The sequence below is a fragment of the Phaenicophaeus curvirostris genome, chromosome 2 (genome assembly GCF_032191515.1).
Source record: "Phaenicophaeus curvirostris isolate KB17595 chromosome 2, BPBGC_Pcur_1.0, whole genome shotgun sequence".
In the NCBI taxonomy this organism is placed as follows: domain Eukaryota; kingdom Metazoa; phylum Chordata; class Aves; order Cuculiformes; family Cuculidae; genus Phaenicophaeus; species Phaenicophaeus curvirostris.
Window position 1 is genome coordinate 46,321,442 of NC_091393.1, and position 72,089 is coordinate 46,393,530.

At 40.2% G+C, this 72,089-nt stretch overlaps 1 protein-coding gene across 1 annotated transcript; it reads left to right on the plus strand.

Moving 5' to 3' along the window:
- The first annotated feature begins 616 nt into the window (after positions 1-616).
- ENPP1 (ectonucleotide pyrophosphatase/phosphodiesterase 1) lies at positions 617-59,024 on the plus strand. Its single transcript, XM_069851914.1, has 25 exons — positions 617-805; positions 18,706-18,778; positions 20,629-20,745; positions 23,007-23,132; positions 23,306-23,366; positions 28,041-28,138; positions 31,208-31,287; positions 32,527-32,646; positions 34,158-34,267; positions 35,491-35,556; positions 35,850-35,922; positions 37,882-37,990; positions 39,108-39,239; positions 40,771-40,802; positions 41,895-42,022; positions 43,088-43,157; positions 46,025-46,112; positions 48,906-49,081; positions 49,604-49,655; positions 52,315-52,469; positions 53,300-53,435; positions 54,380-54,460; positions 55,366-55,498; positions 56,183-56,339; positions 57,187-59,024. Exons 1-25 carry the CDS (start codon positions 617-619, stop codon positions 57,352-57,354), a joined length of 2,730 nt encoding a protein of 909 aa, XP_069708015.1. The 3' UTR covers positions 57,355-59,024.
- Positions 59,025-72,089: the final 13,065 nt, after the last annotated feature.

Here is a 72,089-nt window from a genome sequence, read left to right on the forward strand (position 1 = left end):
CCGGTACCCAAAACCAAATTCTCTCCTAACACCGCCGCACCCCCCGGGCACAGCCTAGCCTGGAGGCACTGAACCCGAAATCACCCCAGACAAGGAGAAACGTCCCCTGGCAAGACAACGAAGCTGCCCGCTGAGCTCCGGCTGCCGATGCCCGCTTTGGGCTGGGAGGAAAGCCATCTCCGGGAAGGGGCGGGGGGCAGGGACAGCAGCACCTTCTCCGCGCGGAGGCGGCCGGCGATAAGCAGGCGGCGAGGAGAGCCCGGTTGGCGGCTGCGCGCTGGGCGCCCCGCACACCTGCGCCGCCCCCGCTGCCGCCGCGGGGCTCGCCCGAGGCCCGGCGCCCGCCCCCGGCGGCTATTTCGGAGCAGCGGGAAGTCACGGGGGGCTCCGAGGCCGCCCCTCCGCCTGCCTCACCTGCGGGAAGGGGGCGGCCCGGGCGGCAGCCGCTCCGTCCCCCGCGGGGACGGAGGGAGGGATGGAGGGGAGCGCGGCGGCCGCCGCTCCGTCCCCCGCGGGCGGTGCGGGGGGAACCGGGAGCCGGCGGGCGGGGCGGGGCGGGGCCACCGGGCTATAAAGGGTCTCGGTGGCGGCGAGCGGAGGTCTAGGCGGCGGCAGCATGCAGGAGAACGGGCGGCGTGCGGCGGGGAAGTCCCGCGGGGACCGTCTCGGCGGGGCCGGGGCGGAGGACGGCGCCCTGCCGGCCGCGGCGGTGCCGATGCTGCCGGCCATGGAGGTGGCCGAGGAGCCGGAGAGAGCTCCCGCCGGCAAGAGCAAGGACCCCAACACCTACAAAGTGCTCTCCTTAGTAAGGACCGGTGGCTGCCCCGCGGCTCCGCCCCGGGGATCGCGTCTCCGCCGGGACCCTCGCCCGGGGATGCCGTGGCGGAGCTTTGGGACAGCGGGAGGCGGGGGTCGGGACGGGGACGGCGCCCTCGGCACCGGCGGCTCCGGGGAGTTCGCGGGGCGGGCGGCGCTTGGCCGGTCGTGTCGCTTGCAGACGGCAACCTGCCTGCCGGGGCGGCTGGGAGCTTTCCAGTTGGTTAATTGTACTCTGGCGGCGGAGCTCTGGGTTGAACCGCCTCGATTCTTCGGTAGCGTTAGTGGTTGTTCCGTCTCCTGCCGTGTTTTTAGGTGTTTGGTGTAGGAGGCACACCAGGCAAGAAAACAAACAAGCAGGTTGAAACACAAAAATCATGGTTGGAGAAGCTTAGGAAGTGCTTTTCAGTTCAACAGCTGTTGGAACGGGCCCAGAGGAGGGCTACGAAAATGATCGGAGGGCTGGAGCACCTCCCGTACAAGGACAGGCTGGGAGAGTTGGGCTTGTTCAGGCTGGAGAAGAGAAGACTCCAGGGGGACCTTATAGTGACCTTCCAGTACCTGAAGGGGGGCTACAGGAAAGCTGGGGAGGGACTGTTTACAAAGGGTTATGAAGGGTGAGGGGGAATGCGTATAAACTGGAGAGGGGCAGATTTAGATTAGACATAAGGAAGAATTTCTTCTCTATGAGAGTGGTGAGGCACTGGCACAGGTTGCCCAGGGAAGCTGTGGCTGCCACATCCCTGGAGGTGTTCAAGGCCAGGCTGGATGGGGCCTTGGGCAGCCTGGTCTGGTGGGAGGTGTCCCTGCGTGTGGCAGGGGGGTTGGAACTAGATGATCTTTGAGGTCCCTTCCAACTCAAGCTATTTTACGATTCTGTGACAGAGGAAGTGTAAGAACTCAAAGAACTCAATTTTTTGCTGAATTAGACATACTGGGGACTGAAAGTTTGTCTCAGAGTTTTGAGAGGCCCCAGTGGCCAAAGCCATTGTTAGCAGGTAGGTCACTTTCTAGTTTTAGCCAAACTGCTGTATTATAATTATCCTCTCTGTAGGGATGTGAAAATAAGACCTTCCAGACTGCCTGGAGTGATCATTGTGAGGCTAAAATCACTATCAAGGTGAAAGAACTGAGGTATTCTTGGAAGGAAGCGTCAGAGGAGCTGCAGCGGACTTTATTATGTATCTGTATATACATCTCCATAAGCAGTCTTCCTTCAATGCGATAGTGTGTTGGGATCAAGATGTCTTTCTAAATTTATAGCTTTGTGCTCTAGTTACTATTTAAAATGAACCATCCACCATATCATTGCAACTGTGTTGTTCCATAATTTCTGACATAATGGGTAGCAAGCTGCATTTCCCAGTGTGTTAGAACATTGTAAGGGAAACAGCAATATTCATGCAAGGGTCTATGGTAGCTTCCATTTAGAAGTCTTTTGGGGAACTATTCCGATTAAAAGCCCTCTTAAATAAAAGTAGCAGTTTGTAGCTTGTTCCATTGCTTAATTGTCTTATGGGGAGGTTAAGGTGTGCCAAAGAAGCCATTGCAATTGGATGGTGAAAACAGGTCAGCTTTTTTCAGGCTTAGGAATACGTAGTAATAGCAGAAAAGAATAATATGCAGTTCAAAACCTAAGCTGTTCATAAAGGCTTGTGGTGGTAGGATGAGGGGGAACAAGTATAAACTGGAGAGGGGCAAACTTAGGCTTGATATAAGGAAGAATTTCTTCACCATCAGGGTGGTGAGACACTGGCACAGGTTGCCCAGGGAAGCTGTGGCTGCCCCATCCCTGGAGGTGTTCAGGGCCAGGTTGAATGGGGTCTTGGTCAGCCTGATCTAGTGGGAGGTGTCCCTGCCCATGGCAGGGGGATTGGAGCTAGATGATCTTTTAAGGTCCCTTCCAACCCAAACTATTCTATGATTCTCTGTTTCTTGAGGGAGGATGTAGTTAGATAAGGAAATGATATAGAGTCACCTCCACTTGTAGCAGTGCATAATTCTAAGTTCAGCTGTAGGTTTTCTTGCAATGCAGCAGCAACAGAAGAGTTGCCTGCAAAGGTCGGGTTCTGTAAATTGTGGGACAGGCCTACAGAAATTTATTAACCCGTGGGGCTTTACTAAGGCAACAAAATGAAAGCATCCAGCTTTGAGTAGTCATGATAGATGGTGATCCTTCTATTAATTTATGTTGGTTTATGTGCTCACCTTTTCAGTTTGTGTCTTGCTGGTTTTCTGAGCTTGGGCTTTGAGGTACAAAGGTACAACGAGCTGCCTATAGTTTCTGCAGGCTCACCTGCTGCCCATGTGTGACTGAGCAGCATGCAGCTGCCCAAGAGCTGTGTAGTTCTTGCTTAGGTTTGAGGTTTTCCATTCCAGCTTGCCAGTGACTCTCAGGCACTGCATTTTGGTCTGATTCACTCATTCCGTTAAAATAATTTTTTCCATGCATTTATAACAACTGAAACATTGAGGATAAAAGTAACAAAATAGGTAATGTTTATTTTTAGCAGTTTCAGGCTTTCTTTGTCAGAACTGGAAAACTAATTTAAACTGATACTTTTGCTTAGAAAATTTCTTAAGGAGTTTTTGCAACTTCAGAATTCCTGATCAGAAATAAACTATCAAAAAAATCCAGGTAAGGTCCAAACTGAGACTTTAAAGCGTGCTGGTCTCCTGTGAAGTGCAACTTGAGCATTTCGGAGTGCATAAAGATAATAATACTTCAAGATTTTAAAAAACGCTGTGGGATTACACTTAAATATATTTTAAGTCTGGGGTGGTTTTTCCTTGTACTTTTTTCATTAAGGCAGTTGAGTCTGTTTATGACTGGTGTTTTAGCACATGTCAAACACTCAACAGTCTTCTGAAATGTCCTTTTATTAGATTGCCCGCTGCGATTAATTGAGAGGGTAGCTAGAACTTCTATAATAACTGTGAATTAAGAAAATTTTACTTAAAAAATTAGAGATGGTGTAAACTTGTGGCACATACTCCCAGAAACCTGCTCTGTTTTATGGCTGGATGCAGTGGCAGTGAGAAGCAATCCAGGATATGTGGTTGTACTCCTGTGAGTTTGGTTACTTTTTCTTTTGGATAGTTAATGAACTCTTTGTCAGCCTAAGAATCAGAATAAGGCAGTGAGTGGGACAAGACCTTGTAATCATCTGTGAACTGAAGCCAGTGAAGGTTACTATGATAAGCATACCAAGATGGCATCCTTGGGAGCCTCTGCACTAATCTTGGTTGTCTTTTTATCTAGCAGTGAAAGCTAAGTGTGTGGAGCTGTATCCAGGGACTGATAAACCATGTGAAGACTTCTTTCTGTGTAATCGGCACTTGCTAGATCCTACCTGGAATAAGGTGTCTAGGCTGGTGTCCTCAGTTCTGCTTGAATAAGTTCAGCAGAGTGCCATCAAGGTGGTCTGAGGCTGGAGCCCCTGTCTGTGAGTAGAGGCTGGGGGACCTGGGCTTGTTAAGTCTGGGGACTGGGTGAAGAACACCTAACAGCAGCTTCCCCATACCTCTGAGCACATAGTCAAGAAGATGTAACCTGGGTCTGTATGTTGTGCACAGTGGGAGAATGAGACAACAGCCATAAATTGAAATGAGATATCCATAATAGATAATTATCCTGAGTGATTTCTTCCCTTTAAGTGTCAAAACTGGCTGCAAAGAGAGATTGTACTGTCTCTATCTTTGGAAGTCAAGTTTTCAAGAAAGCCCTGAGTAGCCAAGTCTGAATTCAGTTTTGACCCAACGTTGGGCAGGAGATTGGACAAATTTCTTGAGGTCCCTTCTAGAGTTATGGTTCTCTAAATCTGTTTCCAGTTGCCTGTTGGTCTTCATATAAATTTTAGTGTGCAAGATATAAATTACTAGTAAACACCCATTTATCATAAACCGGACTATCTTGGCCCAAGGGAGAGTGTCTTGTCAATTAAAATCTGCCACTGCTGCAATTGGGAGATAACCTAACTACAGAGAGATCTCTTGGCTATCAAGATATCCAAGTCCAAAATAACACGTAGCTGCTCGCTTCCTGCTCATACAGAGAAAGATGTTTGCTGTGTCAGGATTCTGGAGACAGGTGTAGGTTTTCTTGAATTTTTGGGTTTTTGTCTTCCACCATGGTGGTGAAGGTTTGAAAATAAATTTTCCTTATGCAGGTGTCTGAAAGACTCCTTGTCAATTTCCTCCTAAATATGTCTAAGGATGCCTAGGTTAGCACTTTTTTTTTTGGCAAAAGGCATTGCTGTGTTCTCTTCTTCATCTGCTGTTGGAGAAGAGAAAATGGGGACCCACTAGTGAGAGAGCAGGCAAGGAATGGATTGGACTTGTGGAGAAGCAGCATGTTGGCTTAGACCCTACACAAGCTGCTTCTGCTATTAGGTTAGAGCTTCTGACAGGTGTGATCATTGGGTGAATTTCTCTTCTGTCTTGTGCCATTGCAGTTATATCATTGTGATGTGGTCTTGATTCCACAAGATTCCCCGTTCGTAGGGGAGGGACTGTGCAGAAAACTAGTACCAAACTCTGGCACTTTCCCTGTGTGCTTTTTGTACAGGATAGAGAATTAATGTTACTTATGTGAGAAGGCAAAAGATGATGACAAAGTGTTCAGCTCTTGTGATCTGGAATGTGGATATTGACTTCTGCAGACCTTGGTGTGGATATTTTTATGGTTATTGGTCAGTTCTTCAGCACTGGATTTGAAGACACTGTACTTTGCCTGAGTTTGGGAGGCCAGGGCACCACGTTCAATTGTTCCTCTAATCTTTTTTTTGACCATCAGCAAATTATTCCACTTAAGCTTTTTCTGTATGGTTTTGCTTTATGTATTTTGCCTTATTTTATTTCTAAGTAGTGCCTACTGAAAGTACTTGGTGCTGAGAGTTTTGAGTTGAGGTCAGATGGAACCTTTGTATTCCAAGAAACTCCACACAGCTTAACAATAATAATGAAGTGGTTGACTTAGGCAGTTGTTTATTTTTTTTTTTTGTGTCAAACAACCTCTAGTGAAATAAGTCAAAAATAATAGTGACAGGATGACCATAGTTTAAATAGACTTAAGTGCTTTTGTTTAAGAAATATGAAATCAGTTCCTGGCCTGTCCCCAATATTTTAAGTATTTTGGAGGAAACTTCATCCCAGTGTTTGGGAGCAAGTTCTTTTATAGTAAGTGTAATGCCTGTCTTTCATCAGCATTACAACTCTCCAGCTCCAGTAGTGTTTTGTTTTGTGTTCTGAAGATACAGTGGAAACTTATGTTTGATAGAAGTTTTTTTTATTGCTTGCTGTTGATATTGCTTAAATGCAACTGATTGCAGTACAATTGCAACTATAAATGCATGCAATAAATGTTGCTTAATTTAATCCATCGAAAGAAAATTCAGGCTTTGGCAAATGTGAAGATCACTGTCATTCTTCATGTTACTCCTTCAGTTGCATTTTTCAAGGAAGTCTTTGTAAATAATTCTCCCTATACACAGGGAGCTGTAAATCCACAATTTATTTATTCTTCAAGTGAGTACTTTTATGCTGGGTATTGAAGGCAAAAATCATTATCTTGCTCTCATGCAGTAAAGCTAAGACATATTTAGCCATTCGAACTCTGGGGGGTTTTCAGGGTTAACATTATCTTGCTTTACTTGCACTTTATCACACAGACTTGGTGAGCATATCTTATACTAGATGACAGAAGCTGAAATAAAAAATATATCCGCATAAATGCTTGCAGGAATTCAGGCTTGCCTATACATAAACAAAAAAAACCCCAAAGCAAACAACAACAAAAAAAACAAACAAAAAAACCCAAACAAAAAATCGCCACCAAACGCTTATAGTCTTCACCAACGGAGAATAGGGACTATCTGTGTTAAAAATTCTGATAACTCATTTCAAATTTTATTGCCAGACTAGGGTAACTTTGGGAGCAGCTGTGCTGCAGTCAAAGGTGTGATTGTGACTTTGCTTAGCATATTTCGGCTCACTTTAAGTTGGGTAGTTTAGATGTTGTTGTCAGTCTAAGCACAACAGTGTGCAGCTTGACATCCTGAAAGATAGTCTTATGTAGCTGAGCTGGAGAAGCTTAAGCCAACTGTGAGGGTCAGTCACACCTTGGAGTGCAGCGTGAGAATGCTTCTGGTTTCCTGAACTCTTAACTGTGGTGGAACCTGTGTGACTTGCATGCTTCTGTCAACAGTGCTAGCTGATTGCCTGCCTGAAAACATCTGTATTGTGCCTAGGAATTGGAGTGTAGATTACTGGTGGATTGGACTGGGGCTGTGTGCTCAGATTTCTTGGAGCATTTGGAGCTCTGACTCAATTCATGCCTTAAGGTTTTCATTACCTTTCTTTAGTTTTGCAGTAATAGTATTTATCTACCTGTCAGGTACCTGATGAGGGCAGATTGTGTTGAAAGAGAAAGTAAAACTGTAATCCACGTGTGACAACAAGATATGCACAGGCAGTTACCTCCTTGAAAAGGGACAGTCTCACCACACCTGAGCAAGGTGAGCACATCAGGTCTGAGGATTCTAACCAGGTCCAGGTAATAGTCTAGATTTCCAGAGGAGTACATAGTGATGATGCAGGTCCAAGGTCAAGGAGGGAAGTCAGGTCTGAGTTAGGTCAGGGTTAACAGAGTGCTTAGGCAGGATGGACGTGACTGCAGTGTGGCTGTAACACAGGTCAGGAAGGGGACTGAGGCCAGAGCTGGCTAAAACAAGGTGAAGCTTCTTTTAGCTTTTTGTTGAAGAGCTGTCTTCAAGGCTGATTGGGATTACCCAAACATTGCTCTCAACAGCTGAAATGGTGTTGAAGAACTGGCCTCAAGCACAGGCAGCCAAACTCCTGGAAGGGAGGAGTGTGCTCTTAGTCTGAACACCATCTTCATGTAGTTCTGCAAGGCTCTTGGATACTGAAGTAATAAGGAATGCATTAATTGTTTAAATGGATAGACTTTCTGTAGAAATAATTATTAACTTGAGTTCAGAACAACCTAATTACTGTGTGAAAATTGTTAGATTTCAGGCAAGGTCAAACATACAAAAATTATTCAAGGTTTCCTTCCAATTCTGCTTTGCAAAATTTCTTTCCTTAGTATCAATAGAATAACACAAGGAGTGAATTGTTCTGGTTTGACTTGCCATGGAAGATATGTTCTTGTAGCTTTCATCTGAAAGGAAGAGTGGAGCAAATTAAAGGCTATGAGAACATGAAAGGTTTGAAAAATTTCTCTTCTTGGTATTTAAAACTAATATATTGGCAAACATCACTGTGACCATATGCTATGGGCAGTTGATAAATACTTGTTTTAAAGAATGTTCTGTCTGATGGAATTTGGCAATGTGCTGCATCGCAGTAGTGTCCTGTTTGAATGAAACAATAGTATAGATGTGCTTCAGAGAAGCTATTCTATAATCATAGAATCACCAGGTTGAAAAAGACCCACCAGATTGAGTCCAACCATTCCTATCAAACACTAAACCATGCCCCTTAGCACCTCGTCCACCCGTGCCTTAAACACCTCCAGGGAAGGTGAATCAACCACTTCCCTGGGCAGCCTGTTCCAGTGTCCAATGACCCTTTCTGTGAAAAATTTTTTTCCTAATGTTCAGCCTAAACCTCCCCTGGTGGAGCTTGAGGCCATTCCCTCTTGTCCTGTCCCCCGTCACTTGGGAGAAGAGGCCAGCTCCCTCCTCTCTACAACCTCCTTTCAGGTAGTTGTAGAGAGCCATGAGGTCTCCCCTCAGCCTCCTCTTCTCCAGGCTAAACAACCCCAGCTCTCTCAGCTGCTCCTCATAAGACCTGTTCTCCAGCCCCCTCACCAGCTTTGTTGCTCTTCTCTGGACTCTCTCCAGAGCCTCAACATCCTTCTTGTGGTGAGGGGCCCAGAACTGAACACAGTATTCGAGGAGCGGTCTCACCAGTGCCCAGTACAGAGGGAGAATAACCTCCCTGGACCTGCTGGTCACGCCGTTTCTGATCCAAGCCAAGATGCCATTGGCCTTCTTGGCCACCTGGGCACACTGCTGGCTCATATTCAGTTGGCTGTCAACCAACACCCCCAGGTCCCTCTCCTCCAGGCAGCTTTCTAGACAGACTTCTCCTAGTCTGTAGCACTGCACAGGGTTGTTGTGCCCCAAGTGCAGGACCCGGCATTTGGCCTTGTTAAACCTCATGCCATTGGACTCTGCCCAGCGGTCCAGCCTGTTCAGATCCCTTTGCAGAGCCTCCCTACCCTCCAGCAGATCGACACTTCCACCCAGCTTAGTGTCGTCCGCGAACTTGCTAAGGGTGCACTCAATGCCTTCATCCAGGTCATTGATAAAGACATTGAACAGGGCTGGACCCAGCACTGAGCCCTGGGGAACCCCACTTGTCACTGGCCTCCAGCTGGATTTCACACCATTTCCCACCACTCTCTGGACCCGGCCATCCAACCAGTTTTCCACCCAGGAGAGTGTGCGCCTGTCCAGGCCAGAGGCTGACAGTTTCTCAAGCAGAATGCTGTGAGAAACTGTGTCAAAGGCTTTACTGAAGTCCAGGAAGACCACATCCACAGCCTTTATCTTGTCCAGTAGTTAATTTTTGGAGTCAATGTTGGAGCATTATTTTCAAAGTAGGGCAGGAAATGTATCAAAAAAAAACCCATAAAAACCTTTCTGCACTGAAAAGGAAAAAATTCTGCATAGGTCAGCTGTATAAAAAGTTTTCTTTAAGGGTACTTGTAAGACTGCAATTGGTTTTATTGTAAATGGGATGTCATGAAGGGCAAAGGAAAATAGTATAAGGACTTCTGGCAAATAGGGTATTTAAGTATTCAATTCTGAGTAAGTTAGCTATGGAGAAAAGGGAAGTGAAGTGAAAAGGTCAAGTATTTGCATTTCTGAGTGTGAACCTTCTTCCAGTTCTGCTGTGTAATGACATATAGGCAAATCAACGTAAAGTCTGTGTTAAAGGCTTATATAAGTTTGTGTTAAAGGCTTGATTGTTTGTTTGCTTGTTGTTAATGGAATAACAGAGTATAATGTTGTTATAGATGCTTGTGCAGAAGTTTGTTACAGCTCTGGTAGTACTATAAATTGGACTACTTCTAGCTTTATTTGTGAAAAGGGATATATTTGGAATAGGAATAGCGTGAAGATGGCTCAAAGCAGTTTTCTTTTCCAGTTTTGGTTTTCTCTGGGTCAGGTGCAACTTTTTTGGGGCAACAGTTTTGAGTTGATGTAGTAGTAACAGTTTTCTTTGTTTCTATGGAACTATACATTCACATGTAGTTGCCACCGAAGCAGATGACGTGGTGGCATTTGTTCTGTGACTGTAGCATGCTGTGCTGAATAAAGGAATTGTGTTTGAAGGTGCGATACTTATTTTTCTCATAAAGATCATTTTTCAGTCCTGTTTATCCTTAGGTTTTTACAAAAACCAACCTGCTGATTAAATAGCAGTTAGCTGCTATCTTCTTGAAATTTAACCAGAAGTTATATTTCATGGTCTTTTTGGCTAACATATAGTTGCACTTTATTTTCTCTCTAAAAACTCTCATGATGAAATCTGTTGCGGGGGCGGGGGGGAACAGCCAGGGCAAAATGTGTGTGCTTTGATAACACCTCGTGTCTTAATACTTTCCGGGACAACATGTACTTCTAGAGTTGGGCCAGCAACAAATAAGGAAAGTATTTTTAGAACCTAGCTGATAGATACTATCTCTGTTCTGTCTTTTTCTCTCCTGTTAAAAAACAGATGCTTGAATAGTTTTGGAAGGTATTTAGAGAGCTATGGTATGATAATGTCTTCTGCTGATAATTCCCTGCTGAATGAAGTTATGACTCTTTGGTAAGATCTGTGAAAGCTTTTTATAATATCTTAGTGCCTCAAGCTACCTTGAAAACATTCTTGTCCTTTGAATGACCTTAGGTTGCAGTAGTATGTAATAACAGTCTTGAACATTCAACAGAAACAGTGAAAGTAGACCTTCTGCGTGCTGCTTTGAGAAGGAAAACAATAATAGCTGTACATTTTTAGAGTAAACTTTCTTTTTGGCTTTCAAAGGGTTTTGGATGTAAGCTCTAGATTTTTCTACCCGCTGGCTTCAAGTTAATTCAGTCACATTCAGTGTTTCAGGACAACCAGGACTTGAGAGCCTCAGCAGCTCTCCTCCTCCTGGGCTATAGATATAGAATGTTGATCAACAGAAGCAAGTCTTTGACGAGCATGAAGCTGTTTCCGGATGTGGAAAGATGAGCGGTGCGAGAAGGTGGTGTGCTTGTTTCAGTGCTGATAACTTTTTCTGGGGGTAATTTATTTAGCTCTGTAGATGTGGCTTTGGAAAATTCCATGGGTTCTTGGAATACTGGCATTACAAGCCCAGTCTAGGCATTCTCCCTTCATGGATAGACGTGACACAACTGTGGAAGTCAATAATGGAATTAGCATAGAAACCTGCTACTTTACATTGCTGCTTTGTTAATTGTTTAATTGTCATTCCAAGGTTTAATGCACATTCATTAACTAAATTTTGTGGCCAAGGAACCTGGAGATGGAGAAATGAAGGTGTAAATCAACTGAGTGAGTGGTAGGCAGAGTGAGGAAGATCAGCACAAAAAAGAAACTTAATAGTTATTCCTGGAAAGAAATAGCAGTACTTTCATTTTTCCAAAGAAGATGCAGAATAGAAGAGCAGAGGGGGAGTAGGGGTGATGGGCAGAGCTAGAGAAGAGTGAAGAAAAAGGGACAGTAGTATTGACAGTTTAAAGGAAGAGTAAAATACAATAGCAAAGGAAAGATGACAGTAGCTAAGTCTAGTGAGAGATTTCCTTGTCACTAAGAGCTGTATGGTTCACAAGTCTCTTTAGGATCTCTGAGTGCTTGCTGGCTCTGTAGCCCTTCCGCCAGCTCCCCAAAATGATTGCTGAGAAATTCTCATTTTGCTGCTGCAATTCTACAGATGAGTGACAGAAATGATTCTGCTCTCTAAAAATGTTATTGTATTTCCATCTGCCCTGCTCAAAATAAAAGGCTTTTGAAATGTTTTTGGGATTGCAGTTTTCCAGACACTCAACCACCTATTCCCGACCACTATAGTGTTTACAAAGCAAAGCTTTTATTGCTTCCTCCCACGTAAAGGAAGCAGTGATGTGACAGAGATTCATCCCTAGATGACAATGTTTCTTGAGTCCAAAACAAACTTTCTAAAAATTATTTTTAAAGCAAAAAGGACACTTTCTTCTCTGCAGTTGTTACTGTTAAGTTTAAAAACTTTTCTGAAATATTATATTAAAACCAAATCTGACATTTTGTCCTAGCAATCTCAAGTTGCAGACCATAAAGAGGTCACGTGCTAGTTCTGGGTATGAGAAGGTCAGGTTCTTTGGTTTTATTTGCCTTCCTACTTCACTACTAAATGTTGGATTCCCATATTCTTTTTTTAATTGCCCTTTTTTTCTCGATTCTTGCTTTCTCTTGTGAGGGGAAGAATATATGGGAAAGAAAGAACAGGTAAGATTTTTTCCTTTTTGCTTAAAAAGACAGACTAAACCTTGAAGGCAGGGGTTATGTTGACAGTGTGGTAATAGCTAGGGATTTGAGTTTGGTGTTTGCAGCAGGATGTTGCAGGGTTTTAGCAAGGTTCTAGATAGTAAGCTTTGAACTACATGTGCTGCTACTTGCCTTTTTACAGATTAAAAAAAAAATATGTAATTGTTACACAGCAGACTGTAGTATCCCAAATCTGAGCTATTTGTATGTAAAATAGTTCTGGTAATATTAGTAACCTACTAGCTGCAGCAAGGTTCCATATAGCAAGAACTGGAGTGAATTAGTCCTCATTTAGGCTGCAGCAGTGAGATGACTTTCTGTACTTGGGGAACTTTTAAACCCAGATTGGATACTGTCACTTGCAGAGCTGATAGTCTTAGAGCCTTTCCACTAACTATAGGTCAACTACTAGTGTAACACCTCTTGCTGTGCCTAGTCAGGACTACTGCTGCTGTTAGCTAGTATTAGTTGTTCTGTGTTGTTCCAGCTGAACATTTGTGCCGTTTGTGTGGATAATATCCACATGACTGAAGTCATTCAGGCTCAAGATAAAGCTTTGATTGAAAGCCTAACGCTAATCTGCAATTACATGGTGTAGTCCACTCGATTAGAGTTGGCTGTCCCAGAACATTGTCAAATGCTTTACCTTTAAGCTTACCATTTTTCTGAATCGTCAAGTTACGGGTGGTGACAAAGCACAGTTCAGATAGGTCCAGTCAATTAATACATGGCTCTGTGGCTGGTGCCACTCCAATAACTTTGGTTTTTTTTGATATTGGAGTGGCCTATGTGGCACCGGGATAACAGGTATCAAATGGGAGCCACCTTTCTCAGAGGGGGAGGAGGATCTTTTCCCGGGGGCTTGCAGGGCTTGTCAATAGGGCTTTAAACTAGATGTGAAGGGGAAGGGGGACAACATCAGGCTAGCCTGTAACAAGCAGTGGGAGGACAGGGGTCAGGTGTCAGGGAGAACACTTCTCTAAAACACCTTGTAGGTAATAAAGGGTCCACTGGGAAGGTGATGCAACCAGCAGCCCAGCTGAAATGCCTTTACACTAATGCATGAAGCTTGGGTAACAAGCAGGAGGAGCTGGAAGCCACTGTGAACTAGAAAGCTATGATCTAGTTGCCATCATGGAAACGTGGTGGGATGAATGCCATGACTGGAGTGTGGCTATTGATGGCTACAGGCTGTTCAGAAGGGACAGACGGGGAACGAGGAGTGGAGTTGTTGCCCTCTATCTCAGGAAAGGGATATAATGTGAAGAGCTGTTGTTGAAGAGTAGCCACGAACAGGTAGAAAGCTTGTGGGTCAAAATTAAAGATGGAAGAACTAACAGGAACCTTGTGGGTGGTGTATGCTACAGTCCACCTGATCAAGAAGAACCAACTGGTGAAGCCTTCTTCCTTCAGCTACAGGAAGCTTCATGGTTGCAAGCTCTCATCCTACATGGGGACTTCAACTGCCCCTAGATATGCTGGAGAAGTAGCACAGCAAGCTGTAGGCAATCCAGGAGACTCCTGGAGTGCATTTAGGATAACTTCTTAGTCCAGCTGATAGAGACTCTGACATGAGGGGATGCAGTAGTGGAGCTGATGGTCATTAATACAAATGAACTCATCAGTGACATTAGGATCAGAGGCAGCCTGGGCTGCAGTGATCATGTACTGGTGGAGTTCAAGATCCAGAGGGATGTGGTACAGGTGAGGAGTATAGTCAGGACTCTGAATTTCAGGAAAGCAGAATTCCAGCTCTTCAAGGAATTACTCAGTAGGATCCCCTGGGACATGGTCCTCAGAGACAGGGGAGTGGAACAGAGCTGACAAGTATTTAAGGATGCTTTCCATAAAGTGCAAGAGTGCTCAGTCCTTGTATGTAGAAAATCAGGCAGGAAAAGGAAGAGACAGGTGTGGCTGAGTTGAGACCTGCTGGTTAAACTAAAGAAGAGGAAACTACACAGGCAGTGTAAGCAAGGACAGGTAACCTGGGAAATGTATAGTGACGCTGCCTGGTTGTGTAGGGATGAGGTCAGGAAGACCAAGGCACAACTGGAGCCTTGGGGAAGTACAAGTAAAGGAAGTAAGTAAAAAGACTAACAAGAAGGGCTTCTACAGGTATGTCAATCAAAAGAGGAAGGTCGAAGAGAACGCACCCCCATTGATGGTTGGGAATGGTGACCTCGTATCAACAGACAAGAAGTCTGAGGTACTCAGCAACTTTTTTTGCCTCAGTCTTCACTGATAACAGCTCTGCTCACCCCTCCTGGGTCATGGGACAACAAGATGGTGACCAGGGGGGTAAACCATCTCCTGCAGTAGATGAGGATCATGTGACCACCTGAGGAACTTGAACATTTATAAGTTGCACCCCAGAGTCCTGAGGGAATTGGCAGATGTGGCTGTCAAGCCACTCCATGATATTTGAATAGTCATGGCAATCAGGAGAAGTCCCTGGTGACGGGATGAAGGGTAATGTGCCCATTTTTAAAAAGGATAGAAAAGACAACTCTGGGAACTACCGACCTGTCAGCCTCACCCTTGTGCCTGGGAAGATCATGGAACAGATCCTCGTAGAAGCTGTGCTAAAGCACATGGAGGACACGGAGGTGATTAATGGCAGCCAGCACGGCTTCGCCAGGGGCAAATCCTGTATGACCAATTTAGTGGATTTCTATGATGGGGTAACCCCAGCAGTGGATACGGGTAGACCATCAGATGTGATCTATCTAGACTTCCATAAAGCCTTTGACACAATCCCCCACAACATCCTTCTCTCTGAACTGGAGAGATATGGGTTTGATGGGTGGACCATTCAGTGGATAAGAAACTGGTTGGATGGTTGTATTCAAAGAGTAGTGGTCAATGGCTCCATGTCCAGGTGGAGATCCATGACAAGTGGTGTCCCTCAGGGATCTGTACTGGGACCAGTGCTGTTTAATCTCTTCATCAATGATATTGACAGCGAGATTGAGTGCACCCTCAGCAAGTTTGCAGATGACACCAAGCTGAGGAGCTTTAGTGCAGTAAAGTATTTCTGAGACTAAAATTTAAGCTAGTGGAACTGATGTTAAGAAGGTGAAGGCTTGAATGTAATGAGTAAACAGAAGTTCACAGATCTTGATTTATTATACATGGACATAGTATGCTGGGTAAGGACCTGGACCATGTTTTTTTCCTTGTGTGTGTACGTAAGAAATTTGAGAGCTGAACTGATTTGTGGTGTAAAGACAGAGCATTTGTAGTATGCTGTGGCTTTTGACTATGAAGTTTCCAGAATATTGCTTGCAGGAAACACAAGCTGCACTACTGTATCAAGTACCATATCATTTTGTATTATTTCCTACCCAAAAGAGCATTCATATGCCTTGGTGAACATAATCCTTTCATGTTTATGCTTGTTGGAATTAATTTTGTTCATGGAAGTGTAAAAATTTGGAATACAATGAAACCTGTGGCTTTGTAACACCTGATGCCAAAATCTCAGGACTTATTTGTGAGAACCTTAGTGAGGGTTGACCAATTTTATTTGTGAGGTGTTGTAATACTAACACTTTGAGGTGGGTTTTATTTAGATTTTATTTTTATTAATTTGGTGTCACAATTAAATTCCTGGATTTTAAACATGCATTACCTGTAATAAAGCTCCATGGTGGATTGTTAATAGTCCATTTAGTGGCACTGCAATTTTTTTTGTTGCAACGATGCTTTAGGTGACAGATGTCCCACGTGTCACATAGCTATTTGAAGATATGGGAATAACACTCTTACAGATAGAACAGGTATGGGTTTTGTTTTAAAGCCTATTTGTGGTTACATTTTAGAGGACATTCTACTGTTTAATCTTAGGAGCAGGGCATGGTGGGAGTAGAAAAGCAAAATATTCTCACCCTGAAAAAAGTGTTCTCAAGCTGGCTTTTTAAATATAAATGTGTCAATTTGTAATTTCCAAATAATATGCAAGGTAAAAGTATGATAACACCTTTTGTTCTTTCTGCTGATTTGTCTGGGCTTTGACTTCTTGCCTTTGATGTGCTTACCTACCTAGCTGTGCACATGCTCTCATCTAGGTGATACTTCATATGGAAGATTTCAAAGATCCGGAAGAGTTTTTTACTACTGTTACTGACTTAACAGAAACTGTTGTCGGTACTGCACATATTAGTATGCTCTTTAAACAAAAAAAGACAAATCCAGAGCTCTATAGTTGTATTTGTTCTCTACAGCTGAGTTAACTGAGGCTTAGACCTTTCTACCAGTTGAAGCATATTTGAGTGTATTGATAATGCTAGATTTTTTTCCACATTCTTATATTATTTTCCTTCTTTCCCTGTCAATTTGAAGACAGATTTGTACTCAAAAAGTACCTTATTTCTCCGCTAGACTTTGGAATTGTTCCTATTCAACACAGACTTGCTTGTTTCAGAATTCTAGGCCAAAGTTTCATCAGGTCCCATTCCTGTTTTCATGAGTTCTGTATGTGGTTGAACCAAAAAAAAGACTAAACCTGTTGCCTAAAAACCAAGAGTGGGAGGAGAAAGACAGAGATGGTTATAGAACATGTTCTAGCCTGTCACAGTAAGACAAGGCTTGACTCAATTGCTTCACTCAGTATGAGTGGACATGTGTTCAAATATAGACATTTTCTTAGCCCAGTCAGAAAATATCAGTGTGTGCCAGCCCACAATGCTGTCTGTGAAGTAGTTTTTAGCTAATAACATCACTGTGCATGAGTATCCACCCTATTTGCCAGACATGGCTCCCTCTTCACAAAGATCGAGTTGGTGCTCAAAGGAACCCATTTTTTTTGTCAGTTGATGATGTAGAAGCAAAAATGGCAGAGATCCTCAACAGCCTTTCAGATAATTGATCTGTGGAATTGCTTCGAACATTGGCAGCACCATATGCAGCTGTCTGTTAACTCAGAAGGGAACTATTTTGAAAGCAGTCATAGCCTAATTTAATTCTTAGAGTTATGGGCACATTTTCATATTTTGTCATATTTCATATATTTTTTATTTTAATATATTTTGTGATAATTTGTATGTCAAAAATGCAAAATAACTGAATTTCAATGCTACACATTCCAGAAAGTTTCCTTATGGTCTTTATTAACTGCTTAGAGAACAAAACTGCTTTGTGAGCTGTTTATTTGTTAAAACCAACACAAATAGTTTTTTTATTTACTGAAGTGGTCGCAGCCTTTCAAAAAGCAACATTGGGAAATAATTATGTGTACTTTAAAATGAGATGAATTTCTGTTGCATGGTACAGCGATTCAGACGACATACTCCAAAGGCTAACCTAGTGGTGGAGGAGGAGGAGGAGGAAAAAAAGGGGCAGACTTTGTGCAGGCACGTATGTGAAGTTACTGAAGTGTTGCTTGAAAGCAGTTTTTCCTCAGGAAGCAAGACCAGAAGGGGGACATGTACATTCTCTTCTACCCATACTTTCACAAATACTTCTGAGTAAGAAAGTCTGTATTATTTGTTTGCCAAAAGTCTTGAAAGAAGAGGCACTGTATTCAAGTGTCGAATTCAATACGATAGCCTAGCCATAAGTGCATTGTTGGCTTTGCTGGACTCTAATTATTGTATATGCATTGATAAGACATACAGTTTTCCTGAAGGTTTATGGACCAAAAGTGTTACTTAATGCGGTTAAAAGAAATCTTTCTGTATTTGAGTAGTCATTAGATGTTACCCTAAAATGCTGGCCAAGGGCAATATGGTGCTTGTTTGACATCTTTAATGTATTCAGAATCCAAAATAAACATGGTTGTAGTTTCTGGTCAGTGTAAGACACTGGTCGGTCTAAGGTGACATCCCACAGTTGCTTACCATGGTATGGAGAAACATCTAGTATGAACTGGATACTCGGAAGTGGGAAAAGGTTTTCCAGCCTAAGAAAATTATAGGTATCACTCTAAGGGCCATGTGTTCTGTTTGTGGTCAATGGCAAAACTTTGCTTCACCTCCGTAGGAAAACCTAGGAGAAAAGAAATGGAGCAAAAAAAGTTTTCTCTGAAATTAATGTGTGTGTAACCGTAAACATCTCTCTATTTTATTAGAGAGAAAGAAATATATCATGCCTGCTTTAAATAACTTGATAAGAAGTGAAACACACAGGCACAGTCTTGAGAATTACTTGTGTTCATGTGCAAGTCATTAATTGCAAATAACATAACTGCTTCTGAGAGTGAAAGCTGCTTGTGAAAGCAGTTAAATTAGCCTTCTAATCCACATGTTTATCAATTGCAGTACACTTGTATAGCATAATAGAGAAAATGAGGGCTTTCAAAACCATTCAGTGGTCATTTAAGATTACTTTTTCTTCCCTGCCCCACAGGTACTATGTGTCTGCATATTAACAACGATCCTAGGATGTATATTTGGCCTGAAACCTAGCTGTTCAAAAGATGGTAACTAATATGCATTTTATTTAGTAGTATTTCTAAGCAATTACTTTTTCTTTCCTTTTCGTAAATTAATTTTAATATTATTAGAATGCCACCCTTTCTTGTTGCAGGAAAAGGATTGGTTAAATTGCTGGAAGCATTTTCAGTTAGAGTGGAATGAAAATACTGGGAAATATACCTCAGGTGTTCTCAGTACTTGTGTGTACTCACTTGAGAGGTAAACTGATCCTGGCACTCAGTGTCTGGTCTGGCAGCTTCCATGTATCCCAGCTGTCACTGTGGTGGTGTTGCATGGCTGGCTTTTCTCTGTTCACTATAAAAAAAAAACCCAAACCAACAAGTTCTATTTCATGTTGTCCTGGAACATTTGTTTTTCATCTTTTCCAGTCAATTATGGAGCAGGAATAAAAGTTATTTTTTTTACTGGTTAGAATTGTAGTCTGAAAACATTCCTTGTGAAATTCCCTGGCTGTTTTCTGTCCTGAAAAATACGTGGGTTTTTTCAGTGGTGAAGCTTCTTCAGGTAGAAGATGATGAAAGATATTTTAAGAAATTAAACTTTACTTGGATAACAACTTTCTAGAATCATTTCAAAGTTGATCTGTTTAACACAGTACTACAATTCCTACAATGATTTTTAACTAGAATTCATTTAATCAGGTCTTTTTATAATTTTATTACAGCTTTGCAGTATTGGCTCATTATTATCTAACTTTCCTAATGTCACACACCTCAAGATTCTTGAAGAGGAGCCAAAATGAGGAAGGATTTACCTTACAGCCCACTGTTGATTGCATAGGATTAAACTGACTGACCAACTGCTTAAGTGTGGTTAATGCTTCAGATTACTGTGTTGGTTTTTTTTACCCCAGGCAACCTCAGTCTAGTGTAAGAATACTATGTTTGTTTGTTCTTTACATAAAACTGTATAAAAATTAAGCTAGTGAGCTGTACACTCAAGCTGATGTGAAATGGCTTCAAGTTGTGCCATGGGAAGTTTAGGCTAGGTGTTAGAAAATACTTCTTCACAGAAAGAATTATCAAACACTGGAACAGGCTGCTCAGTGAAGTGGTTGAGTTGCCATCACTGGAGGTATTTAAAATGTGTAGATGTGGCGCTTAAGGACATGGCAGACTTGACAGGTTTATGGTTGGAGTTGGTTGACCTTAAAGGGCTTTTCCAACCTAAACTATTCTGTGGAAAAGCCCTTCTTGTGTCTTGAGGTAATACTTTAACCGTTATACAGCAGGGTGCAGAACTGGGCTTCTTTGGTTCCTCCGATTTGTTTGAAAACAATTATACAAACAAGTGGTCAGCATGGGAGAGTTGCAAGTATAGTCAATGCAGTCTAGATCCTAATTAATTTTATTTATAGAAAGTGGAACATTGTCAGATGTGAAAATGAAAATCGGCGTTCTCTGCAAAAACATTTCACTATTTAGGGCACTCTTATTGAAAACCTAGGTTCAGATTTCCTTGCATAGGTACTTTCCAATATTCTCAGTGATGGTACTTCTATATTCTGGTGATACAGAAAGGCAGGGACAGTTGCAACTAGATTTGTAGTCTTATTTCACATGCTTTTGTCAATAATTAAAAACCATATTCCTGCTAAAACAGAACAGAATCCATTGTTCAATATGAGGAAAATATATTTTTTTCAATTAGGGAGAATAAATATTTCGTTGCTCCAAGACTTTCCTTTTCCTTTGACTGTCACTGGTTTTGCAGCCATCCTGTAAGCTGTGGAATGACCAGCTGTGCCATTCCACACGCTGACCTTTTTGATTTATTTTGCTTGTTCATTGATTTTGGCTCAGCCACTGACATCTAACACTATGCAATATTACAGTGAAAACCTGCAAAGGTCGTTGCTTTGAAAGGACCTTTGGAAGCTGCCGCTGTGATAGAGACTGTGTCAAGCTTGGAAACTGCTGCTTGGATTACCAGGAAACATGTATACAACCAGGTAAGGATGGAGAAAAGCTGTGGGGCAACCCTTCCTATTCTGTGACGTGGGGCCACTCTGCACATTTGAGGACTGTTGTAGTCACGTGGCTGTAACCCTTGATAAGCTGTGAGTATATGAGATTGGTAACTGAACAGCAGATGATTGTGATGCTGGTGGTCTCTCTATCTTTGTGCTCTCTCTGTTGCAACGACAGGTGGAGTTACAGTGGTGATGGTGGCACTAGGGACTCCTGTGGAACCATTAGGGCTCTGGTGCAACTCTTTGCTGCACACAAACAAAGCTTGTATTTCACACAGCTGGGCGACATAGGAGCTGGCTTTAACCAGTAGACTGCTTTTTTATAGCTTCTGTGAGGAGAAACGCCCTGAGGCTTTGCTGCAGCCCTCCCTCTTGGAAAGAGGAGGAACAACTGCAACTTGAAGTCTCAGCCAGCCTTTTGTTCTCTGTCTGGGAGTCAGAGAACAGTGACCTGTATTATGCCTAGCATCATGGACAACTCCTACATTCTCAAGCAGGCTAGGAATAGGAGTGATTCTGCATATTTTATCTTTGTCATCACCCACAAAAAAAGGGGGGAAGGACAGAGCAGCTCTGTGAAAGCTGCCATCTCTCCCTATCTAGCTACTCAGGTCCTCTGTCCTGTTCAGCGCTAGTATTAAGCAAGGGTCAGGCTGACAAAACAGATTGTGCTGCTGTAGAATGATTGTGAAGTGAGAAGCAGTTCTCGTGATTTGTCAGAATGCAAAGGTCAGATGAGCCATGGCGTGGGAAGTACCATGGATGTATTTTACAGGGGAAGATGTTAATGTGGATGTTAATGCTAATGACAGAACATAGCAGATTCTTCTAATTTAGTTTTGCCTTAGAGTTTCAAATGCAGCAGTCTTAAGTTAGCTATTTTTTCTTTTCAGTCTTCTTTATGTGTATTTGTAAAACTTACCAATGTAGTCTTACCCCAAAATTAAAAATTCCCATGTTGACTTCTAAAACCAAATGATTAAACTGAGCTCAGATCCCTGCTACAACTGACCATTATTGAAAGGTCCTCTAAATTGCACTAAGCTTTTTGTGTATTGAATAATTGGATGGGATTTAGTCTCCACTTGATTTCATTACATTGCTTTGTTTAAAGCATTCTTTAAAAACAAACTAGTCTTTTTTAGCACTGAATTACTAAATTGCTTGGTGTTGGTTTTTTAAATTACTTATTCCTAATATCAATCGAGAGTAAAATTCTAATTCCAAATCGTATTGGGTAACTAGATCCAGAATAGATTATTCTGTCTCTCACAGAAATAAAGATCTACTGACATTGATGGAGTTACTGAAATTCAGTGTTCTTGAAAGTGAGATTAACCTCTTGAGGATGCTTTTAGGGATTTCTAATTGCTGTTCATATATGAAGATCGCATACTGCTTGTCCTCTATTCCAACAATTAGATTAGTCGTCTATGTGTTCTATGTGTCGTCTATGTGTTCTATGTGTCGTCTATGTGTTCTATGTGTCGTCTATTCACTTAAGTATTCACTCGGTAAATTTGTTCACATTAATCCTCTTTGACTGCAAAGGATCTACTTTGGTTTGAAACTGGTCAATTGAAGATGCTCATTTTGTTAGGATTTATTGGAATATTTTGTTCAGAAAAATCCGTACAATTCAGGAAAGAATCTCTAAAACTAGCAATGAAGCTGAAGTTGGGTCTTTCTGTGAGTTTATGTATATAGTCTCAAATAGTGGTAGAGCTATGACTATGTCCAGGAGGCACCAAAAGAAGCTGGAGTGCTTGATGATGACTGGTAAAATCCATTCTGACTTCTGTGTAAGTCAGAATAAGCTACTGTTGCTCTATGGTTTTTAGGCATTCAAAATACAGACTCAAGTTGGTTTGGGTTTTTGTTTTTTTTTGGAGGAGTTGTTTGGGAGCTTCTTTGTAGTATGTATTTACTGGATTAAACCCACATAAATTATTCTGTGTTCAAGTAAGTCTGTAGAAAGCATTCTTTCTGTTGACCTCTTTTGTGATACTTAAAACCATATGCTGCATAATTGCATTCAGATGGCTACACACTTTGGTTATTTAGTCATGGTTATTTTTGTTTTCTGAAGTGCCAAAGTTTGCAGTGTCATGCATGCATGAGATACTTCAGGACTGTTTTTACTGAGTATGCACTTGAGATAGAACTTAATGCTTTAGTTTAGCAGTTCTGCATTTAAACTGGTATTAATCATTGTGCTGTTCTCTTGTCCGTTTTTTTAGCCCATATATGGATCTGCAATAAATTCAGGTGTGGAGAGAAGAGGCGAACAGAATATCATTGTTCCTGTTCAGATGATTGTATGGAAAATAAAGATTGCTGTGTCAATTATTATGCTGTTTGTAAAGGTAAATATCCTCAACAAATTCCTACAGTCTCTTATTTGTAGATGTATTTATATGAAAGGAGCTCAGACATAATATAATCTAAAAAGCACCCAGTAAAATGAAAAAAACCTTACATTTATCAGTAATAACAATGTACTGTCTTAAAAAAATAAATTGCACTCATTTGTTTTAAGGAGAGGCAAGCTGGGTTGAAGAAGAGTGTGAGGAGATTACTGAGCCTCAGTGTCCAAAAGGGTGAGGATATTGTATGTTCACATAGCTCTGCTCTTTGCTTGTTTCATTTTTTTATATTTTCCCTACTGTGCCTCCCTGAGACCTGCTTCTCTGTCTTAACGGTAAGAGCAGCTGCCAGACAGAGAAGGACACCTGTTCAACTAGCATTTGATAGTGCCTACTAACAGATCAAGTTGCTCTATCCCAGCAGCACTTACATATCCCAGCGCTTGCTTTACTTGCAAGATATGCTGTTTCCTGAACCCTGCTGTTTCTCACAGATGTGTTTACTCTGAGCAGCTCTGCCTTGTGCCAGCTTCATTGTTGTCCTATATGTGCTCCAATACCCACCGTCCCAAATATTTTGGGATGCCCCCAGCAATCTGACTCCCAAGACTCACTGTCTCCCTGGTCACTTCTAAAAATCTTTCCTCTTCCTTGCTTGTTACAGCTCCAGAGCTGTAAAATGCAGATTGCTGTCCCAATTTCACCAGCAGTGGAAAAGCATTATTTGCAAACTGTCTGAACTACTTTCTTTAAAAGGTGTAAAATGCCATGGTATCCTTGTATTCTCTGGCTCAGCTCCACGTTGGGCCCGCTCCTGCAAGTTACGTATACACAGTGTGAGAAATGACTCATCTAGTTCATGGCATCAGCAATTGGGCTCAAATAGTACAGCAAAGCTCCCAGCCAGGAAAAAAGCTTGCATATCTTGTACTCTTTTGACTGTGTGATCTTTAGATTAACTTTAAAGTTGACTGAAAACTTTGATTGCTTGTGTAAGGTAATAGAAGTGACTTAAATGGTCTTGATTGAAAAGTGTTCCACTGCAGAAGTTTGTTAAATGAATTGAATTCAATTATGTTCTTGTCTGAAAAGCATCAAAAATCAGAACTATTTTTATTTTGATAATTTGAAATGGTGATGTGCTGGGGATATTTTTACTAAAGTAAATATTGGACTTTATTCCTATGTCATTAGGTTTTTTGTTTTATGCTAAATATAGCACAATTTTAATACATTATTAACTGGAGTAATAATATTATAAAATAAGGTTTCCTTTTAGAGTAGTTTATACCAAGAGAGCACCTTTTTTTCTTATTCAGAGCAATAAAACCCAGACAGCAACAGCCACCACTTCAGAACCTTCTTCAATACAGAAATTAGAGCTTGTCTCTGGCTTGAAGTCCAAGTCCTTGTTAACCCCCTATGGAGGAGGGCCAGGTGGTTCTAGAAGCTTTTGTCATTAAATCCCTGTTCGGAGGTCAGGAGCCGTGCAGGACTCTGTTGGGGTCCAATAGTAGGATGCTTATTTCCCTAATGCAATACTGGGCAGTGTTGCACCCAAATGGTGGGTTAACAAGCAAGAGCATCATGCAGAACCATAGTGTAAGTTAGTGGCACAAATGCTGTAGGACATCTCCTGTTGGTCTCAACTTGGTTTTAGGGTTTTTTTGTTTGTTATTTCTGTTTAGCACATGAAAGGGATGTATAGTTACTTTACTAAAATTGTTTTAATCCTGGCAAACCCAGAAATGTTGCAATAAAACCCAGCCCAGAAAAGGGTGATGTATGGTCAAAGTTGAATCAAAGAGTGTTGACTGAAAGTTCACCTCAGGGTTTTAGCACACAAGCCTCTCCCAAAACTAACAATTCTGTAAGCAATTCACTTCCTGTGGTGGGCTAGGCAGGGGTGTAGGTGACTCTAGCTCAGTGCTTGTTTTAAGGCCTCAAGTGAGCAATTCTGATTATGTGCTTTTTAATACAGCATGTTTTGTGGGTTCAAATTCCTGGATTTATTTTGTTTTGGTTTGAGCTACTTAATCTGAGAAATCTCACCGGTTTCAATGACACTGATCAAATGCTCAAATACATGCCTAAGTCTTTCTAAGACTAGTTTCTATGTTATTTAATAGGATTTATTAACTTGATAAAGTTAATGAACTATAATATTTCAGGAGTTATGTAGTCCTTCCCACTGTTCTAGGAGTGAAACAATACTCTGAGAAGTCAAACTGATGTAAGCAGTTTTAACCTAGTGCTTAGCTACATGGTTTTCCTGGTGCCTTAGTATTGTTGACTGTGATTTAAGCCTGTTACTATTTGTTCTACCATTACTCACTTGGAAGAGCAGCTGATTCCTTTCCTTTTCGCAGATCTCTCCTGTATACTTGAAGACTGCTGTTATGCTTCCTATTGAGGCTTTACATACCTTTAGCAGAAAAAGAAGCTTTAGTTCCTATGATTTGTGGTAGTATATAGGCTGGAGTGCTTGGGGAGATAAGTCTTCTGTGTAGTATGTTTAACTTTTCAAGTGGACTTTCTTTTCTTCTTTCATTTTCTTTCTTGTATTTTTTTCTTTTTTCATCTAATTATGATCTGACTTTCCTGTGGTGAGGAAGGTCAGCTTAGCAGTGTGGCCTGCAGTTTTGGGCTCTTAATCATCCAGACTGGTGAACCTGCTAGACCACAGCAAGTCTGTGTTGCCTGCATTGTGTTTCCATGCAAGCTAGTTTATAGGAGGGGATAATTACCAGTGCATTTCCTTCAGTTTGCAGTCAGGATGTGACTGTGGCATACATGTTTATCCAAGAGCTGTGAAACACCCTTGTACTGTTTGGATGCAGCCAGCATGAATCACTGGCAGGGCCAAAATTTGAGCCTTCCAGGCTGCCTTGCTCATGGTAGCACTTTTTTTGGGAAGCAAGTGAAACGTTTGCTGCTGACAGGAGAATGTCATGGAAATAGCTGATACATCTCGGAGCTGAGCTCAGGTCAGTTTGGGGATTTTACTGGAGCTGTTCCAAAAATAATTCATTTTATCGTGATCTGTCATGCTCTGCATCCCTGTGCACAAGGCAGATGACTACCTAAATGAGTTTCAGCATGTGAAGAGTATTCAAGAAGCAAAATGACCAGTCTCAGTAGCTGTGGTAATGATCTACTTTGCCAAGTTTAATTTTACATGTGCAAGGGGGTCAGTAGCTGGATTCGCAGACAACCAAAACATGTACTTAACAGTTGGTTTACTTGTAAATGCCAAACCATAAACAGTTGCGTAAAGTCCTTTTCTAAGGTGCTGTTTTAGATTTCATTTGGGTTTTTTTGTTTTTGTTTTTCAAGTTATACTTGTTGGTAAGTAATACTGAAATCTTTGCCTCAAATTTCTTATTTTATTGCAGTGAAGATTTTTAGGTCTCTGCGTTGGAGGGAGGAATGTTGGCAAAAGTGTTTGCTAATGTTGTAGAGATCAACATCTGTGATGCAAAAAGTGCTCGTAAGATGGGCAAAGATAGTACGTGAAGTTTCCCTACTGTTCTGCCAGAGGACTTTAGGCTTGGTCTGAAGTTCATTCATGTCTTCTTCCCAACTAACTGCCCCTATTAAGATTTTCAAGATGCTATTAAATATGCCATGTAAATAAAAACCAGGGCACTAATGCACATCTTACAAATTAATGTTTTATTCCCTCTAGGTTGTAGGGTAGCCTTTGTAATGGTTCTGACTAATAAAATCATTTTGGCCGAGCTGTTGCCCAAACTCATGATGAAAATTCACTTAGGACAGACATATTTTAATTGCCTGACTAATCTTCAATTTCATGTAGTCATGTTAACTTGACTGAAAGACAGCTTAAATCATTTTGCTTGTGAATGACTTTTGTTTTAGTGGGGTACCTTGCTGAAGAAATTGAAATGCTTTATAAATAATTATCTTCTATCCTCACTGTTTTATCTAAGGAAACTAAAGTGCAGTGAAGTTCTAAAGAAAAAATCATTTTACTATTTTTTTTGACTATTCCCATCTGTGATTTAATGTTTCAAGTACTTACAGTTGGAGAGAAATTGTTTGAACAGGGCTGAAAATGGGGAGCAAGTCAAGGCTGGAAAACATGGGTCTTGTGGAGACTTGAAGGGGAGAACTTATTTTTCATTGTTGCAGTGAAATAAGTTTCTGAATTTATCTGTAAGGTTCCTGGCAGAAATACTGTTAGTGTTCTAGTTGTAGGGTGACGTTTTTCAGTTTGGAGCTTTGTAGTACTTCTATTGCAGTAACGAAGTTCTTTATAAGATGAAAGGAGGAAACGGTGTTACAGCTGCTGATTTTTAACACATCCTGTACATTACTTTCTTACAGTTTTGTACACTGCATACATAAAAAATAAATTGCCTTTTTTCCAGCTAGATTTACAAGTTATTCAGGAACAAAATGTATAAAGGAAAGACATGACTTCACGCTGCTTTTTCTCTTTCCCTGCCACCTTCTTCTGTAGGGGCTGGGGAAGCAGGGGTGAGGGATGTGTGGTGTGGTGGGGTCGAATGTTGCTCCAATGGGTTGACTTCAAGATAAGGAGTACCAAACCAACTGGCCCGATTACATGATCATCTTGACTTGTTCTTTGTTTTATGGGTGTGTTTGAAATCTGGCATTGTCATAGTTTCCATGTGCATGTCCTACTGCAATCCTCAGCCTCTTCAAGCAATGTTGCCATGCCTGCTTATGGGCAGAGATGCCACACAGATGGTCTGCTCTCCACTGCCTGCAAACAGTCCGACTTAGAAGACTTAAGTTCCTCGGCCTTGTTTATAGTGCAGTAATGAACATCTCCATGATTTGGGGTAAACTTTCTTGAGATAAGTGATAGGAAATTATTTCTCAATCTGTTCTTTAATATTTCAATTTCTGTTTGTTCAGATTTACCAAGTCTCCGGTGTTACTGTTTTCATTGGATGGCTTCAGAGCAGAATATTTGCAGACTTGGGGTGGACTTCTACCTGTTATTAGCAAATTACGTGAGTAGTATTTATCTAAGCAATATCATTGTGTCATACTCTTTAAAATCTATAGAATCAGCTATATTCGCTCTTTAAAATCCTCACTCTTCTTCCATGGAAATTGAAGTTGTTGCCCTAAATAACTGTGCACAGAGAACTTGAGGAGAGGAAAAGGAGACTTTTCCTTGAGGAAAGGGCCCTTTGGTTTTAAGGCTTTACTGAAAAGTTTTAAGTGGCCCTGGCTGTATTTAGAAGGTGGATACATTTCACTGTGAGCATACTTTATTCTTCAAAGTATAAGTAGACCCACTTTTTTCTTTGTATTGCATCCTGTCCCATGTTTAGATGGAATGGCTTTGGAAAATGGAAAGCGAGATAGAAAGCATTTCATTATATTTGAAAAATGAGATGGAGGAGGAAGAGATTAGAAACAGATGATACAGAAAGGCTGGTAATATGTGCTGAATCTGAGAAACCCTTCATTTAACAAACATTTTCAGAAGAAATGAGAGCCTCATAAGTACATATTTTTTTTCCCTGGCTTTTATAGTGTCTTACTTTAACTTTGTAGTGTCTAAGTAACTTCAGTTACTTTTCCTGTTTCTATTTTGGCTGCGGTCTGTAAAGAACTGATGGCGTTTCTTGTCTTAAACATATGCCAATCTTCTTGTCATTCATAAATTACTACCTGGGATGACTGCTTTCAGTTTGACTAAAAATAAATCAGTAAATACTTGCTTTTTTGGATCATTGGTTGTTACTACTTGATCTGTTCCAGAGGATAACAATTCAGATGTATGTGAGGTTCTGGCTTCTTCTGTTTTGTTCTATGTTAGAATAAAACAAGGCATTTGAAACAATTTCATTAGATGCAGTTAAATTTCAGCTGAAGAAGGCTTCTTGGGCATTATGAAGAGAGGCTGGCTGTTACAAATGATTGTAGTTCTGTCTGAGATACCAGGTAGGAGTGCCACAAAGCATCTGTATGTCTTCCAGGCTATGCAACAGCTACTTCCACATGTAAAGTTTCTTTAGCCTGGATAGGCTACGGTACAACTTCTCTCATTGACTTATTATAAACTTGTATTCTCTTTCCACTGAAACCATGATAAATTCTGACCACTAAGAAATACAAATATATTGGTATCTTCATCAAAGTCACTTCACTTCTCCAGAACAATGGAGATTTTGATAGTCAAAACTTACATTATTAAAGGATTCTAAAAAATTATGTGTCTAATAATACACATTTTAGAGTAAAGAACAGTCTAGGAAAAAAATACTTGAGCATTATGACTACAGTTCCACATTACTCTGGAGCGTTTTCTTGTAACCGGATAGACTTTTACGATATAATATACTACAGAATCTTCAGCTTTCTTGTGTTACAAAACCTTGATTTATAGGCTTTTTTCCCCTTATAGTAGAACAGTGGATGAAAACCTCACGTAAGCCAGATTTTATTCAGTAAGATTAAAGTGGTCTTGTAAATTAAAGATAGTGGCACTGGGGTGTATATCACATGACACTCTGAGGGCCTGTGAACAAAATGGAATGGCCTCAACTTGCACCAGGGAAGGTTCAGATTAGACATCAGGAAAAATTTCTTCACCAAAGCAGCTAACGGGCACTGGAACAAGTTGCGCAGGGAGGTGGTTGTATCACCATGCCTGGAGGTATCGAAAAGATGAGTAGGTGAAGTGCTCAGGTCTGTGTTTTAGTAGTGGACATGTATGGTTGGACTCTGTCTCAAAAGTGTTTTCCAGCCAAATAATTTTATGATTCTTTTGTGTTGCCCTTAACTAAGGCAATAAGCCAGAAAAGATAGATGACCATTATGGAAAATCCCAGCAGAACACCCTAGGATTTTGGACAAAACAACTTTTTTTTTAAAAAAAATGTTTTACTTTAAAAACAAACCCCAACATCCTCACCCAACCCCATCAAACAAATTACAGTTTTGGAAAACAGCCTCAGCGACTAATTTTGCAATGGTTGAAATGTGTCAACTGTGTTGCAGTATTGAAAGGAGTGCAAGCGAAGATTTGTTACTCCAGATTGCAAATGTGGTATTGGATGTCTATTGCTTGAGAGGATTTATTTTTTCAGCTTGGCTTCTTTTTATCTCAGTTAGCTCAAACTGATTATTTCAACTGATACCTAATCCAAAACACCAGTCCATTGAGATCAATGTGCTTTGATGTAGCACTTCATCAAACCTTTTGTTTCTACTTCTTTTTTTTTTTGTTATGTATCATGACCTAGAGGGCTGGGGAAGATGAGCCCGGTGGTGGCTGTTCTATAAGGTCATTACTTCTGGCTCTTTAGCATCAGTTGAAGGGGTTTTGGTTATCATATAATATTTTTTTGAAGTCGTTAATGAAGGCTGCTTTTTTTTTTCCCCTTCCTATAAATGAGGGCCCATACGTTTTCCTGTGGTGATCTAGGCACCTAACTTAAGCAAACTATGCTTAATCACGTTGGCTTGGCTAATGACTGTCCATACTAGCAACTACTGTGCACTATTCTCCTTAAACTATTATTTTTATATCAAGGTAAAGAAAAAATCAAGATTCATCCTAGAATAAGAGCTTATTTTTACTTAAATGTGAAACCATGAAGAAAAAGGAGATGGCAAAATAGTGATTTGAAAGGTGAGAGAGAGCCAGGACACTGCTGTCAGTAGCCACTTCATCTCTGGGAGCACCCAGGGTGAAGTAGGTACTTCATCTCAAGCTGCAGACTGTGCTGATGTGTACCACAGCAGCTTTGGAGGATGTGGTTCTTGGATTATTTGTTCTTATCTATGCATGCTTTTCATAAGGACTGCAGTTTTTTCTCATGTGACCATTGAAGTCAGTCGTTAAGAATATATTAAGTTTGTATTAGTAGCTATTTTAGCCATTTAGTCAGTTTGTAAATGAATGTAGGAAGAAAAATGGAGTATTAATGCCAGAATTTTGAAGACTGAAAACTTTCTGAGAATATCTTTTTTTTTTTCCTCAGAAGGTATTTATCTTCATGATAGAAACTTGCAAGAGTGTTTATTTCTGTAATTTTGCTGATTTTCTTTCTTCCTCTCTCTAGAGAAATGTGGAACATACACTTCCAATATGAGACCAGTGTATCCTTCAAAAACCTTTCCCAATCATTACTCCATTGTCACAGTAAGAATTCCTGTATATTATGTTTTCACTTCCAAAGACACTGTTTGTTCTCAAGTTGTCTCCAAGGGAATAGTATATTTCTTTGATGGATTGTTAAAATAAAAGGATTTCCATTCAGAATTTGAAAATGTACATATTGTACTCAAATTCAGAACAACAGCCGTTGTAAAACTGTACAGTTGAGTGGTCAGTTTTAATCAGATTAAGTAATCCAATCCTTCCAAGACTAGCTGCAAGATTTCCCGTATAGGTGGAAGGTTACTTTACCCAAACTGTACCCAAACCTGGGTAAGAATGTCACAAAACTGATCTTGTGAATTTGTTACCTCCTGTGTATAGGAGAAAAAAGAAAAATGCAGGTTTTCAACATGGAATACAGGTCTGGAATCTAGCAGGTGATTATTGGTTTCATTATGTCAGAACTGAAATTCAATCAAGTACTTGAGTATCTACACCTTCTTTCTTATATTCCCATTTTGCAAGGGCTTCTGGTAAATGAGGAGCTCTGGTTCAGGAATTAGATATTTAATTGTGTAGTCCTCACAAATATGCAGCTAAGAGGCATTAATCATTCTCTGCAGCTACATGCAAGTGTCCCTAAATATTGTATTGAGCTTTGTCTTAGCTCCCCATTCCCGTGAGACGTAGCAGGCAGTTTATCAGAGTCCTAATGGTGTTGCCATTTTATCCTTTAATGTAAAAAGGAGCTAGTCTGCTTGAAGGCAGAGCACAGAGTCTGTTAGAAATACCTAATGTTGGTGCCTCTCATGAGCACTTCTTTCACTGTATATGTGATGGTTATCCCCAACTGGAGCTTTTGTCTGCTGAAGTGTGGTTGTTCTTTTGAAAAAAACAGATTTTGCTCACGTGATAGAGATGCAGGATAGGTAATTGTTTTGTCATTGATACTAAAGATAAAACAAATGCAGGAACTGAGGTGGTGGTTTTCAATTTGATCCCAGAACAAGTTGCTTGCCTATTTTTGATTGTTTTGGGGTTTTTTTGTTGTTTGTTTTAATTTCACTGAGAAGCAATTAAGAGTTGGGAGGCAGAGCTTGGTAGCAATAGTAGGTGATGCTGCTAAATTTGGGTGTTGAGGTACTTGTGGAGTAGAAGTTGCATGTGGGTTATTCGTTGGACATATTTGCCTAACAGACATCTATTTCTGTAGCTGGATGGTTTGTTTCCTTTCCTTATATATATATAAATATATATATTTCCTTATCCTTTTGGTTACAGGGTCTGTATCCTGAATCTCATGGTATAATTGATAACAAGATGTATGACCCCAAAAGAAATGCATCCTTCACCCTTAAAAGTGAAGAGAAGTTTAATCCGCAGTGGTACCAAGGACAGCCTGTAAGTATTAATACACTGTTGGGAATGTACATCAGCCTGGTATGTTACTTAATATCTCTTGGATGCATAGTGATGTTGAAAGAGTACAGAGGTTACATCTAAGTCAGCCAAGAAGTGTTACTAAGCATGGTTAGGAATTGCCATATTAGAGCAGCGAAATGACAAATGAAAGTGTTACAGATTTTGTTGACCCTCAATGGAATGTTCTCTAAGGAGAAAAACTAGCTTAAAATAACTAATAGAGATAACAGATTTTCTGCTTTAAATATGAACTGAGCTTGCAGTTAACCTCTCTGAGGAAACTGATGGACCAACCAGTTTTAGAAGTAAGCAGTAAAAAAGGTTTATGCTCTGCCCAAATTACGCCTGTGTCTAAAGATGCAGTTTTAAAAGAAAATGTCTCTGTTCAATCATACAGCCATGGCAAATGTGCTGAGACTGCTATCAAAGTGAAGTTGCATGGGAAAGTTTGGGTGACTGCTAGCCAGAAGAATAGCAAGGGAACGCATGCAACTACTTAGTAATGTGGAGAAGGCTATTTGTTTTTGGTTTTAGAAAAGAACATGTAAATGTAGACTTTGTAGTCCACTGAGAAGGAAATGGTGTACCAGTCAGGCAAGAAAACATGCAGAAGAAATCTGCAAATCTGGTGAAGGGGCTGGAGAATAAGTCTTATGAGGAGCAGCTGAGGGAGCAGGGGTTGTTAAGCCTTGAGAAGAGGAGGCTGAGGGGAGACCTCATTGCTCTCTACAACTACCTCAAAGGAGGTTGTGGAGAGGAGGGAGCTGGTCTCTTCTCCCAAGTGACAGGGGACAGGACAAGGAGGAATAGCCTCAGGCTCTGCCAGGGAAGGTTCAGGCTGGACATCAGAAAAAATTTTTTCATGGAAGGGGTCGTTGGGCATTGGAACAGGCTGCCCAGGGTGGTGGTTGAGTCACCATCCCTGGAGGTGTTTAAAAGATGGGTGGATGAGGTGCTCAGGGGCATGATTTAGCAATTGATAGGAATGGTTGGACTTAATGATCCTGGAGGTCTTTTCCAACCTAGTTATTCTGTGAAATCATGAGATCAGCAGTAATATCAAAAGATTTGACAAATATCTTGTTCCCATATTTTGAAGTGTGTGGGGCGTGGGTCCTCAAAACGTTTCCATCCCTTCTTGCTTCACTGTACTTCAAACATTTCCCCCTTCTGGTATTCAGCGATTGTTCTGTCATTGCATTACTTCTCTATCTATGGGAGCTCATGGTTCTTCTGTCCTGGCTCCCCCTGGTGTGTAGCAGCAAAAGGATGAGAGGGTTTTGCTACAAGGAATCAGACTGAAAGTTATCTCTGGACTGCAGATAACGATGTTGTGGAAGATAGTCCATGTAGAGTGTTCCACTTAGTATTTTTTTGTTTGTTTTCAGCCTTTCTGAAAGGTGCATAGCTGGAGGGGACAGTACTGGATCTGGCAATTACTCTGCTAAATCAGTGACCTGCACTAATGATGGTGATTTGTTCTTCCGCAGATTTGGCTAACAGCTATGTACCAGAATCTAAAAGCGGGTACGTTCTTTTGGCCTGGATCAGATGTAGCAGTTAATGGAACTTTTCCAAACCTGTATGAAAACTACAGCAGGTATGTAAGCTCCTGTGTCTTTCATGGGTATTTTTACTTTAACTGTTCCAATGGGACAGATGCTAGAGAAAGCATGATTTTTATTTTTTTTTTCTGTTTTCCTAAATAGTTGTTCACAACATGATAAAAAGATATGATCTGGTTAACTTTGTTTCCATATAATGTAGGTTCTTTGTCTAATCATTTTGTTATCACTCAGCAAACATTTTACAAGAAAGATGTTCAAAAATCAGCTTTAAGAACTGCTTTACTGATTTTCTGTTTAGTCATTCAAAAGACTTTTATAAACACACTCAATCCAAACATCTTGTACAGTGGATGGATCAAGTCTTGACATGATATTTCCCATGAAAAATTAAGTTTTGCTGTTTACTGTAGTAAATTCTTCCAATGTAAAATTATTTTCATTGCACATCTTGAAAGTATTTCACATGAAGGTAGCCATAGTAGAGTCAGTGATGGCTCTTCACTGCAATTAAACGCTTACTCCTTAAGGAAAATTCTGCCTAAATCTGTTTATCACTGTTTATTTAATAATTTCAAGTCTTGCCCGAGAAACTAAGGCTTTTCATTTTTCTTTCCAGAATAGTTTTCTCTTTCTACACCTTTCTTAAAGCATGGAAATTCCAATTCTTGACTTAGTGTCTACATTTTTTTCCTGTAGGAACTTGTACATTGTTACTTGAACTTAGTAATTCAGCTAATTAACCTAACTTTGTGGGTGCCTTATGTTGTTATACCTCAACACTGTCAGTCTACTTCAGTAATCGATACAGAGCATCTTTTTTGTGACATAGTCTGAGAACTTGTGTTCAAACTGTTTAAACATTTAAAAAAGAACAACCACCCCCAAACCAAGATATTTTTAAAACATAATAAAGAAATGAAAACCTGCATATGATTTTGCACTTTGAAACCAGTTTTTCTTTTTGTATAGAAAATACAAGCAATACTGGCAGCTTTACTCTAATCTTATTGCAGTCAACAGGGAACAATATTCAAACAGGGACAGTATTCAAGGGAGCTTTAGATCAGGCCATTAACTTCTGTAGAGTCACAGGCAATTAGCATAGATAAACTTGTATCCAACTAAATAGCTGTTAATGCTATCCAGTTGAATTAAATTTTCTCTGCTAAAGTACATGGGTTTTGAAATGTGTAACTAAAATTTTTTTAGCTATTGGAAAGACATGGTTGGTTGATCTTGTGTTGTTCTGATACAGCTCAATCCCATTTGAAGAAAGGGTGGTAACTGTTCTTCACTGGCTGCAGTTACCTGAAGATGAAAGGTAGGTATACAAGTGCAAGTGTAAGTTCCTGTTAGAGAAGTATTGCAATGAATTACTTGGTAATTTTGACCTTGGTTTTAAACAATATCTTATGCATTATTGTAACACTGTTAAAACATGATTTAATGCATGCCTGTTTCTATGACCAAAAGCTCTTTAAATTAAGTTGCATTTCCTCCCTCTGAATGATAGCTTTGTTATCAATATTTGATATCCATTGTTGAAATATAATCTCTTCAAATTGTCTAAATGTATATGAAAAATATTAAATTTTTTGGTACTGTTTGATGTAGACCACACTTTTACACTCTGTATTTAGAAGAACCAGATTCCTCAGGCCATCAGTTTGGACCAGTAAGCAGTGGAGTAAGTAGTTTTGCAGTTTTTTTCTTTTCTTAATTTGAAGCTTTGCTCTGACTCTATAATAAACTGCTTGATTTACTCTGGATTAACCAAGACCATGTTCTGTATGCTTAAGAACACAACTTGTGAATAGACATCCCGTCCACAACTAACATTGAAACAAAGCATGTAATAAATAGCCTATTTAAGTCAATTTTTTTATTATCTTTTTTTCAATAACTTCTAAATTGCTAAAACATGTTTGTAGGTTTTATCTGCTTCTACTAATTATTTGTTTATTTTAGCTGGTGATGTTGGGAGACAAAGTTTCTATGCTTTCAGTTTAGCAAGAGCAGATATTTTTATAGCAATGGTTTAAGTTTTGATGGTTAAGTGTTCATGTTGTGATTGTCATTCATTTTCTCCCAGTCTCTGTGCAAATACTAGAGGAATATTGGTCTTATCTCTCTACTTAAATGTTATGCCTCCTTGGAAATAGGGTGAAAAATAGGATGTCGATCCCATCACAGTTTGTGGTGTACTTATTGTATAAGTTAACTCTTTTGGGGCTGCTGCTGTTTTCAGAAGTACTAAATAGTTTTACATTTTACTAAATCTAAATGAAAAATGCAAAGGAAAGATTTTGGAAATTCAGGGACCTTGTTAAATTCTTCTGTCTTGAATGATCAGGAGATTTTGGCATCTTAGCTGGGTATTTAACTTCTTTGGTAACAACAGTCAAAAGCTCTTGCCAATTGCTCTTGAGGTGTGTGCGTTTACTGTCCCTGTAAGGAACTGTAAGATGAGTGTAGGTGCCCAGTGAAGTATCAGACAACGAACTGAAACTGCAATATAGGGAACGTGTTTAAGTTCGTTCCCCTTTTTTTGGTTAATAAGTGGACATGAAGTTCTGTATGTAAGGAATGTGCTGGAGAGAAAGAACTTTGGGTTTTGTACAGTCTCCCCAGAAGCATCTCATTTTTGTTCCTGCAAAGCAGGGCAGCTTATAGTGGTTCAGTGAGGTAACGGAATGACTTGGTTTTAAAAAAGCAGTGGTTATATCTATGCAAGTGAGCCTGAATGCCAGACCCTTGATCAGGAACACAGTGCTAGGCTGGCAATTTGTTCTTTTCCTTTACACTAGTTTTCTTGGAGACTAATGACCAGTCCCAGTTTCAAGGACAGTTTGCTCCAGGGTATCTCAACAGGAATTTTGAGGAAGTGTTGCAGGCTTGGTTTCCTCTGTCTTCAGCCCTCTGGTATTCTTCCATCAGCTTCTGCACCTTAGGCATTCCCTGTTGTCCTCAGCTGTGCTCCTGATAGTGCAATAAACATCCTTAATTTCATGTTTTAAACCCGGACTCACTGGATACAATCTGGGGTGGGTTTTTTTTTTGCTTTTGTTGTTTGTTCTTGTTTTAAATATCTTGAACTGAAATAATGTGCAAAAATGTGTGGCTGTGTCTTAGTATAAGGGACCCAGAAAAACCTGGAGCCAAGGGCTTGTATGGTCTAGATATAGCCAGTCTTATGTAGATGGAGTTAGCCTTGAGCAGTACAGATGCTAGACAGTCTGCAGGCTCCCATTTTTATTCAGCAGTATAAGTGTACCTGTTGAGTCCCTTCTCAGTAGATGTACATGACTGTGTATCTAAAGTGTTTACAACAGAAGTACAAACAGGCAAAAAGCAGGTTTAATGGGCTGTTGAGAATGCTGCAAGTCTCCCGTACTGACTTCACATTTTCTGCTCTTAATGTGCTACATGTGCTCCCTGATATGAGTTTGGGTGTTACTGCACATTAGGTCCCCTGTGTCCTTTACTTATGTCTGGACTGCATCTAGCCTCGGGTGCTCTATGAGAAGAGGTCCTTATTCATTATTAGTATGTACTGATAGAGTTTAGATTTCTTCACTCTCCTTAGAAATAAATTATACTTTTAACTGAAGTGATAACACTTTACATTCATGTTTTTGTCCTGCAGGTCATTATGGCATTGCAGAGAGTGGATAACATAGTAGGGATGCTGATGGATGGTCTCAAGCAAATGAACTTGCACAAATGCCTGAACATTATTTTTATATCAGATCATGGTAAATACAACTTTATAAAATACATCAGAATTTAAGATCTGTTTTTATAAACTAATATTCTGAGTTTATATTGGCATGTTTCTGGCAAGCAACTAATATTGAGAAATTACTTTTTCTGTTATCAAGATGTTGTGAGAGATAAATGATGTAGGTGAGAATTGTACTGTTTTATAAGGGGAACGAAGTGGGAAACATATGGACGGGTTAAATAATTTTGATATTTTATTCCTAGTTCCTCTTGTGATCATTACAAGCCAATAAGAGAAATAGTATAAAAATGTGAATTGTAAAAAATAGGTTTAATTTTATTGTCTTTTAGCTACACTACATGGTAATAGCTTGTAAATTGCTGAAGAAGGGAAAATGCAATACCTTCCTCTCAGTTATCAGTTCCCTTATCTGTTATTAGAAGGCTGTGAATATGAAACTTGCATTTATTTCTGTATTAGCTTTTCTATATTTCTAGAAGTATTTCTATGTTAAGTGCTATATTTAACACAATTTTTTTCCTGCTTCTTTTCCTGCTAAACAAAATATAAACACACTTCCATGCAGCACAAAAGTGACTTGCAGAACTCATTGCCATGAGGAATGATCCAACCAAATATCTATACAGGTTTGCAAAATTAATGGAGGGTAAAACTGTCAATTAAGAGTAAGAATTCAAATGCATTATGCAACTCTGTCTCTTTGACTTCTGGAAACTATTAAGGAACACTGGGAGAAAGATTGGTCTGTAACTGCTGTGCTTGTTGAGTATTTCTCTGGACATGTTACTGAACACCACTAGGTAGGATAGTGAGCTAAAGGAATATTTGGTCTCACCATTACCACTGTTTCTAGACTCAAGATTTCTTTTCCTTCGGAGAAGAAAATTGTCTATTCAATTGGAGTGTTTTTCTTGGCTGAGGAAATGGATGGTTTTGTGTGTCTATGGGAGAAAACAAGACATTACATACCTGAGTACTGTGGTCTCCTTGTATCAGATGTCTGGGGGCTGCTGATAGAAGGAGCTGAGAAATTAATTTCTGACTTCTACAACTTAAGTCACATCTCTCCTCAGCAAGGCTGCTCTAAAATATTCCTATTTTAAAATAAATTTTATATCTTTTTGCAGGGATGGAAGCAGGGAGCTGTAGGAAGACAGCATATCTGGACAGCTATCTGGACAATGTTCAAGATTTCATAGTAGTACCTGGTCCTGCAGCTCGCCTAAGACCTAATAATGTTCCAGATGAGTATTTCTCTTGTATGTAATTGCTAAACTAATTTTTGTTATTTGGTTATATGCTTTTGTACTTTATGAACACAGACTTAGTATCTGCATTCTGTTGCTATATCTGAGTGAAGGTCAACTAGGGACAACCTGGATAATGATAAAGAGGAAATGCTGAGTGGTGGACCTGTATTTTTAAAGATCTCTTGACTTTGCAGATCTGGAGGTGCATTGAATCCTACAGATTGCTTTTATGGGCTTCCTTAGAGTGACCAACTACAAATGCTCTTACCTTGTGAATGACATTCGTTTAAATCACATCTTTGGTGCTGAAAAGAGCCCAAAGAATCCCCACCTCATGTCACACCTCACTTTCTGATTTACCAGTTTGTGTATGGATCTGCTATATTTCTATTTTAAAGGAATGTTAAATTGTTGCTATATTTTATGTATTATTTTAGAAATGTTGTTATATATTTATTAGTTATTAAAAAATGCCTGATGGCCTGACAGCAGTTGAGTAAACTGCAAATAAACAAGATAATTGATCTGATTTAAAAATCAATAAACGCTTACAAATTTTAAACATTGATTCATTATGCAGTCAGGTGAACATTTAGTGCCTGTGGGATTTGGTACTTTTTGTTGAATACAGGCATTTTCTTCATGTTTCATAGTTTCTGTTGTTTTTTTTTTCTATCTAGATTATAGTTATCCATGCCCTTTAAAACTTGTAGGCCTCAACCCCAGTGACTTTAAGTCCTGTTTACTTCATTGCTTGATGCTATTCTAAATTGTTTTAAATGTTTCCTTGGAGAACGTGGGAGTCAAATGCAGCTCTGTTCTTCCTGGAGAAACAAATTCAGGAATAAAAAACCAGAGCATCTCCTGCTTTGGACATGTGCACTGTTTTCATGCTGTAGCATAGGTGTCTCTGTAACACTGAAGATATCCATGCAGGAATTCTTAATGCTGCCCCTGCTAAGGTAACCCTTTAGGTACTCTAGTCAGGCATCCAGACTGAAGACAGTAACTGTGTGAAATGTAACGGGTCTGTTATGCAAAATGTCAAACTAAATGATGTAATGGTCCTTTTTGGCTTGAGTCTAAGCATCTGAATCTTAGCCAGCTTGCACTTGGCTGTCTTTCCAAGGATTCTTGCCAGATAAAACTGCTGTCCTGATAGCTATATTTGTTTCTTTTTCCTTAGGAGTTTAGTAGCAAGCAGAAAAAATCCAGCTCGATTAGCACAGCATTTAGTTGCCTCTTTTGTGAAAACTTACTTCTCGGATTGTTTTTCTAACTGTGGCAAATATAGCTTAAAATTTTAAAGCTGTGAATAAGTAAGCACAGGGAGAGAAGACTGAGCTAAAACTTCTTAAAAGCAGTAGCTTGACAGCGTAGAGATTGTTTTGTTCCACATGGTTTCCATTCTGGAAAAATAATTAGTGTCCAGAATTTTTTTTTGAAACTATGTGAATTATATTACGTGGTAGGAATGCTTTCATTTTACATCTGATTTTTCTTAACTTAGGTGACTAATTCTTACATATGATTCTTCCAGTTAATTATGAAGGCATTGTCAGAAACCTCACAGTAAGTGTTGTCTTATGTATTGTCCTAGCCTAGTTTCTACTGATGATTACAGGTATTTTATAACATCAGCTGTTTGCTGGGCTACTTGCATAGCATTTGGACTTTAAATCGGTGACCTTTCATATGCTCTACAGTTAATGACAAAAGTAGTTCAATCACATGGAAAGGGAAGGTCAAAGTTGAATAAGGTGTCATATAGCTATCTCTTATTGTACATTAACTAAGGTTTTGCATTCATTTCTTTTAACTCTTATTTAGCACTGTATCATGTTGCTCTTCCAACTGGAGAATGTGTGTACGTGGACCATTCTAGTTGAAGGCCAAGTCAGTGTAAAGGGAATCTCCATTTTCTGGATAAGCATAAGGTTTTCTTGCTCACACCTTCTTGATAAACAGCTTTGAGAAAGGATATTGGGTTTTTTTTGTCACCTCCCACTTAAGGCATTTGCCTTTCAGTCCTGCATCTGGATTCTGTTCATCCCTGTCCCGTTTGTGTCAGAGTTGTACAGATACCACTGTTGGTGAAAGCTATGCTGTTTATATAGATGATTTCACAATTAAAAAATCCCAATATTACAGTACAGGGAGGTTTTTTGCTTAGTTGTTTTTTTGTTTGGTTGTTTTAAATCATTAATAGATCTTAGTTGGTAGAAAAGAATCTATTCCTGAGAGACCACTTAAACCCCTTTGAATGTCTGTAGCTTTCTGTATTAGACCTGTGGAATGATTGCACTGGGTAGTCTTGACCACTTGTGAAAGTATCATGATATTAATGTCTAGCTGTAATTCTTAATTTTAAGTAGTACTGTTTGGTTCCGTACAGTTGTAGACTGTAAGAAAGAGTAAGTTGTGTCCATAATCCAATACAAATATTACTATGATAATTATCGGATGCAGACCCAGTCAGTATTTATTATTTAAGCAGTTATTAATACTCATGTCCCAGACCATGTGATTCCCAATCTGATGGAGTTGCCTTGTTAGCAGATGCTATTGCGGACCCTTTACAATTTAATTTCTTTAAGAACTGTGCATGACATGTACATTCCACCAAGATTTTGTTTATTTTATATGTATTTTTAAATATTTCAGTGCATCAAACCAAATCAGCCTTTCAAAGCTTATATGAAACAGCTGCTACCAAAGCGTTTCCATTATTCCTATAATGACCGAATTGAACCACTGCACTTTTATGTAAACTCCCAGTGGCAGCTTGCTAGGTAAGTTAGTTTTCGGTACTTGATTATATAGCAAATACTTCTGTTACCTTGTAGCTTTTCTCTTCCAGGTGCTTGGAGCTCCACGATAACTGTCGGAGTGTCGTATTCTTGTTTGTCATAGCAAAGGGGCATTGTGAGGACATGATATGTGCTGTTCTCCACAGGTTTTGCTGGTCCGGGGAGGCTCAGTTCTAAACTGACAGCTATAGATACTCTCGCTGCTGAGCTTGTAGGTAGTGGCAGGCCTTGTGGCAGAAATGTTACAAGTTAAGGTTCCCTTTGTCGGATTCTTGAGCACATCTTACTGTACTTTAGGAATTTCTAAAGTGAATCATGAAAGCTAAACCTGTGCATAATTACTTGTTTGAAGCAATAACTGATCTACTGGCATACATAGAACTTACTGAGCCCACTGTTGTTAATTACCTTGTGTTCTAACCAATGAGTTTACAGCTTCCAGAATAATGATGTCTACTGGAATATAATTTTGAACACCTCTGTGGTGCTCCAGGGCTTTCATCATGAGAGTATTTCAGTCCATGTATTCAGTAAGTCCTGTTGTATAACACTGTAAATGTGTGCAAGTCATGCAAATTAGGTTTGGCTTAATAGAACTGTACACATTTAAATGTTGTATATTGATCTGGCATATGTTAGAGGTTTGCTTTCATTGGACTGTAAAATACTTGGCTGAGTGCTCTAAATTACATTACAGTTATTAAAAACCAACCAAAGTCTTAATCTACTCACATAAAGTACTGTGAAGTTCTGTTAGCTAAATGGCAGGGGGAATCTCATCCTGAGAAGAAAGTTTTTTTTTCACGTCATCAGAGCTTCGACTTTAAATGACAGTGATAGACACCTGAGAATTTCAAAGGGATAGCATTTGCAGAGAAAACTATCATTCTGACCTTAAGGGCGTTCTCTTCTAGGGCTAAAGACTTTATTCCCTGTGGACAAGCCTCTAAGAATCCTTAAGTAGACCAGTAAACAACGCATCATTGAATGTATTTTATACTGATGGTATCTGTAAAGTGAGTTATGTAACCTGTGAATTTTTAATAGGAAACCGCTTGAGATTAAAAGCTGTACAGGAGGGTTCCATGGCTCAGACAATCGCTTGCCCAGTATGCAGGTGAGGCTTAAGCTTATGCTACTTCTTATTTTTAGGCCCTATTTCTGAATGTTGGCGTTAGTTGTTTGTTTTATTTTTGGGTTTTTTTGTTTGTTTTTTTTTGGTTTTTTGGTTTGTTTTTTTTTTAAGATCTGTGACACTATCATCTGCAATTAAAGAAATCAAGCATTTGTAGGATTGCTATTGTGACATGCTGGGTAACCCACACAAGGTGAGATTCTGTTGCCCTGAGAGTTGGGCAAAAACACAACAGATTTACTGTGCTGGTAAGGGTATAAAGCTGAGCCAGGTTGTTTTGTAGTAACATTAAAAACGGATAAAGAAAACAACGTCTCAGCAAATCATCAGTTACGGTAGTTGTAGATCTTGAGAGAATTCAGATTGGAAAGGACCTTGGGAGGTCTCTAGTCCCACCCCCAACTCAAAACTGAGTCATCTGTGTGATCAAACTAGGTTAGCCTGGCCTTTCTGCAGTTGCATCTTCAAAATTGCCAAGGGCAGAGGCTCCACAACTTCTAACCAACCCATTCCACTGCCTGAGTGTTCTCGTGGTGTAAATATGCTTACTTACAGCCAGCCAGAACCTTCGTTGTTTCAATTTGTCTGTTGGGTCTCTGCCTCCTGCTATGTAGCACTGAAGAACATGGCTCTATCTCCTTGATGACATTATTATAGGTACTGGGGGACTGTTGTTAGGTCCACCTGAAGCAGTCTCTTCTCCATGCTGAATAAGCCCTATTCCTCTTAGCAGAGCAAGAGCTTCAGCTCCCAGCCACCTCAGGGTCCCTCCACTGCATGTGCAATAGTTGTTTGTCATTCAAATGTTGCATGTGCATTATCCCAATGCGGCTTGAAGAAATGCTGAGTAGGGAGAAAGGGAATCCCTTCCCTCAGAAGCTTAACCAGCAGGCTGTTAGTACAACATTGGATACACTTGGTCACCTTTGCTGCCAAGGTGTGCTGCTGGCTCATATTTGGCTTGCTGTCAACTATGCCATCCAGGCCCTTGCAAGTGAAGTTGTTCCACAGCCACCAGTCCCATGATCTGTAAGGCTAGTCCAGACTTTTTCTGGGTTGCCTAAAAGCAGGAGTAACAGGCTGGAACATTCTGAGGAGCGTCAAGAAGAATTGCGGAGTCCTGGGAACAGTGGTAAAAGACTCTGCAGTGCAGGTTTGTTTGGTTTGGGTTTGGGGTTTTTTTGTGGTTTTCTTTTCATTTTTTGTTTGGTTTTTTTTTAATTGTACTTTGTGGGTTTTTTTTGGTTTTGTTTGTTTGTTTTTAAATCAGTTCTCCTGGTCAAAGGGAAGGGGGTTTAAAAGGGCCAGTTGATTTGCCAGAATCAACAAATCGTTACAGGACTGGTGCCAAAGTCAGGGCTTTGCCTACTTAGGCCCCAGGACTTGCTTTGAGAAACCTGATCCAGTGGGAGCTGTTGGGGTCCATCTTCAAGAAAAAGGGGGAAGAGCATGTTCAGTCAGAGGCTTGCTGAGCTGGTGAAGAGGACTTTAGGTTGCCAGGGGAGGATAATGTTCATCTATCCCACTCCTACCAGTTTGATGCCAGTGTCAGCAACAGATACCAGAGCCTGGATTAGATGTCAGTGGGAGAGCACCCAATCAACAGCAGAAAGGAATTCCAGCCACTCCAGTCATTGAATCAGCTTCATCAAGGGCCCAACTTAAATGCCTCTATGCAAACACATGTAGCATGGGGAATAAACAAGAGAAGTTAGAAATGTGCATATACCTGTAGGGCTAAGATTTCATTGGCATCATGGAGAAATGGTGGGATGGCTTCTCTGACTTGAGTGTTGGAACGGAGATACAGGGCCTTTAGGAAGGACAAGTGGGGAGATGAGGAGATGGTGTTGCCATCTATGTCAGTGACCAGCTGGAGTACATGTTGCTCCGCCTGGGAATGTATGAGGAGTTGATGGAAAACTCATGAGTCAAGATTAAAGGGAGGGTAGGGACAGATGATGTTGTAATGGGGGTCTACTACAGGCCACCCAACCAGGAGAAACAAACAGATGAGGCCTTCTATAGACAGAGGAGCAGCCTCACATTCCCAAGCCCTGGTCTTCACAGAGGACTTCAGCCACCTTAATGTCTGTTGAAGGGACAACATAGCAGGGCATAAGCAATCCAGAAGGTTCTGGGAATGTGTTGATTAGAAGTTACCTTGTTGGCAACAGTTAAAGCATTTTTCACCCTTGCCTCCTTGTTTTTATTCCTGCAGCAAACTCTATTCTATGTTAGCGCAAGCTTTGCGTGGCTGCAGCATTAAGTAGGTCGATGAACTGAACCAGAAGGAAAAGAGCCAGCATGAAAAAAAGGAAGCTTTTTGAGTTGGCTGTGTTTCTGGATCAGGTTCACTGTATTGCTACACAATAGCTTGTGCCAGTAGGGCTCGGGAAGTGGTGCAAGACGAAAGAACAGCTGCAAACCAGGCACAGAAGCCTAAGATCTTGCCATTGCTTAAACGATTTAAAACATTGCTACTAACAGATGTTTTTGTAGCCTTAAGTTAAAAGCTTCCAAATTGTTTTCAGGGCATGAAGTGTGGTGATTTCTTTGGCTCAATGTTTCCATTAAATCTCTTGGAGCATTTTAGAAAATGAGTTTAGCTTCATTAGCAGAGAAGAGCAAGAAGCTTCATAAATAGCCAAAGGCAACTTTTTAAAGGCAATAATGATACAGAATTGGGTTTCTTAATACTTTTCAAGAAAATAATGTGCTTTTTGAATTGGTTTTTACTGTGTTGGTAAAGTAAAGATTATGTTCTTGGAAGAAAATGCCTTCAGAGTATAAAGATACGTTCCATTTCAACTTGACTTGAACACTTTACTTTTCTCTGTAAATCCTAGGCTATCTTTATTGGTTTTGGACCAGGATTCAAGTTTCGTACTCAAGTTGATCCATTTGAAAACATTGAAGTATATAATTTAATGTGTGGTGAGTACAATTGATGAGGGTTATCTTTGTTCAGTAAAATGTCTTCTGGGCACTGTAAATCTTGTCATCTCAGGTTTTTAAGTGTCCTTAGAAATTTGTCCTTAAGATTTTTTTTTTTGCTGATTTTCAAAAAGCTGCTTGTGTATTTTTTTTTGTTTGAGAAAGATCCAGCTTCTAAATGACAAATGGCAGATTAGGATACTGGTCACAGGCCATCTTGTATCTCTCCTTTCTGCTAGTCACTGTGTTTCTCTGGCTGCTCCAGAGCTGATGTTTTGACTCCCTATTACTAAGACCTGACTACTTCACAATCAATCTACCATCAAGAAAGGATATTTCTTTTGTATATGTAACTAGTGGTTTTATCCAATTAATCACTCGGGTGATCATTTTAAGTCTGAACAATAAATTAACATGTGTAGTAATGGGTATGGGTGCAGCTGCCAGGCAACTCATTTCAAGAAAGCCTGCGTCTGTGACTCCCATTGCTTTTTATGCACCTGAACAATTCCTTGTCTTTTTGTCAGTTTTTTTCTTATTTGTTGTTTTCATTTACCATATTTTAACTTTAGTGACTTGATATAAATAGGTCTTTAATTCACTTTTTTTTAAATTACTTGATTCACATAATAGATCTCCTACCAAATTCATCATTGTATGTGTCAACTTCTTCAATTTGTATTGTATCTTTTAATACTAGATTTGGATGTTTCCCTATCTGTACCACAAGTGTTCCGAATGTGTCTTTTTTTTCCTCTTTTGATGGACTGCAATTGTCTTGTTAGTCCATGGTCCCATTGCTTTGGAGTCTTACTTGAGAGTTACTTGTCTCTGCAATTGTCAAGTTTCCTGTTTCTCACCCCTCTATGACGTCACTCTAGAATTTGGTTTCTGTTCCATGTGGTCTGCTTCTGTATCTGACAGTTGCAGACAGCCTACTACATATACAGATACTCCTCACTTTTTCTGACACCATACAATACACTGCACTCCCCTTTCAAACACAATGTTACTGTGACTCTTTTTTCTTTTATCCCTTTTTCATTCCCTTATTTCACGGTTTCTCAAAAAATCTATCATAAGTTCTACCACTTTCTGTTGACCCTTGAGGTCTTCACCTGTTCTCCGTTATTTCCTGCCTACTTCTCTCTTGCCAGGACCTATACTTGCTCTAACATCTGCATCTGTGAGAGACAATGTATTACCAAAGTGTTTGATCCAGAAAACACTTATTGGGAGCACTGCACATGCTTGAGATCAGTGGCGATATTCAGGTATACCACATTTAAACTGTATGTTTAAATTCTTTACTGGCCATTGTCAGGAAGCATCTCTCGCAGCCTTGTATGCTTTGCTATCTTCTTATGTCAATGAGGTCCTGACTACCTCCATCCTTTATAGAAAGAATTAGAATAGGACATAGAAAAACAATAAGATGTGCAAAAGTCAGAACTTTAGCTTTCAGATAGAAAATTAAATGAGGCAACTAACTTAACCTTTTCCTTGCCTAGGGCTTAGGTGTCTTCTGAACTGGAGAAAGGCAACTTCCTTTACTTGTTTGAGGCTATGGTGTTTCTCATGGATGTGTCTGACTGCACCTTCTTATGAATTGCAGCCAGAGAAGAGATACCATCTCCCATTTGTCCAGTGCCTTAGCACCTGAAGCACGAGCACCAGATGTACAACTAACTCTTGTCTAAATTTCAACTTGTTTTCTGAGGTGTTTAAATTATCAGACTTGAGGGTTTCTGGGGTGTTGTGAGTTCCTGGATACTGCACTTAACAATTTAATTTTGCTGTTGAAGTACAGAACTGAGTTCCAGGACTGGTCCTGGTTTTATTTTTTTCACTGCTTTGTGTAATGCATTCATTTGAGCAGGGACTGCTAAGATCAGGAAAGGTGTTTTAGTCTTCTTTCCAAAACAAAACGCCTTCATCTGGAAGGAATGACATTAATGTATTTGAGTGGCATATAGTGCAGGAAGAAAGGCCTTCAGCTCTGCTATGCAGGGGGGAGCAAGTTCAGCTTTGAACTCTTGTGCTCTAGGTGACTGATCTAGACAAAGTTTTGGATGCAAGTGTGTCTCATCACCTGTTACGTTTTGAAAACATCTTATTTCATAGATTCAGTGAGAGTTCAGTGGAGGAGTAACAAAATGCTAGTAAGGATAAAGCTTGAAAAAGGGCTTCTATTCAGTATTTTGAAGGTATCCAAAATCTCTCTCGAGTATTGGTGGTATGCAGGTTTTGTTTGAGTTACTTTAATGGCAGAGACTTAGCTGTTTGGATAGAGATGCTTTTGTTTGGACTACTTTGAGAATTTTGAAACCTAACCTTCCATTCTGTCTAGCTTATTTTACAGTTTTACCCTTTAGTGCTCCTTCAGTTAAGAAGGTTTTGTATTTAATGTCCAGATAATTTTTTTTTAAAAAAAAAGCCCCCAAACTTATTCCCCAAAGTTTCAGTGTCATGTCCTCACTAGCTGCATGTGTTTGGGATTCCTATTGTCCCTCACTGCAAGTCTGGTTGCTGCAAGTTCACTTCCCCTCAAAATTAAGGATGTAAGCTTCTCACATTTTGCACTTGTTCCATCCCTCTTTACAAGCACAGTGATATCATCTGGAGCTCTAGTTAAGGTGTGCTCTTCCTTTTAAAGGGGTTACATTGTTTTCCCTTTTGGGTGTTATAAACAGTAAGCACTGCAGCTCTATTGACCCACCCATACTTGTAAGCACAATATAAGCAGCAGTGAGTCTTTCTCATCCTGTCAATATCGCTTGAATTGTTTCATAGACTTGCTTGATTTGAAACCAGCCCCAAACAATGGAACTCATGGATGCCTAAACCATCTTTTAAGGAACCCTGTTTACACACCTCGCCATCCAAAAGAAACAAGTCATCCTTCTGAGTGCTCTGTGGTGGGACAAAGAACCTTTTCAGTGAGCCCTGGCTGCTCCTGCAGGACAGCAGTAAGTACTGAAATGGTTAACGTCGCAGATGCAGGCATTTGTCTTGTAATCAGTGTGAAACTCTTGGATCCTCCAGTGTTTATCTTTACCCTCTAGTTTTGCAGTCATCTACTGTTGGCTTCAAAATAAGATCTTGCCTGGGGTTAGTGTATACTAGCCTGTATTTCTGTATTCATTTTTGCCGTTTGCTTAAGTGAAGTTATATTCAGCTCTGAAAAGCCTGAAAGACTCCACAGAAGCAAGCTTTGATGGGGAAAGCATTCAGTTCTTGCTTGCTTCATTTAATTTATGGCAGTGTTGTGTGTTTGGGTGTGGTTTTCAAGGCTGTAGATTTGCTTGTGGCAAAACCAATTTGTTTCTGCAAATTCTCTCTAGTCCCTTTCCAGTAGATGTCAGTGAGTTCTGCATAGGGATAACTTACAAGGCAGGTATTACATTCATTACTTCAGGTATAGTAGTGGCTCATAATATGCTTTGTAAAACACTTAATGTGATCTCACTGCTTTTGCTTTATAATTATAGGGCTTGCCAATAAGGGATTTTCATCAGCGTTTAAATCTCACTGAAACAGAAGGTAAGAGATGTATATAAGATACAAAGTCATATAAAAAAATGTAAGAATTGATTAAAAATATAAAATATTTGACATGTAAATCTGAGTGAATCTCAAGTAAGTGAGGTAAAAATTCTTCTAAGTACTCAGTAGGACTATAGTCGTGAGTTTTCAAATACAGTCTTGCTGAACCATTTGTTCTCAAATAGATACGTATCCTTATACATATGTCTTTATGGCATGTGTATAATCTGCTGCTTTTGAATTTTCTAGCACTGAAGTAACGAGCGTTTCAGAATTGGAAGCAAAAGCATTGTATGAAGTATCTGATAAGAAATCCCTAAATCCCTGCAAATACCAACATCGTGATGGCGGCATGCTCTTAATGAAGCATAAGGGTTATTTTACATGGTTGAGTTGTTACATGGTCTTAAGCTGTAGCTTGTTTTACTTATGGTTAATTTCCATTCTTTGGACATATACATGCCATGTTTGAGCTGTAGTTTGTAAGGCTATAGATGTGTTTGTAATTCAAAAATAAAACTAAGTATTTTGAGTGTGAAGCAGGTAAGACAGTAAGTAAATAATGAAAACCGTAAGTCAAAATGGAATGTAGACCTTGATACTCCTACATTAAAACAAGAAATCTTGGTAAGGCTGAAGGAGACATTGGCTGGTGTGTGTGAAACCTTGTTTCTTAAGCAAGTAAACTGTATTTGACAACACTTCACTGTAGCTTCTGTTGGTTTGTGTAGCCTGTCCTGGCATGAAGAAGTGGATATAGCTTTCTTGAATCTTTTCCACTAATAAGAGGATATCTTCTTAAAAATGTGTCTCGGAACCCTTTTAAAATAACTCTTTCAGTGTTGTAAAACATGAGAACAACAAAATAAGTTAGTATGATACAGTGAGCTTTCCTCAACCCTAGAAAGTAGTTTCACTGAAACAGGCTCTGCTAATGTGTAGGTGAATGTCTGAGTGTCTTGCTGAACCCGACTTTGAAGAAATATGATAAGGACGGGGTGTAACCCATTTTGGTTCTGTTTTGTAGAAACAGGAACTTAGAAATCGAAGGCTCTAAACCTACATTTTTGAAACAATAGGATTTTGGCCTGAATTACCAGAGAGACCTGGCTTAGTGCTGGTTTTAACAGTAATTTCCTTATAGATTATACAAATTAAGGACTTCTTTTAAAATTAAATCTAAAAAGCATTGCTACAGATGAAAGACTTGTAGTAACCATAAGACTATTTAGTTTAATTACTTCTGTTTGTGTTCTCTCATTGATTCATAACTTGATAGCCTGTAAGAACAACTTATTAACTGCATTTTTAGTTTTATGAAAAAATTGTAAATTATTTGCCTTTTTCATCATGGGTAGAAACATAAATGTCATAATTTTAAATATTTGTTTTTTGTGGAATTACTCTGGAAAACATCTGCAACATTCATTGCTCAATTTCTTTCCCTATTCAAAACAGTGGCCTTGAAATTGTAGTTATGTGTAATTTGTGGATGGAGTGACCTATTTAGTGGAAAATATACTTTGCCTTCTTTATAATTCCACTCGTGTAATGACTGAAAATACCGGCACTTTCAGTAGCAAAGTGATATTTTTGTTACTTCAAAAGATTTCCGTGATGTGCTAGTTTTCCTCAGTTTTTGTTACATCAGAGAGCTTGAAACTTGAAAACCTTATTTTTGTTTGTTTTCCCATTAGCAAAAATTGAAACCAAGTCTACTTTAGGGATTAAAAGCTGAAGCTTTCTGCTGACATTTGACTGTAGCAGATGATTGCAAGAGCGTGTGTTTCTTAAAATTGTTTTGTTACATCTTTGGTTTTTCCTTAAGATGAATGGTATTGATTCTAAAGTAATTCTGTTGCTAATGCTGCTTTACTTTCCACCTTCTAATATCTTACTTTCTGCTGATTCCACACAGCTTTTTTTCCTGATAAATTTTTAAATGAAAATGTTCACTTTTCTGTTGCATGCAGTAGTTTTACAATAAACAGGCAATGACTTAGGCAAGAGTGCAACCACCTGTGCAGTATCATACTTAAAATATTTGGAGATCTTTCTCTGTATACAAACTTTCTGAAGAGGTTTTGTCCATGAGAGAGAGGTGGAAGCAAAGTTTTGTGACTATCTCACTCATAAAGAGAATCCTTGCACATCTGAAAATCCAACAATACTTCACTTTGTCGTTTTTTTAAAGATGTATATATTTTTAAGTCCTTTAAATGTCACTCTTGCATATGACTTTGCGGTTTCTACTAGAATAGTCCCCTTAGCAGATTTCAAATTGCCACAGTTGGTTACTGCCACATCTAAATGTTACGTAGAAGCAGATCTTGCATGTATTCGTTGACATAAAGTCAACAAAGCCTTTAACTTTGCAACTTAGATCCATCTCCTGCTTTAAATAGCAAAAAGTTATTTGTTTTAAATATAAATTTAATTTGTACAGTAGAAGTTTAAGTGTTTGCTTTATATTTGCTTTGTAATTTATCACCTTAGCATAGCAACAATACTTTTAATTATAAGAATTTTCTTGTTCTGTTGTTGTGACTGCTGTCATTGCTTAGCAATTGGAAATGGGGACAGCCTTAGTTGTATAGAAGAGGAAGTTGCATAACAGGTATCAATTGAAACAAAACAACCACTATTTCTCCTGCAGTTAAGAAGATAGAGAAACTGAATTTGCCCTATGGACGGCCTAGGGTTCTGCAGAAGAGACATAATTACTGCCTCCTTTACCATTACCAGTATGTGAATGGATACAGCAAGGACTACAGGATGTCTCTGTGGAGTTCATACTCTGTTAAAAAAGATGTAAGTATCTGAAGAACGTTTAGAAGCAACCAGTGTTGTCCTTAAATCTGGTCTCAGAATGAGTTTTGTGGTCTTAAAACAGTTGTTTGTAGTTTGGCAAGATCCTTTTGAAAAAAATAAGCTCTGGATTGTTGAACCATTCGTGCCCCGATCTGATCCTTCTTCCCAGATCAGCGTGACTAGGGAAAAATAAGAGGTCAGTGGAGATATGTCTGGTCTCTGCTGCTTTGAACCGTATGCTAAGATGCACGTGTTCATTCAGAGCACTGATCTTGTGAATTGAAAGTGTTTTTCAGGCTGTTCTTTCCCATTCAGGAAAAAAACTTAGGAGCCACGCCATACTTAAAATAGGACAGTAGAGGTTGCAGGTTTTAAATAATGATTACTATAGGTAAATTTAACTAAACTCTGGCAAGGTTTGCTTGATCATAAATAACTTGATGTTAGTGACATGAAGCAACCTGTTACTGTAACAAGTGTCCTAATGGAGTGAGAGGGCCAACACATTTGCCTCTGATTCCTAGCCTGAATGAAGTAGTACATTTACAATAGATCAGATTGTCTTTAATGGGCATCTCTAAGTTTTATTTTGGAACGATTTATTCTCAGCTCTTCTAAAATGCTGCAGTTCCTTCTGCTTTATTTCCAAGATATATGAAATGGATGGGAGGGCTTCTTACTGACAAGAGAAACAATGCTTACAACTTAATTAAGTCTCATTACACGATTTAAGGCAGTTGCAGCTAAATAGAGTTCTGTGGTCCCCAGCACTGAGAGAATTATTCTAAATCAGCTATCCATTTTACCAATGATACTTTCTTGTTCAATAGGACAAATGGACTTCTGCTACACAAGATATATTCAGCTGTTTACACAAGGATGTTCGTGTTTCTCTTAATCACAGCCAGACATGTCTGTTTTATAACAGTCATCCTCACCTAGCTTATGGGTTCCTTTGTCCTCCAAGTATGTATATTGTCTTTATTGTACAGTATGTCTGATTTAAATAATATGGAATGTAGTTGGTGTAGTCTCTTATGGATGTTCCTGATAACTAGTGCTTCATACTCTGATTAGCTGCTGAATTGTTGTTCACTTCAGCATATGAGAAGAACTTTTTAGGCATGTCAGCAGTTGGTGGGTTGTTGAAGGTCTAAAGTGACATCTTGTAAAAAAAAAACCCAAAAAACCCCAAAAAACTGTAAACCTTGAGTCAAATCTGGCAAGTCATTAAATTGCAAATTCATTTTGTATGATAGCTGTTGCTTGGAGCAATCCAAAGTAAAATTTAAGGATGTATCACTCAAAAGACCTGAATTGATATATTTCTTTTCTATTTGAAATATACTGTTCTGTGCCATATGTGGTCCTTAGTAAAGCAATTCAGCATTGGTCTGAAGAATATAGCCCTGATTCTCAGACATGTTACAAAATACTTCACTGTTTACGAGTGGTTAAATTGCTTGTGCATTGTGGCGGACTTGATTTGGAAGTATTTTACATTGACATTACCACCCAAAATATTAAGTAGTACGCTGTGTAAATATCCACATCAAGTATATTTTGCAAATTTCCTCTAGAGCTCCTCTTTTTACGGCTGTATTCTAGTGTCAGAACAAATTGGTCTGCTTTTATTCCTTTCCTCACAATTCAGAAGTCTCTTCTGGTATTTTTTAAACCTTATGGAAATTTGCCTTCTGTATGTCTGAGAAGTGCAATTACTGCTGCTGCTCCTAAGACTATTTTGGATGGGATCCAGCATGTACTGAAGTTAGCACTTAGACCCACATCAGTTTTGGAAAGTGAAGTTAGGTCAGCTCCACCTTAACGTTATTATGCTGGTCTTTAAAAGCATGGAAATGGATTTGTTACTTTAAACTTATGTGTAATTAATTGCTTTTTTCTTTTAGATTTTATGACAGATGTAAAGAAACCTCACTATGATGCCTTGCTTACTAGCAACATTGTGCCAATGTATCCTGCGTTTCGAGGTATTTGATTTGTAGACATATTTTTTGTGTGCACAGTTGAATATAAAGACTGATTTTTTTTTTAAATATTTTTGCTTGCTTTCAAACCATGCAAATGACCCCTGGTTCAGCTATGTCTGTAAAATAAGACGTCCCCAGAATATGAGCTTCCTACCTCAGTGAAAAGTTCCTTGAAGTAGACTTATCACTCTTGCTAAAAAGGTCCACCGTTGTGAGCTTATGATTCCTAATCAATTGGCTTGTTACATGGTAGCAGAGTGTAAGTGTCTTCATTTAATGTCTTTTTCTTTGCATTTTGCTACCTATCTAAATGGGGGTTTATAGTTAATATCATATAGAGAACCCAGATAACAGTATATAATTATGTGAGTTAAATTCATTTCTGGTTTAGGAATGTCTCCTAGACTCAGGTGAGTTTACAGGCAGGAGTCTATGGTCTTGGTCAACAAGGAAACAAGAAAAAAAATCATGTCCCCATTAGAAATGATACAAAGATGTGGGGTTTCCTGAAGGACTTAAAAGGTACTTCCTGGCTTATAGATATGGATGTACAAGCTAGACAAGCCAACCTGATAGTGGGGCAAGACACAGGCAGGTGTGGTCTATCTCTCGCCTTCCCTGCTCTAGCCTCTCTTCATTTGGTTTCCAAGGAAAGAAACCAAAGGCCACAGGGATGTGGCATCACGATGCGTCAGTCAGGTTTGTGGTTAGTGTTAACTGTGAAACCACAATGCAGTGCATGCTGCTGCTCAGTTAGGTGCAGCCTTTGAGTACTGTTAACGCCTGTATAACTTATTATTTTTCTAGCTTATAATGTCTGTTTATACTCCACTGAAAGCTTAGCGGAGTGGTATTAACAGCTTCTACCTTGGAGGTTGTTTCCCACTTCCATTACTGTGTTTCAGTGTTATGGAACTACTTCCACCAATCGCTGCTACCTGAATATGCTGCAGCCAGGAATGGTGTCAATGTAATCAGTGGGCCTGTGTTTGATTATGACTCCGATGGGCTGTATGATACCCCAGAAAAGGTGAAGAGGTAGGAACCTTTTACATTCAAATCCTCTGTTTCTTTTCCTCCTTTAGCGGTCAAAAAGTAATGATCCTTGTTGCCAAGCAAAGCATCTTGTCGAGATGGGCAGGTTATACCAGATCAGAGAGAGAGAGTCAAATGGCCCTGAGCTGACACAGAAGTGTAAATTTAAGCAATAAGCACAAAGAGAAAATGCACCTTCAAAATGTGCCATCCTAAAACCTGAGGATGAGGTGTAAGAGAAGCTGTTGCATGTGGAAGGGTGTCTGCTAGCCTGAAATCTTATGGCACTGCCTCTAGGAATGGATGAGGCACAGGGGCTTATCCCTGGTGTCATGGTTGATACTTCCTGAGCTGGCAGTGTTCCACTACAAAGTTATGAGTACTACAAATATACTAGTCAGCAAAACTGGTTCAAGCCAGCAGCCTAAACTCTCCATCTGCTCTGGATTCTTACACATTTTAATGATAAATCGTTTGTTATAGCTCATCAGACTTGTTACTTAAATCAGCCTACAAGCCAAACTTGATTCGCAAAGTCTGGCATCTTCCTTCCAGGCCTAGGCTTCTTCCAGGCCTGGGCTAAACAGGTTGATTGCTAAAATCTATATTCCAGAACGCAGCTGATCGCTATCATTTGTTCTTTGCAAGTATGATTTGATGGATTTACAGAAAGGTCTTTTGTTTCAGACACCTGCGTAATTCAGAAGTTCCAGTTCCAACTCACTTCTTTATTGTGCTGACTAGTTGTAAAAATACTTCTGAAACTCCTCTGGAGTGTGAAGGGTCTCTAGATGCCTTGTCCTTTGTTGTACCTCACAGAGAAGACAACAGTGAAAGCTGTGCAGTAAGTAGTCTATTTAGTCCCTGTAAACAACTGAAGTCAGGCTTGAGTTTGTTTTGCTTGGATGTTTGACTAGTTAAAAACCGTAAAAATCGTAGTCTGTAATGATCATCTTGACGGAGAAGGCAGTATTTTTGTAGAGGGAGTTATGCTACAGTCCATACATGTGCTCAAGTATGAAAAGAAGTTCCCTGTTCAAAGAGCAGAACTTAGAGCTAGCAGGGTAGAGTCAGAGTTATTTGAGGCAATCAATGTGATACAATGCATAGATATCTGTACTGCAAATATTCAGTCAATAGCTGAGAGGGATAAAGTGCTACTAGGAGAAGATGTCATCCAAAAAAAGAAACGTTTGGGCTAGGCCAAATGCATACTCAAAAGAAGACACGGGTGTTCCTGAAGAGCATTGTTTGCTTCTAGTCTAGGTACCTGACAGTGTGATGGGAATGCACATAACTGCACTCCATATAAACCAGAAGAAACCATGGAAAGTGTTGCAGACCTATTTTACAGTGAGGATTTACATGAGTTACTGCCCAAATCAGGCGCGTACTCTCTTATCATAGCAGTGGTGGGTAGGTGCTGGACCTCACCTGCCATTCCTCATTATCACCTGCTTCCACTGGTGTAGGTACAAGTTCTGTATACTTGAAGTTACAGTGAGTACTAAATTCAGAGAAGCGCACGAGTATTTATATTGCAATGCTCTCTGGTTTTGTTAGATGTTTTCCAACAGTGACTGCTTTCTGTCTTTAAAAACATCAAAATACCTTTTACTAATTGATTAAATGTATGTCAGAAAAAAAAAAATGGTTTACAAACCTTATTTTCTGTTTCTCTGTCTTAATAGGATGGCAAGTCTGAGGCTGTGTGGGTTGAAGAGAGAATGAAGTTTCATACAGCTCGTATCAGAGATATAGAATTACTTACAGGACTCAGCTTCTATCAAGATAGACAACAGCCAGTATCTGAGATTTTACAGTTAAAAACATATTTACCAACTTTTGAAACAGTCTGATTTTCCTATGAAATGTTCATTCCGCAACTGTAAATAGACTGTTTTGTAAATAGACTGTTTTTAATTAATGAAAACATTTTTTTTTAAAAAAGCTGGAACACTTCTTGAGAACTCTTGACCAGAATGCCAGTAGGGAGGAGAGTGGGTGCCATATTTGTATCTCAGGGACTCCTGATGGACTATGTATGTAACCCAGGATGGCAGCTCCTATAATTCCCACTTGAATGTGGTAGAGCCATGTCCTTTAGTTAATGCTAGCATTGGATCATCATGGTCTGAGACACGAACAAAAACGTTATCATATGCACTGGAGAGGGAGAAATATTTGATCTATATTCTGCTTTAAAAATATAGGTAATTAGCAAATAAGGTTCTGGGAAATTATTATGTTCTTGGTGACCATAGAAACATAAGCAGCACCTCTCACTCCAGTTTTCCTTGAAACATGAATCACACTGAGCTTTGGGTCTTATGGAATAATGCAGTGTTAGGGTGCAAGAAGTTATACTGAGGTTAGTAAGACTGGTAACAGACTTTCTAGGTAAAGACACAGTAGGGATGCCTGGCTAAAGGAGTTCTGTTAGTTGGAAGCCTTGCTGTGTTGTTGCCCTGTGGTATCTCCAAGGAGGAGTTGATGTGCAATTTGCATGTTTTATATGCATCCTCAGAATGAGCAGGTATGAGATGCATCAAGTTACCTCCAAATCAGAAGAAATTAATTATGAAATATCTCTGAGCTCCTAGAAACAATTACCTTTAAATTAAACTTAGATTTGATGAAAAGATTTTACTTTCTTGATGAAAAGATGTCTTTCTCCGGTTTGTGCATGATTTTGTTAGCTGCGGTTTTCAAATCCCATTTTTGTCAAGAAAAAGTAATTTTGCACTAAGATTGCCTTGGTTGAATGGTAAGATGATCTTCTCTAATGGCATGTCTCGTAGGTACAGTAAATGCCCACAGGCCATTCAATTGTCTGTTTGCAGCAACCAACCAGATCCTAGCTGCATTTGTAGCTGTTCTTAGTGCTACATCATCTGAATTTCAGACACACAAGTTGCCCATCTTGAATGCAGACACTGCCAAATGCAAATTCTGAAGAAGTGTGTACTGAACTTTCTTGAAAGCTTTCAGGCTACAAACCCAGCTGCTACAGGCACTTGGGAGTGTAGAAACTCCCTCCTTTTCCAATACACATGCTATCACTTTTGCAAGACTTCTACTCTCTCTAAAGCTGATGTGAAAACTGACTGTATGTATGAAGTTTGGCATAGTCAATTACACATTTATGTTCTTCTCATTTAAAATGGAGAAAATTCATCATGCACAAGTATGTTAGAATGAAGAGCCTGGACTGAGCAGAGAAGCATTTTATCTTACAGCTTGGTCAGGGAATGTTGGAGGCTGGGTTCAAAGCCTGCTGAAGTCAGTGGAAGTTTTTCCATTAAAATCAGTTTGAGCAAGCTGAAATTCTGGGACCATTTTTTCTTCTAACCAAATCTATTTTCTTGATCTTCTGTTACAAGCATGATATTTTTTTTTCCTCAAGTAGTTTCACTGTGTGAAATTTAAATGTGTTGTAGCAACCTCACATTATGGTACGACTGTGACAACTTTGTTCAGTGTAACTGCTTTATAACATTACTTGTGACCAATAAAAACATTGAAGTGGTGAGCTGTTCATGACCCTTTTCTGTACCAAATGCTACTGGCTCGTTAAATATTGGTGTAGATACAAAGCACTATTTCACGCTTTTTTGGGGGCATGTGGAGGGGTGTGCTTAAATCCCTCCTCTTTGAGTTGAAGAAAATGTCTCCTCCAACTGGAGTGTTAAAGCTACATTCATTGTTGGAAGGGGAAAGGTAGGAATAAAGATGGTCAAGGCCTTAATTTAATTTTTTTTTTCTTTCAGAATTGGTACTCTTGAATGCAAGAGACAGATGTTATTGTTTTCAGAAACTGAAGCCATACCTGTTTCAGTTAAGAGACAGGGCTAGCATAGCAGAGTAAGTGTTATCAATCTGGGTGCATTGTAGCAGTGCCTTGTGGCATCAGGTATTCTCAGGGAAGGCACCAGGAGATGCTGTAGTCTGCAGCTGGTGCTTCCTGATACAGGGAAGGTGATGGCCAGTCTCCATCTCCTAAGCTATGTTGTTTGCTTAGGGTAAGGAAAGGACAGCAGCTGCGGAAGGGGGTGGCAGGAACCTTTACAAATGTTAAAGATTGTTCCAGGGTGGGCAGAGCTAATTTAGTCCCTGCAACTATTGTGATAAGGAAGAAAGGGAAAAGGGCTTGAAGGGCAAGAAGGGACATCTAGTTTAGGCATAGGCTGTCTAACTGGAATGAGATAAGTGGATGGGTGGATGGGTTACTTAAGGAAGTAAATGGGTCACAAAATGATTTTGGGCAAGGAAACATTAACATACCTGAAAAACTAATACTCTTTGGTGTGGTAGGAATGGGGAGCTGGACAGAGGCTATCTCAGGATGCTTTTGCTGCTGAAAAAATGCACCTGGGGTTGTACTTTTAGAGGTGCTCAGGTGGTATAGAATTATATCATTGCCTGCTTTCCCTCTTAGTAAGTGAGGCAATTTGCTCAAGTAATGTTACAGGTTTCTTGTTCTTATTTGCTTCAGGATCCACCTTGTTTAGAAAGGACAATGAAGCAATATCTAACTGCCTGTATTTGAGACAGGCTTGTTCTAGTAAATCTTTTCTTGACTCACTAAGTAAACCACTGTGTACAGCCCAGTGCACAACAGCCGTCCACTAACAGCACCTGACAGAGTCTCATCCAGCAAGTGGGTGGCCTGGGCTTCTGCCTTTCCTTGGTCTGAGGAGATTCACAGTACAAAATTATCCCTTTAAATGTAAGGTTATAAACCAGGCTCCGCAAGCTGGATGAAGCTACCTCTTTGCTGACTGGGAGTACACCCATTTTTCCAAGAAAATGAGGTTTACGGGGACTAGCAGGAAAAAAAGGAGTATAAAATAAAGAGTAAATCAATGGCTTTGTGGTCAGGGCACTCAACTTGGAGGAAAAATCTCATTTCTGTCCTTCCTTCTTCCAAAATCTGTCACAAAGCTCAAGCCTCTTGCGGAGGAGGCATTTGTGCCAGGACCTATTGCTTATTCTTCCCCTCTCAAGTGGGTGCTCAGAGGGGACAAGCACCGTGTGGGACTTCTCCTATGGCAGGATCACACACTGTACCTACAGCAGCACCACTAATGAAGTCAGGAAACCATCCAAGCTCACTGCTAGGGCTATATTCAGGTTTTCTACTACTGTGCTGTGTTCAAGGACAGAGTTAGCGTGAGCCAAGCAACTTACCAAAGGAGAAGTTTCCAAATATTTTTTTTCGGGTACCACCATTGCCAGTGGCAGCAGCAATGTCTCCTGCTTACCCTTGTAGACCCTGCAGCAATGTCTGGGAGATGTTGGAGCACCACACTGAGGTGGTTTGTGTACTATGAGCTGTATGTCTACCACAGTTTGGGAACCTCTATATAACAGGAAACCAGTCCAGGTTTGGCATCCTGTGACTCAGAATTCCTTGGAAAGTTGTCCAAGTCCCTCACTGAACCATGATGAGTCACCATACCAGCCTTGAGCCTCAGGAAATGGCTGCTATGGGGACCACAGACAAACCTGCAATAACTATGGAAGCCTGGCAACAGATTTTAGAGGATGCTATTGCAAATTATCATATTCCTTGTCAGCCACAACATGTGTGAAATTTGTGTTGCCCTTTACGGTGGATTTAGTCCTTCTTTTTTTAGTTTCTCTACTGAAATAAAATGAATACAGTGGGATGGAAAATTTTTGAGTCATCTGACCAATCTCCCCCTGATTGGAAGACAACAGAAGCACCCTTTGCTCGTGTCCTCAGGGCACACATACATAGCTGAGAGTCAGTCTGGATGGTATGAGACTCTGCATTCACGGCAGTCTGGCAAACCTGCACTTCAGCACCAGCCTTGTCTGAGGGTTGAAAGAAGATTTGTTTGTGTCTCTTCATGCCTTTCTGTGCTGGAGGCTTTACCTTTGCGATCCTGTGTGTGTACTAGAGCTTTGAACTTCTGGGTGGCAGAAAGTGTGCCGCTTGAGGATGATGAATTTGCTTTTAAATCTTGTACCCAGTCGCTGCATAACATAGCACAGTCCACTACAAAATATTAATTATGCTCTTTATTATAGTGCTGTAACTAGGCTTAAAACTGTACCTGACATCTTTACAGTAGAGAAAGGAATGATGTACACATAATTCTGTTGTTAAAAATAAACTGTTTAGGGAGATTCAAAGTTTGTGCCTTTAACTTTGAACAAATAGAGAATGAAGCTGTGTGCTGGTGTTATCTGGCCCCCTTCTGGTCTGATCTGAGATGACTGGGAAAAGGTCTGGTTTTCTGTGTACATTTTGTAAGGAAATATGGCTCTAGGACAGTATAAATCCAGTCAAACAACTTGGGAAAGAGTAGGCTTTCTTAAGCTTCCTATGAAATATTTCACACTCTTGTAATTAGCTTACACTCCTGCTACAATTTTTAGTTTTGAGAGCACTGAGAAGAGTAAATTACTGGGATCAGAAGAATCAAAAATACTTACATAGAAGAAGGTTATACTAGACAGAGGAAATTTTTTATTCACTAAAATGATTGTCTATCTAGTGTATCAGGCATACCAGTGGGACTAATTAAACTGCAAATGTTAATCCTTTTCTTTCCTTGCACAAATTCGTTCAAATTGCATAAAATGTACATTGCTAACTCTCACTGCTGGCCTCAACAGAGCAAAAATTCAGTGTGACTGTCAACCACTTCATCACTGGAGGGAATAACTGTTCTTGGGATGTCTGACAGAAATGGATGTCATCTTGAAGCTTACAAGATATAAAGCAGATTGTCCACAGCTTTCTGAAAAAAAAAAAGAAAAGCAAAACCAAAAAAAACCAAAAGAAGGACCTCAGACCCCTTGTCCTATATACTGCAAGATCAGAACACATTGCAGCCAAAATAGCCTGATTCAAATTGGAGAGGTGGGGTGATGTTATGAAAATGAACAGTCGTGACTTCAGGGGAAAGTCACCTAATGGACTGGGTGGTAAAGACTCTGTTTTGATTAAGTCAACAAATTTAGCTGCAGATCTGAAGTTCCAGAGGACAGGACTCAGACTGTTATGTTATTCAAATGGAAGAGAGAAGAGTTTTCATTTGACTGAAGTGCAGACACTTCTCAGTATGTTTAAAGGGCATAGCAAACAAACTTGGGAATATCAGAAAACACTTAGAGGAAGAAGGCATCAATTTTTTTACGTATTCATTAGCTGGCTCTAAGTCCTAATCAGCTGTCAGAATGACTTGCAGACTTTGTAGCTTTGACATCTGAGGGCATAGATACCTGTAGCCCTGGGAAAACAGTTGGTGACAGCTGTTTATATTCAGTACTTGAGGAAGGTTGTGAAAATTCTTTCAACATCCTGAATGAATTCTTCTCAATGACAAGCCAAAGTGTCATCCATCCCAAAATAAAACCTATGAAAGATGGACATTTTTGTCATCAAAAACATGATGGTGAATCCAAAGTATTACACGAAAAACCCTACCTGCAAGACAAGGCCATGTGGACCTTAATATCAGAGTCCATGAATATCAACAGAGCAATAAATATTTCAGCAAGAGTTCCATTACTGAAAGGGCAAAAAAAGAGGGACAGTGCTTTGGGAACTGGAAGGAATGGATCTATTATATTAGTTGAGAACAATCACAGGGATTCTTAAAACAGAAAAAGCAATTAACAAGAAGACTTTTTTAGCCTGATGGATTTGGATAAATATGTAAAAATGAAATATTTCCCACTACTATAAAGACAGATTTTGAGGACTTTGTGGATGACAAACACCTTCCCAAAGCCCCATCTTTAAAACCAGAGTATATGTTGATTTTATCCCTCTCTTTGGAACGTGATTTTCTCAGACGTAATATATATTGCTCAGGGTCATGGTTTAGTGGTTGATAGGAATGGTTGGACTTACAGGAGGGAAGTGAGATTGTGTAGGGAAAAAATCAGAAGGGCTAAGGCTCAGCTAGAAATTGGATTGGCCAAGTCAGTGAAAGATAACAAAAAATCTTTCTACAAATATATAAATAATAAAAGGCGGACTAGGGAGACCATACAGTCCCTATTGGACACAGAAGGAATAACAGTAACAGGGGATGAGGGAAAGGCTGAGGTACTTAATGCCTTCTTTGCCTCAGTCTTTAGTCGTAAGGAGGGTCGTTCCGTCTGTGTACAAACCCAGGAGCTAGAGGAGCATAATGAGGCTCCCATGATCCAAGAGGAGGTGGTCAGTGCCTTGCTAGCCCGACTGGACAGTCACAAGTCTATGGGGCCGGATGGGATTCACCCTAGGGTACTGAAGGAGCTGGTGGATGTGCTGGCCAAACCCCTTTCCATCATCTTCCAACAGTCCTGGAAGACTGGGGAAGTTCCACTGGACTGGAGGCTGGCTGATGTTGTGCCCATCTACAAAAAGGGTCGCAGGGAGGACCCAGGAAACTACAGGCCTGTCAGTCTGACCTCAGTGCCAGGGAAAGTCATGGAGCAGGTGATCTTGAGTGCTATCGTGAAGCACATGCAAGAGAACCGGGTGATCAGGCCCAGTCAACATGGGTTCACAAAAGGCAGGTCTTGCCAGACTAACCTGATCGCCTTCTATGACAAAGTGACTCGGCTGCTGGATGAGGGAAAGGCTGTGGATGTGGTCTTCCTGGACTTCAGTAAAGCCTTTGACACAGTTTCTCACAGCATTCTGCTTGAGAAACTGTCAGCCTCTGGCCTGGACAGGCGCACACTCTCCTGGGTGGAAAACTGGTTGGATGGCCGGGCCCAGAGAGTGGTGGGAAATGGTGTGAAATCCAGCTGGAGGCCAGTGACAAGTGGGGTTCCCCAGGGCTCAGTGCTGGGTCCAGCCCTGTTCAATGTCTTCATCAATGACCTGGATGAAGGCATCGAGTGCACCCTTAGCAAGTTTGCGGACGACACTAAGCTGGGTGGAAGTGACGATCTGCTGGAGGGTCGGGAGGCTCTGCAAAGGGATCTGAACAGGCTGGACCGCTGGGATGAGTCCAATGGCATGAGGTTTAACAAGGCCAAATGCCGGGTCCTGCACTTGGGGCACAACAACCCTATGCAGTGCTACAGACTAGGAGAAGTCTGTCTAGAAAGCTGCCTGGAGGAGAGGGACCTGGGGGTGTTGGTTGACAGCCGACTGAACATGAGCCAGCAGTGTGCCCAGGTGGCCAAGAAGGCCAATGGCATCTTGGCTTGGATCAGAAATGGCGTGACCAGCAGGTCCAGGGAGGTTATCCTCCCTCTGTACTCGGCACTGGTAAGACCGCTCCTCGAATACTGTGTTCAGTTCTGGGCCCCTCACCACAAGAAGGATGTTGAGGCTCTGGAGAGAGTCCAGAGATGAGCAACAAAGCTGGTGAAAGGGCTGGAGAACAGGCCTTATGAGGAGCGGCTGAGAGAGCTGGGGTTGTTTAGCCTGGAGAAGAGGAGGCTGAGGGGTGACCTCATTGCTCTCTATAACTACCTGAAAGGACGTTGTAGAGAGGAGGGTGCTGGCCTCTTCTCCCAAGTGACAGGGGACAGGACAAGAGGGAATGGCCTCAAGCTCCGCCAGGGGAGGTTTAGGCTGGACATTAGGAAAAAATTCTTTACAGAAAGGGTCATTGGGCACTGGCACAGGCTGCCCAGGGAGGTGATTGATTCACCTTCCCTGGAGGTGTTTAAGGCACGGGTGGACGAGGTGCTGAGGGATATGGTTTAGTGTTTGATAGGAACGGTTGGACTCGATGATCCGGTGGGTCTCTTCCAACCTGGTTATTCTGTGATTCTGTGATTCTGTGATTCTGTGACTTGATGATCCTGGAGGTCTTTTCCAACCTAGTGATTCTGTGACATGGCATATTTTGATGCTATAAGAGGTGACACGATGCAGATGATGATTTTTTTGGGGTGTATGGAATTTAAAAGCCATTCTGAAAACAGCTACAACAGCAGTGTTAAGACTGAATCACAACATAGAATAATTATACCGGGAACATAGTGCTTGGGAAAGAATTTAACCTGAATAACCTTAGACCTGCTTGGCTAAGCCACTACCCTTAACGTGAAAAACAGCAGTTGAGGTCTTCTGTGTAAAGCAAACTAGGTAAGGACATATTTGACTAAACTGGATTCCCAAATCAGCTACTTGCGCACAGGTTGTTACAGGATGTAATTGTTGGTAAAGGTTTAGAAGCTGAAAAGTTTGGTCAGTTAGGACCAGGCTGATCGTGAGCACAAACCTGGGCTGTCCACTGGCCATTCCAAGGAGGCTGGTACTAGGAGAATGAAGACTTTTTTTCTGACCCAGTGATACTGATATCTCAAGGCTTCCAGGTTCAGTGCCAGCTATGAGACTTATTGTGCATTTCCAGCCGGTTAGTTAATAAGTCAGCAGCAAAGGTCTGAAGTTCTGTGAAGATCCCTTGTTGCAAGTTCTTTACCTCGGAAAGGTGATGTGAGGAAACATATTTTTTCCTTGCGTGTGAGGAAGATGAGGTGCACAATGCTGTTAGGGAGCAGAGTATTGGAAGTAAATCTCTGTTGAATCTCTGGTTCAAAGTGACTAAGAACGGCCAGTTCATTATTGCTACTATTGAATAAAGATGTTACTCAAACAAGTTGTGAAAACATGTGTATTTATGAAGGAAGTGTATGTGCATAACAAACACCCAGCATTTTTTACCACTTTTTTGGGTCTGGATGATGTCCATGTACCAGACTTTAGGCCATGATTTGGTTGGGGCAGCAGCTGCAGTAGAGAGGATCCAGGAGAATCAGTCATAGAAGCCCTCTTGCCCACTAAAGCTATTTCTCAGAAATGGGTCTCAAGTAAGGAGCTGGATCAGAGGATTTTTACAGTGGGTTTGTGTTATACCCAGAGCATCAGATTGTAAGTCTTATTCATTGGACCAAACCTACACAAAATGGATGTGACTCATTGTCTACAAATGTCTACAAAGAAGTCAGGAGGGAAATTAGTTTCCCTTTCAATAATTTAACTCAAAGACTTGTTAACATAATTAGTCAACTGGAAAAAGAGGTGTAGTTACATAAGATAATTTAATGGATTTTAGACAGATCCTCAACATCTACATCTGATTCAGTACCCACGTAAGGAGGATGAACAAGCACTGCTCATCCTAAAAACTTAGACCACAGAGGGTTGCTTAGTTTTTAAGAAGCATGCAAGAATGAAAGCAAGACATTTGGAATATACTCTTCTTTATTATTGCCTTTAATAAATAAATCTTTATTTTGGATGATTTTTCCAGGTAGCTCCTGGTGACAATTATTGTGATACATTGTGACATATTAATATGATTTGTTCCTCCAGAACAGGTGCTATTGGAAAGTCAGAGGATGCCCAGGGAGGGTCTGCAAGAGCCCCCTGTTCTGCCTCCTACCAATTCAAAACACAGAAGCAGTCCAAAGCAGAAGAGGAAAGGAATAAATGAGATCTCATCCTGTGAGTTGCAGCTGGTTCTCTAACTGCACACTTGTATGTTTTATTTTCTGGATCTTTAAGGTAGGTAACAATGATTTGCAGAGTATATATTGGATAAACATATGTCTAAGTAATGCATGATGCTCAGACAAACCTGGGCAGCTATTACTTTAATAGTTTAGGAGAAAATAAGACTCCCTACATTTCAAACAAGTCTATGCTTAGCTCACACCAAGCTTTTTAAGAAAACAGCAGGAACTGTTTCAAATGAGAAATTAATGTGTACCACTGGAAAGAGCATAATAAGGTTGTTTATCTTCATTTAAATGGAGGTAAAGTTAATATCTGGAGCACAAGGGTGCTGCAACAGAGCAGCCACACGGTGTCAGTGCGATGCAGAGGAGGAGCCCAGTCTCAGCCCCAGGACCCGGCTCGAAGCCTGGCAGGTCTCAGCAGCAGAGCCTGATGTGGTACAGAGCACAGGATGCTGTCTCAGGAGGTGTTAGTCTGACACTGGCTAGGGTGTGCATTAGACGCTAGGAATGAATAATGTTTCTCTACTTCCTACACCATCTATTAGCAGCATCCTATAGCAGAAATTACATGCTCCAAATTTGCCTCATTAAAAACAAAGTTTTTCTTGAAACACATTCATTAAATAAAATGACAGACAGACTTTTTCCTCCTCCTTTTTTTGCAGAAGTAGCCAGACAAAATACAGGTGCCAGTGCACTATTCTTTGTTTTCTGTCTAACAAACATGCTGTTTCTGTGCAATCCTACTAACCCACAAATTAGAATCATAGAATCACAGAATCATTAAGGTTGGGAAAGACTCTAAGATCATCAAGTCCAACTGTCAGCTCAACACCACCATGCCTACTAAACCATGTCCTGAAGTGTCACACCTACACGTTTTTTGAACACTGCCAGGGATGGTAACTCCAACTTCCCTGGACAGCCTGTTCCAATGCTTCACCACGCTTTCAGTAAATGTTTTTTTTCTAATATCCAATCTAAACCTACCCTGGCACAACCTGAGACCATTTCCTCTCGTTTTATGACTAGCTACTTGGGAGAAGAAACCAACACCCACCTCGCTACAACCTCCTTTCAGGTAGTTGTAGAAAGCAATAAGGTCTCCCCTCAGCCTCCTCTTATCCAGGTTAAACAACCCCAGTTCCCTCAGCCAGTCCTCATAAGACTTGTTCTCCAGACCCTTGACTAGCTTTGTTGCCTCTTTCTGGACATGTTCCAGTGCCTCAATGTCTTTTTTGTACTGAGGGGCCCAAAACTGAACACGATATTAAAGAAAGAAAAGAAAGGTATGGCCTCACCAGTGCCACTTACACTTCCCTACTACTCCTGATTACACTGTTTCTGATACAAGCCAAGATGCCACTGCCCTTCTTGGCCACCTGGGCACACTGCTGGCTTATGTTCAGCCGGCTGTTGATCAGCACCTACAGGTCCTTTCCCACCAGGCATCTTTCCAGGTGCTCTTCCCAAAGCCTGTAGTGTTGCATGGGGTTGTTGTGACCCAAGTGCATGACCCGGCACCTTGCTTTGTTAAACCTCATACAACTGACCTGGGCCCATTGATCCAGTCTGTCCACCCCATTTCATGTCATCTGCAAACTTACTGAAGGAGCACTTGATCCCCTTGCCCAGATCATTGATTAAGATATTAAACAGAATAAGCTCCAACACTGAGCACTGGGGTGGATATGTAGGTGGTGGATATATTGTCCTGGTGTGGATATTTAGAGCACAAGAAAAAGGTTGCAAAGGCTGGTTTAATAAAGTACAATAAATAACTTTATATCTTAGACAAAACTGTAAACTATTTGGACCAAGAACCTGTTGCCTTTCACTATCAGCAATCACCATATAGCACAAGGAGTTTTTATCAGCCAGCACCACAGTTATTTGTTTGACTCCAAATTTTGTTGAGAGGGCCATTATATATGTGTGTGTGTGGTTACTAGCAAATGTACATATTGTTTCTAAATTGTCTTGTGATAAGGCCTGTGGAGAATGCCATGTAGAAGCCAAAGAAAACGTTACATAAATAGTCTCTAATTTTCTTTTCACTGTATGAAATTAAAGCGCTCTCAAGGATAGAAGGGTCTTGCTTGATTTCTGCATGTAGAAAGTCTATTAATTCTTCATACAGAAAACAAGTTTACACCCAGAGAGTCCTTGCTCTCTAAAGGCTGGCTGTACTTCCAAGCTTTGCCATTCTCATTATGTACTTACAGAAGAGCCAGAACTAAAAATCCCAGTTGTATATAGTTTTCCAAAGGGTAAGAAGGGTAAGATGAATATACTCACACTTGTAGAGTAGAATATTGTTTAAGATGACACATTTATATTATAACTGTGTCCTCATGAGAATAACTATATAATTCAGAGAGCTACAATGGGGATGTGTGTGTGAGTGTGTAAGGTTAGACCTTATGGAATATACTTACACTAGATGTATCTTGTGTTGACTAGCTCCACAAATCTGGTACTCTGGCCATTAAGTCAAGGTAACATTGCCAATTCTTCTTGAACAGCATTTTGTTGAGTTTCTAATCTAGTAACTGTAAAATAAAACGGCACTTTTACAGTGCTCTTTATTACTGCCATGAAACATAAGAACAAGCAGCAATGCTGAGCCTATAATACAGCAAGCAAAGCTAAATGTTGCCTTCCCTTGCAATGCTGATCCCAGGTAGCTTCTCATAGGCAGTAGTAGTGCTGGCATCTATTCAGGATCACTGTCTGGGGTATCTACTGATCTATGTAGTGCTTTCCGAAGTTGCTACTTATTGGCTATGGAGCTGTGGCTGGAATGATCAATGGAAGTAAAGAACCAGAGTTATTCTTGGATCAGCAAATAGCTCATGTATGTGGTGTAACCAAAGCCTAAGAGTTAGGGCAAAGTAAATTCCTTCAGAGCATGGTGTTGTGCCAAATCACAAAGTTAAGCACAAGATGATCTCTCATCAGAAGATGTCAAATGTCTTCTTTTGTTAAGAATAAAGACTTCTTTTTTTTGATTGCCTGATTTAAGAAATATGTAATTAAGGAAGCATAATTAACACCCTACCGTATCACAGTGCATTAATATTATATCTAATGCCTTTCCAGGCGTTACATTTTCTAAAGCTTCAACAGTATTTCAGATCTATTTTTGAATACTTGTCCAACATTAATTTACCAGATACTCTGGCTTATCACTTCCTTAGTAGGCTGTACTTTCAGCTGCTCACAGAATACTTTCTTGTGCAGTTTGTGGTCCTGCAAGTGCTTATTGCCCAGTAAATGCCACAGGAGCCAGCCTGTGTCCTCTTGGGAACCCTCACGGCACAGTTCTCCTAACATCTTACAGCTCTAGGACTTCAGGTGGTCTAAAGCAGTGTGACTGCAGTCATGTTGATTAGCCAGGCTGACCTAAGTCCTGAAAACCGGCTGAAAAGCTGGTTCTTAGCATTTAGCTCAGAGCAGGAAAACATATTTTGTAGCTGCTGAAAGCTGTTAAATACCTGCTTTTAATAGGACTAATTTAAAACAACAAACATTTTGGATTGTGCATTTCTTTCAGTGGCCAATTAATGGGGCTGAGTAATGAATGGAGGCACCAGTGGATTGTGTTTACACTGCAGTACCACGTTAGCAACCTTTTGGACCTGCTCACGAGGCTGTAAAACGCTTTGTTCCTCACAGCATAAACACTATTATGCTACTATTAGGGTTGGATTTACTTACCATTAAGCAAATGTAAATACTCCTGCATTTGGCACTGTCCCAATAACAGACAGGAGCTGATGAATGTTGCCACTATGCACAGTCAGAGGTTTTTGGGGTGACTTTTTGGAATCACCCCCTATTTGCTGCTCTGGGTTGCGGGCTTGGACCAGACCAGTGAAGAGCTGAAAAGGCCAGGGCTAGCAGCAATGGCTGCGAGCAGTTGTTCTTCGATACAGGAGCAATGCTGGGTCGTGCAGTGGAGGCAGGACCTGCTTTTAAACTCTGTTCAAATGCTAGATGTGTTGAAGCCTTTAGTACAGTTTGGGAACAGGTTCTTTGAAGAAATTCCTGGTATTTCCTGGTTCCAGGCAGCCTGAAAAACACTGTGAGAATGTGGTGGCTTTCAGTATGTCCATTTATGGGCATGAATCAAAGGAACTGCAGGGAGGAAAAAAAGTGGAAAATGAGAGGAAAAATAAGTTAACTGAGCTGCTTCCTCTCTCAGATTCTTCTTGGGTTTGGGGCAAAGCCTTATGCTGGTATTTCATCCCAACTTCTCCTTGCTAACTACTTCCATATGTAGGCATGGTATAACATCAGTTAAAGCCACATTTAAGCAGTGTTTTTAAAGAACATAGGCTTTTGGTGGTAGGATGCAAAGTCAGAACTGTTGAATTATTGTATGTTTAGGTAAGAATATTACTGTTCCTTCTTACATTTAATGTCCTTTCCAATGTAATAGTATGAGTACTTTCTTCAAGTGCAATGTCTGTGCTATGCTAGATGAAAAAAAACCCAAAATTATCTAGTATGCTATTTCTAGCAGTGTCCAAAAGTCGGTTTTCTGAGCGGAGACCCCATCTTTGCGAGACAAACAACTGAATACTGTTCAAAGACTTATTTGTTCCTGTGTGGTTACAGATCATTAAAAGTGGCTCATTCTTGAGGAGTTTCTTAACTAGTGTCTTTTGTATGTTTCTTAGCTCTGAAGAATCTCACAAATTTCCATCTGGAAAGTAAGGCCTATTTCATATGAAATCCGTGTCTGTTGTTCACATCTGTATTGTGTTAGAAAGTTAAGTTGCAAATCCATGCAAAAGTGTTATGATACAAAAAGCTGAAATACGATGGCTTAATACTCTGGTCTCCAGCCACCTTGAATTCCTGTTCAATGATTAATTATTATTTACTAAATGAGTATTGATTTTGCAATGGTCTGTTACCAACTAAATTATTAGTATTGCTGGACATGCTTTTTGTTTGAATGAATATACTTTCACATATCAATAAAATATTTTAAATGTACAGTAGCAAACCTGCACAACAGAATTTTCTGAGGATACAAACTTCCAAGATCAGACTTTGAAAACAAGGTATTCTGGAAGGAGTGTGAGCCAGCATTCTCTCCCATGTAAGTGACTTTGGACTTTTAAACTCAAGT

Excerpts from the sequence above, each read along its gene's own strand:
- ENPP1 (XM_069851914.1), top strand. The coding sequence starts at position 617 with ATGCAGGAGAACGGGCGGCGTGCGGCGGGGAAGTCCCGCGGGGACCGT. Across the intron at positions 39,240-40,770 it reads TCCAGATGAGTATTTCTCTT|TTAATTATGAAGGCATTGTC; the intron begins GTATGTAATTGC and ends TGATTCTTCCAG. Across the intron at positions 56,340-57,186 it reads ACAACAGTGAAAGCTGTGCA|GATGGCAAGTCTGAGGCTGT; the intron begins GTAAGTAGTCTA and ends CTGTCTTAATAG.